This window comes from Mustela nivalis (assembly GCF_964662115.1).
Source record: "Mustela nivalis genome assembly, chromosome: 7".
Lineage (NCBI taxonomy): Eukaryota > Metazoa > Chordata > Mammalia > Carnivora > Mustelidae > Mustela > Mustela nivalis.
In genome coordinates, this window is record NC_139026.1 from 132,085,341 (window position 1) to 132,157,429 (window position 72,089).

The following is a 72,089-nucleotide window of genomic DNA, read 5'->3' on the forward strand; positions in this document are numbered from 1 at the left end:
GAGAAATCTCATGGATAATTTGCACAGTGTACCTCATTTATTGTGTTAAATGTCTTTTAATAATGATGGCTTAGTTTTTAATTTTATTCATTTGTTCAGTGTTATAAGTAAAAGAAAAGATGCCTCAGTTAAGAATTTTGATACAACTGGGAAAAAGAAAAGAAACCTACAACTTAAAATTAAATAATGCCATCACCAACAAACCATGACCTTGTGGTAAAAGAAATAGAGTTCCTATTCCTCCTGACTGATGTATGGTATAGAAAACATAGCATGACATTGAAGTCTTTTTGAAAAGTAGAATGATCATCAAAGGCAAATGGCTCTATATTTCTTTATTCAATTTACAGGATCTTTTGTGTCCACCTTTCAATTCATTTTTTGTTTTTTCTTGTTTTTTTTTTTTAATAAGCTTTTATTTATTTATTTATTTGCCAGAGCTCAAAAGCAGGCAGAAAGGCAGGCAGAGAGAGAGAGAGAGAGAAAGAGGAGGAAGCAGGCTCCCCGCTGAGCAGAGAGCCCAATGTGGGACTCAATCCCAGGACTCTGGGATCATGACCTGAGCTGAAGGCAGAGTCTTTAACCCACTGAGCCACCCAGACCCCCTCATTTTTTGTTTTTGTTCATGGTGTCATCATCATCTGTACCGTGCAGTGTTCGTTAGATGCAACTTGAGATTTTATTTCAACAAGTGAAAAAATACTTCTGAATGAATTTGTCACACTTTCATCAGCACTCATACCCCACATACAGTAGTTCTTGCTTTATACCTCTGTCCTCTTCCTTCCCCTTCCCCTACCCTCATCTCCCCCCAAGCAATTCATTACCTGACTATACTGTCTTAGCTTCAGGCAGTGAGTAGTAGTCCTGCTGGTGACCTCCACAGCGCTGTTTATTCTTTGTAAGTCATACCTGATTTCATTTTGGCCTCTTGATATCTTTGGCCTATCATATAGTTGGATAATTTTGGATGATGAGGACTTGGGAATAATAGTTTTATTATTTATTATTGTTATTTTTAATATTTTATCCATTTATTTGACAGAGCAATCACAAGTAGGCAGAGAGGTAGGCAGGGGGAGGGGGGAAGCAGGCTCCCTGCTGAGCAGAGAGCCCAAAGCGGGGCTTGATCCCAGGACTCTTGAGATCATGACCCGAGCCGAAGGCAGAGGCTCAACCCACTGAGCTACCCAGGTACCCCGGAAAGAATAGTTTTAAAATAAACTCCTGTTTTACTGCTGCCGTGGATTACTTGGGGAGTAGCATCCTAAAGATTGGGGGAAGTCTTGAGCCGCTGAACCTGGACAACACTTGGATTCCCTGCGAAAACATCTTTAGACCCAAGATGTTTTCCATTATCAGTTAGTATTTTCAAATTTTTGAGGTTGCCTGAGACCTGGGTTTTTGTTTTGTTTTGTTTTTGTGAAGTTGAATCATATGAGAAGAGACTTTGTACATTGAAGCCCTAACTAAGGGTGGGTGGTGATTTATAAGGTATAGAGATTAGAAACTCAATTCAAAGTGGACACCTAAGAATTTTGCTGCTTTAATTTATTGACTGGCCTCTCTCCATTTTGTTTTGTTTTGTTTTGTTTTCAAGATATTTTATTTATTCACTTAGAGAGAGAGCACAAGCAGGGGGAGAGGCAGATGGAGAGGGAGAAGCAGACTGTCTGCTGAGCAGGGAGCCTGATGTGGGACTTGATCCCAGGACCCTGGTATCATGACCTGAGCCAAAGGAAGATGCTTAACAGTCTGAGCCACCCAGGCGTCCGCCTCTCTCCATTTTGATAGAAACAGATGTGGTCAGTATAATATTTTAAAGACATTCCTACAATTCCTTAATAATTTTTAGGAAATAAGTGCTGAATTTTTGGAAGCTAAGTATGTGAACCTTCCTAGATGTTCATGTAGTTAAAATTTTTAGGATTGATTTTAAGACCTCTTGCTAGAAATAAAGAGCTGATGTAAATAATTCCACTTTTTATTAACAGATACCATAGGTTTAAAATGACCTTGTCATCTCATCTGGTCAGGCATGTGATCCGGGGGTCTCCATCAACTTCCTTCATTCTCATTTTACCTGTAAATGAAAATAAAATCATTCTGCTTCTTTATTTGCGGCAGTGGCCCAAGTTGTCTGACATGCCGATGGCTTTCTCAGTGTTACTTCTTGATTTGATTTTCTGCTTATGTATCTGCTGCCCTATCTTTCTACTCTTGGCTGCCCTCTGAACCATCCACAGGATCTGTTAGTGCTCCCCTCTGTAGGAGGAACAGCGGACTAGGCTTCAGCGATGAGATTTTCATGGCGGCCGGGGCTGAGGTGGAAGTTGTGAATCCTTGAGGATTTGACCAGCTATAGAGCCAGGGTGCATGGGTGGATTGCACCCAACTGTTATCCAACAGTTTCTATATTGAAGGGGTTTTCATTCAGGCCCCTGGAACCAAGAGGAATGAATGCTAACTGGTAGCATAGAGCCCTGCCATTATCTTCAACCTTCACAAAACTCAGATGAATAGTAGGGCAACGATTTTTAGTTTTATTTGATGGGAGGACAAATCACTGTTCTATGTGTAACCGAAGGGTTGTTCTTTTCTAAATATATCAACTCTTCGAATTTCTGTACAGTATTACAAAAATCTAATTTCCTAAGAAAAATCTGACATGACATTATATTTTATTGAATAGTAAACAATCTTTAAATTGCTTTTTTTTTTTTAAGTTCTCCTTCAGATCCTCAATTCCCCTTCTTTTACAAATAGAATTCTATTTTGGGTTAGGCTAATAGTAATAGTTTAGAGAGAAACTGCCAGAGCATCTGTGATATGGCTGGGTTTTCTTCAGTGCCAGTGCTTAGCTGTTGCTAAGCGAGTATAAGAAAACAGTGGCTACTCATATTTTATTGAACAGGCTGCACATAAATTCTGACTCTAACCAGGAGATTGGGTGCTTTATTGCAAACAGAATGACTTTCTAACCTGGAACTTGGTTTCATATACTCCATCATACCGATCTCAGTTCTGACATTCAGACCACAGCATTTTGGCTTGAAAAAGTTTATATATTTATAAGATCTATGTATGATACATGTACAACCGTAAAACTGTATCCAACACCCAGTTCAGGGGTCGGAACACAGCAATCATCATTGAAGACCCCATGCGCTCTTTACCTTCTATTATCGTTTACCATGAATGTCTGTATCTCTAAGAATTTATATGGTAACTTTTCAGGTGTTTAAGATTCATAAAAATCAATACCCTTTTCATTCTTCTGAAACTTACAAAAAGTTTAATTGTGGTGAAATACATATAATGTAAAATTTAACGTCTTAACCATTTGCAAGTGAACAGATCAGCATTCTTAAGTAAATTCTGTGCATATTGGGGCACCTGGGTGGCTCAGTGGGTTAAGCCTCTGCCTTCGGCTCAGGTCATGATCCCAGGGTCCTGGGATCGAGGCCCACATTGGGCTCTCTGCTTAGTAGGGAGCCTGCTTCTCTTCCTCTCTCTCTGCCTGCCTCTCTGCCTACTTGTGATCTCTGTCTGTCAAATAAATAAATTAAAAATCTTTTAAAAAATCGTTCTGTTCATATTATTGTGCAACCAATCTTCAAAACTTTTTCATACACATTGAACAACTCCCCACTTCCTCCTCCTTTCAGCTCCTAGAAACCATTGATGAATTAGAAACCATTTATGAATTAGACTACTTTAGATTGCTTACATATAAGTGAAATCATATAGTATTTGTTCTTTTGTGACTGGCTTATTTCACTTAGCATGATATCATTGAGACTCATCCACATTGTAGCCTGTGTGAGAATTTTTCTTTTTAAGTTGAATGCAACTTTCTTTTGATCCACTCAACCTTATATCCTTGCTAAACCATGTTGATAAAATTAGTTCTTCTTGAGTTATTTTCACCGCTGTATGCTGTTCCATTATGGAACCATTCCATGACTTATTTTCCTATTCCCTTTTTTCTGGACTTTGAGTTGCTTCCAGAGTTCTTAAAATTTACTTTATAACCAACTCCCCTAGAGCCAGTTGCTCATGGTATCTTGTTCATGTTGTATGTGCTCGTGCAAGAGTTTCTCTAAAGTATAAACCTGGGGAAGTGCTGAGTGATGGGGTATATGCATGCTGCATTTACTAGATAATGCCAGATTCATGTCCCGAAATGTTTCTCCTGATTTACAATTTTATGTGAGAATTCTTATGGCTCTATATCATTGTCAGTCCTTGATATTGTCAAAAACTTTAATATCTGCCAATTTGAGGAGTGGCAAATAACTTCAGTGTGGCCTTATATTGCATTTCCCTGATTGCTGATGAAGTTGGGGTATCTTTTTGTATGTCTAATTTGAATCTTCAGATTTATTTTTGGACGAATGGAGAAGAGATACAAGTCAAGGGAGAAAAAGAATAAGTATAACTCCATAACTGTATAACTCTATAACTCTATAACTAACTCTGTAACTCCATAACTGACCACAGCTTTGACAGCTTTGTTCTGGAGCATTCTAAATACATAATATGAGCACTGCCCCTAGATCCCCTGTTGGATGACTTCTTTTTTCTTATTGAGATATAATTGATATCTAAAATTATATTAGCTTTGGGTATATAGCGTAATAATTCAATATTTATATATACTGTGAAATGATCAGCACAATAGATCTAGCTAATATTCATCACCACATACAGATACAAACATTTTTTTCTTGTGATGAGACCTTTTAAGATTTCCTCCCTTAGCAACTTTCAGACATGCAATACAGTATTATTAACTATAGTCACCATGTTGTACATTATATTCTTATGACTTATTTATTTTAAAACTGGAAGTCTGTACCTTTTGACCCATTTCACCCTTCCTCCACGCCCTCCCCTCTACTTCTGTTCCTCTGATGCTGTTCAAAATCTTTCAGTGAAAGGAATCGCATGGTCTGCTAGCCAAGCCATGAGAAAGCTCAGAGTACCAGAGTGCAGCTTTTTTTATTATATGTGAATGTGTAAGTGTGTTGTGTGCAAATGTATGTAAAACACATAGAAAAATAACACACAAAATAAAACAAAATTTCATAAAGTAATGCATTTACTAAGTATAAGTAATATACTTCGATATTTTTACTTTAATTTATTCTAGCCTTTTTTCTCCCTTTCTCTCTCTCTCTTTCTTCCCTGTCCCCTCCTATCCCTTCCCTTCTTTCCTTCTTCTCTTCCTGGTTGGCACCAACAATGTTGATTTCACAATCCAAACATGCAGTAGTTCTCGATGAGGACAACACTGCTTCCAGGGAAGGTGCTGGCTATTTGTGAGGGCTTTCATGCATTTACTGGTCAGGAACCAGAGATGTGCTGTGTGGCCCAGTGCCAAACAGTGAAGAATTATCACATATATCACAGAACTTTTGATATCGCTACAGGTGATCACTGGATACTCATGTCAGTTTACAAGAAACTGTTTACCTAAGAACTTTCTTTCCCAAAGTACATTTTGCATAGTTTCAGCACGTTAGTCTTCTAATATGTCAGTCTGTCTTATAAAATTAGAAGGTCTGTCGCCACCGGAAGTGGAAGCTCCTTGAAGGCAGGAGCGGCATAGTATTCATCCTAGTGCCTACAAGTACTTGACAAAGGGCCCTGTGTCTAGGAGGTAGGGAGGAGTAAGTGCACAGGCTTTGGTTAGAAAAAGATGTGGTTTATTGTGTTACGTTAGTCACCATACAGTACATCATTTGTTTTTGATGTAGTGTTCCACGATTCATTATTTGCGTATAACACTCTGTGTTCACCGCAGCACGTGCCCTTCTTAATACCCATCACCAGGCTGCCCCATCCTCCCTCCCCATCCCCTCTGAAACCCTCAGATTGTTTCCCAGAGTCCACAGTCTCCCATGGTTCCTCTCCCCTTCTGACTTCTCTTCCCCTTTTCAGTTTTCCCTTCCTTCCCCTGATGTCCTCCGTGCTATTGAGAAAGACATGGTTTAAATTCCAGCTGTGTCATGTCTGGTTGGTGTGGCTAAGTGTACATCACAAAGCTTCTTTAACCATCAACCAGTCCTCTGCAAAGTGAATCAATGATGCACATATCACGAAACTTCTTGGGGGGGGGAGCTTAAGGAAAATAATGTTTGTATTATGATAACTATTATGAGTGGTAACCATTATTTTTCTTGAAGAAATATTTGTCCCATTGATTTTGACCCATCTTGCTCTAATATGTTTTTTTAACCACAATAACAAGCATAAAATTTATTGAATGCTTGCTTTGTGTCAGACATAAAAGCTTTATAGGACTATTTTCTTTCTTTATTTTTTTTAAAAGATTTTATTTATTTGACACACAGAGAAAGATCATAAGCAGGCAGAGAGGCAGCAGAGAGAGAGGGGGAAGCAGGCTCCTCGCCGAACAGAGAGCCCAACGTGGGACTCGATCCCAGGACCCTGAGATCATGATCTGAGCCGAAGGCAGAGGCTCAACGCACTGAGCCACCCAGGTGCCCTATAGGACTATTTTCCTTCAGTTAATATTTGCTGCAACCCTATAAGATAATTATATATATATATATATATAGCTGATAAAATTTAGGTAACTTTCTCACCGTTGCACAGAAGGGTTTGCGCCTAGGGAGTCTGATGTCTTAACTATTTTGCTGTCTTGTTCACTAATATAAAGAACTTTAAAAAAGATTCCACAGGGGGCACCTGGGTGGCTCAGTGGGTTAAAACCTCTGCCTTCAGCTCAGGTAGTGATCCCAGGGTCCTGGGATCGAGCCCTGCATAGGGCTCTCTGCTCGCTGGGGAGCCTGCTTCCCTTCCTCTCTCTCTGCCTGCTTCTCCACCTACTTGTGATCTCTATCTCTCTGTCAAATAAATAAATAAATAAATAAACAAACAAAAAATAAAAAAGATTCCACAAGACAGTCTTCAACTGGTTTCCAGTTTGACAAAGCCTTGATATTGTCCTTGAGAAGTTAAGGGATACTGATACAAAGCAGGAAACAAAGCCTGTGTCCAGAACACAAACATGAGAAACTCTATGTAAGCGTTGCAGAACTAACTTATGTTGGAGGTCAAACCTCTAGCTCCAAAATTTAATGTATGACTTAGGGTTGAATCTGTTACAGAACCTTGTTTCTCTATTTGTGCTATAATCAGCTAAGAAGGGAAATGTTAAAGAGCTAGCGTATTTAGGTGTGAATCAAGCTAATGGAGTCAACCATAAGGGTAATATGGTTATAACAACAACATATATATATATATATATATATATATATATATATATATATATATTAGGATATCCTAATATATTTATCTCATATTACTATTAATATGATTTAATAGGGTTACAGATACAGATTAATATATAAGGCTAAATTTCAGGTGACTGTGCTGAGTCTAGCATGAAGTACAGAACTTGTGGGACTCGCCTATCTTTCCTCAGTTCTCTATGTCCTGGTCCACAGCCCTCTGACCCATGGTCATGAGGGAGTTGTATTTTTACCTGCAGCTAAGTATCAGATGTAAGCCTCTAATCTCATGGAGTGAGAAGTCAGGGTGGGGTGATGTGAACACGTCGCCGCTACTGGAAACACAACTCCGAGCACCTTGCCATCCCGGGCTGGGGTCAGCTGATGCTTCCTCTTTGTGATGTACCCTCTGTCTGTGATGAATGTCTGCATGAGCATGAGGAAGAGGACATGGAGGCCCCACTGAACTCCTGAACCAGTGTGTAGCATTCTTTAAGGGGTCACAGGAAACGCCCAACAGGGCTGCACCTTACATGCACTCCAACAATACTGCAAAAGAACTCATGCACAATTTAATTTAGCTGATAACGTATGACCAGCTGTTGAGGTGCTGTAGAGTTAGGACAGGAGGAAAGAGTCCCTCAGCAGAGCTGGGGCCTGGGGATAGCTGCGGAACTGCCCCACGGATCTGAGAATGAGTCTCTGAGCTCAGCTTCACCCCGAGGCCCAAGTAGCTGTAGAGAGGAGAATGTTGTGGAAGGAGGATGTTAGAACAGCTGAGGAAAAGACTGAAGTCGTGCCAGAGAGAAAGCCTTGAGGGTCAGGGGCGGGGGTGTTAGTGACAGAAGGGATCTTAAAGTAATGTGAGCCAGTTTCTATGTGGCTTTGAAAGAATATATGGGCGTAGGAAAATGACGACCCTCGGTTTCTTACCATAAAGTGATTTTTGTCGTCAGCCTACATGAATGACAGAGGTAAGGAATAGAGACGAGGAAGGTCGTTCTCCCAACACTTTAGTTTGTTGCTGTTTTTGTTAATTTATAAAACGGAGTCATTTTAAGTTTTGGTGTTCTTTAAAACTTTCACACATGGTGAACTTAGTTTCTGTCAGGCATGGGTGATTTGGTGGATATTGGGAAAAAACTTTCAGAAATTCTTCTAGTCCTGGGGTCTGGGGACATGTTGAAAGGTGCCTCCTTTAGAGTAAATGAAGGAGAAATAACTCCATACAAAATCAGTCAAGTATCTTCAGATTATTCAAAGTTGGCAGACCACTTTGCTCAAATAAAGTTCAGAGTCCTGTGCTAGAATATACAAGTTCATTTCCGTGTAGCTCTTGAAGGGCAATGTTTCTGTATGTTCTGAAATACTTTTTTTCAGCTCTTCTCCACCCAGAAGTAACCTGGAATGTTCTACAAAGTGAAAGTCTTCAGTATGAGTCTTTGGTTTGATGATAAACTGTCATTATATTTATAAAAGGTATGATGCAGCTGGTATATAAGGTATTTAACAACAAAAATAAAATATTGCGTATGTATTACCTGGAATAGTATCAGAAACATGCTGGGTGCTTTATGTGATGGCAATGAGATGATGAGAATGACTTACCTTAGCAGTAGTCCAGATACGTTATCAGGCTACCATGCTCTGGTGCTACCCTGTTATGATGCTGTGATGCTATCATGCGTGTCTTCTGTTAGTGTTCATCACATCATCCTAATAGCTGCCTGCAATAACTGAATTTGCTTCTTTTGAGTGTGTTGTATTTATCAAAATTTTTCTTAAGGGTATTTGTCAGGATAGGGAAAGTTTTGTTGTACATATATCAGTCTCCAAAATATTCTTGGTTTAACACAACAAAGGCTTAGGCCTCATGCTTGCAAAGTCAGCTGTAGGGCGAGATGGCCCTCTGGGCAGTTGGTCAGGATTGCTTTACCTGGAGCACTCCCATATCCCTGCGCACTGCCAGAGTCCTACCGGAGTCGTCCCAGCAAGCAAAGAGAGAACATGAAAACTCATGCATTGGCTCTTGAATCCTTCCACCTAGAAGTGCAACATGGCTTTTCTATTCGGATTTCATTGGCCAAAGCAAGTCATGTGGCTATGTCTGACCTCATGGAAGCGGGCAAGTGCCATCCTATGACCCAGAGGGAAATGAGAAAATGAAACACAAGTGAGCATCAGTAATATCCCCACACCTGCATTATCTTATGTACCATTTCATCTTTCAAAGAGTTCTATGAGACTCCGCAATTTAGTTATCTTGTTTTGCAGATGAAAGAAGAAAGAACCAGAAAGGTGAAGTAACTTATCCATGGCCAGCCACCTAATAGAAATGGGCCGGCATTTGACCCCAGCCTTCAAACTCCATTGCTCTTATTTTTCCCATCCAAGGCAGTGACGAGTCTAGAGCTCAGAGTGTGTGTTTGGGAACAGACTTCCCATCACCTTGGGTTTTCTGCAGAGTTGCCACCATATTGCCAAGTGTGTAGTTGTACCTGAAGTATCAGTATGAAACGGAGGTCAGGAAGGGGCTACCTACTATGTTATTGCCAGGAAGGTTCCTAGTTGGAGTGGGAGAGAATGTGCCCGGGTTCCTGGAACCGGTACGCTGCCTGCTAAGTGGGTCCAGAGGGTCTGGACGGAATGAGTAGTTGGAGATTGTCTCTCATTGTCCCCACGTAAGAGACTGGCTTTCTAAGTGTCTTGTGGCATGACCTGCTCTACTTTCACAGCCAAGGATCCTGGACATGAAGGAGTGCAGTCATTAGTTGACCTTTCTTGACCTCTCTTTCAGGGGCCCAAAGGGTGCTTTCCACTTTACAGATAATGGTAGCAGGTTCTTGAAAGGTTCAGTCATTTGCCCAAGGTCAGAGAGCTAAGGGGGTTGGGGAGATCCCAGGACTCCACAAACTCGGAGACTTTCCATTTGCACCGCGTGGGCTCCTGAAAGGGGCCCCACAAGATGCTCTGCCACAGACTTCTGAGAGCAGATAAGAGGTGGATAGGTGGGGGTCGACATCAGCTGGAAAGAGCCTATTCTCTGGTGAAAAGGGGAGGAGTTAGTGACTATCTCATTAATCAGGCAGCAGTGTCATTATCATCCCCCCCAACAACTTTGAAATATTTGAAATATTTGAAATATTTTTCAAATATATGAAATATTTGAAAAGCAAATAACGAGCCATTCTTCCAAAATCCCAGGACAGATTGCCACAGCAGGGAAGTGCCAACAAGTGTGCACAAGCACACACACACAAACACAAAACGTGTAATCAAGCCTCTTCTCAAGATTTCTCATGTTCCTAATCTCTTCACTACCCACTATTTTCATAGAATAGCCACATGTAAAATGAAGTGTGCTTAAGCAATTAATAGAAAGTGGAGAGAGAAATCACTTTTGTTGACGTTTGGGATTTTTTTTATGGTTATGTATGATCTTAGTTTTTGGGTTTGGAGTAAAACTGTAATTAAGGTGAACTTTTAGATTTGTGCACACTAGTCCTACTACCAAAAATATTTCATAAGCTCCCCACTTTCCAATTTCTTATTGAATTGTGTCTAGGAAAATAGTTCTGGGTAGACTCCTTAAGAAAATTCATCTTCTCCGGGACTAAATCCCAGCATGCCTTTCGTTTCATGATTGCTAAGAGGTAATGAGCCTGGAATGTATGAGAGAGTTGAGAGAGAATGTAGGAGAAAACAAGAAAAACCTCATGTAGTTCTTGGTACTGGAGCCCAACACGTCAAGATAGGAGAGAAGTCTTGGTGTAGGGCTCATGTCAAGTGCCCCCACCCTGTTTCCGTTTTGTTTTATTATTAATGATTGTATACACCAGGGCCACCATGACAATGTTCCCTTACATTTTATGAATACCTTTTTTGAGAACATGTGCAATGTAATGGGATAAATTCTATTACAGAGAGAATGTTTATGAGGAAAGAAAACTGCCTTTCTCAATGACTCAAATATTTATACACCGAGGTACTGAGAACATCAGCGTATATGAAGCCATCTGAGGCAGCATAAAGCCCTTTATGGATTTCTATATATAAATAATTGACATGAAAACTGCACACCATTCTCCCTTGTGTATTTAAGCAAATGGCCTAAGGGCCTTTTATTGGGCTGCTGCTTTGCTTGAATTCTTCAGCAAATAGGCTGCGTCTCTATTCTTTTCTTCTTTTCTCCTTACAGCTTTCCTCCTTCCTTCCTTTTCTTCAACCAGTAATTAGCAAGGGCTGCTAGAGGCCCCCCCCCCTTCTAGACCCTGAGGAAACAACCATGAACAAGGTGGAACTCTCTTCTCGTGGAGTTAACATTTGAGGGTGAAGGGGGAACATAGCATCACGTGTCCAAAGATCATTTTATGGGGTGGGGAGTGTTGTGTGGTTAATGACATGAGGTTAGCAGTGATGCCAGGTTGGGTAGTCAGGGAGCGAGCCTCTGAGGAGTTTGCATGTGAAACGTGAGCCAAAGACCTCCAGGAGACCTGGACAAAGAGGGTCCCAGGAGGAGGGAAGGGCGGAAGCAAAGGCAGAAGGCAGGGACGAGGTTAGCTGAGAGCTGGAGCAGAGAAAGCAGCAGTGGCAGGGCCAGGGTGAGGGGTGGCCAGGATCCATACTGCATGGCAGTGTCCGCTGCCAAGGAATTCAGGTTTAAGAAGTTCTTGGTATACTGTTTTGTTTCATCATTTTTCCACAATTTAGGTTTCATCTTCTCAGGCTCTACTTCCTCCAATTACAAAAGCTGATACTCTTCCCTTCAGAACTGGTGTCCCTACCCATCCCCCCCCCCACCCCCCGCAATGGTGGTGGCCTCATTCTCTCCTTTTCCTTCCCACTCCTCTGACTGTTTACCCCAGCTCCTTCACTGACTCTCTTCTTTCTCTAGACACCTTCTTGGGGTGACCTCTTTTGAACCATGGTTTCTGCACCATTAGGTCTTCAACCCAGTCTTGACTTCTCAGCTGAGCTTATAGGCCAGCTCCTCCGAGAGAGGTCCACTCTGTTCACTGTCAACCTTTCCAGTGTCCCCTACTCCTAAAGGAGCTAGAGCTCCTGAGTGACCTTATACTCTGTCCTTGCTTCATCTCAACCCTATACCTGCCTCTTCCTGTGAGACACAGGCTGTGAGACACAAGGAGGGCATCCGGGGGGTTACTGTCACCCGTCCAGCTCTTCCCCAGATGTGGCTTCACCAAAGAGCTTGTTCTAGGAAGTTGGCCACCCACGGTTTGTCAGATGGTGCCCTGTGCTCAGCCCATGAAGGTGAATGGGACTTCGTGGATTCATCCTTGAGGTGGAGGAAGTCCAAGGTGACAGTGCGGTGACAGAGTGTGGGGCAACCAGTGAGTAGTGCTCCGAGGAAATAAGTGGAAGTGAAAAATGTGCTTAAGATTTTTTTAAAGGTCAGATTTTTTTTTAAGACCAGGAAGTGAGCAAAGGCATACTTAAAGGGAGGAGAAGGGTTAGAAAAGGGTTAGAAGGTGGAGGTTATATAAGGAAGGAAAGCTGAGGAGAACTTAGGCAAACCCTTTCAGAACCTCAGAGAAAACTGCCTTCTGAAGAAGCAGGGGAAAGTGGGAACTTCTAGATGCGAAGAAAAGAATAGGGGGACTCCCAGGGAAGCTTCCAGATTGCCTTGACCAGACTGTCAGCATTGGGTCCAGCTGCACTCTTGGCTACAGTGGACATTACAAGCTTCACCAGGGAAAGCAAAATGATCTCCCCTAAGAACAAAGCTAGGTTAAATGAAAGAAAATGAAATTCTGTAAGGAAGAAAATCAAATCCTGGGTAAAGAAATCTGAGGCGTGACAAATGGCAAAGCATCTAAGAACAGCCAGAGGCTCTTCGTTTCCATCAGACACGATGTGGAAGCTGGTCTGTCCACATGACTGCTGTGAACAGCCACAGGGCTGAGGGCTGGCCCATGGCGGTGATATCTGGCTCCCAGCAGCAGAAAGGGGCTGGCCAGGAGACAAATCAGGCCCTGGGCCTCCCGGATTCATCCTCGAGGTGGAGGAAGTCCAAGGGGAGGATGACAGAGTGTGGGGCAACCAGTGAGCGCTCAGAGGGAATAAGTGAAAGTAAAAAAATTTGCTTCAGATTTTTTAAAGGTCCAATTGTTTTTTTTTTTTAAAAGACAGGAAAGTGAGGGGCACCTGGGTGGCTCAGTGGGTTAAAGCCTCTGCCTTCAGCTCAGGTCATGATCTCAGGGTCCTGGGTTCGAGCTCTGCATGGAGCTCTCTGCTCAGCGGGGAGCCTGCTTCCCCCTCTCTCTGCCTGCCTCTCTGCCTACTTGTGATCTCTCTCTCTGTCAAATAAATAAAATCTTAAAAAAAAAAAAAGAAGACAGGAAAGTGAGCGAAGGCATGACTCGAAGGGAGGGGAAAGGATAGAAAGCCCCTACGAGCAAGATGCTTGAACTTGATGGGTCCAGTAGCCTGGAGTCCCAGATGGTCTTTTGACCTGTACTACTCAGGATCAGAGTCAGAAATGTACATGTTAGAGATGGTCACGTAGACTATTCAAGAGAATTACCTCAGTGGGGTTCTGGAGTAGGGGAGAGAAAGGGGAGCTCAACTGCAGATCCAATAAGGACAAGTGGAGATTCATGCCTAAGGAACAGGGTGGGGGTTTGGTGGATGGAACAGTTCTTGTCATATGCAGCCTAGAAATGCGAGGATCTGGATGGCCATTTCTGAGTGCCCTGACACAATGTAGATAGATCCACACTTAGAGAGTATCATCAACGTGCAGGGTACTGTGTCGAGAACGTCCATAGATATTTGATTTCATCCACACAAGTATTAGAAGTTGAAGAAGCAACCAGCCGGCAGTCTTATCTCCAGTAAGTGAAAAACCACGAGTCAGGTCATCTAACTTCAGGTTCAGAGGTATTACCATGGCTATGTAACTGTCAGGGCTGACCTTATTATTTGCCTGCCTCTGGGCCCTTTATCACTTTTAAATGGTAAGAAGACACCCCAGACTACTTCAGTTCCCCACTCCTGCCCAGTGGGTATTTCAAATGAGAACCATTTTAATCACTGTCAGCTTTACAGCTTCTACCATTGAAAGGCACACGACTCACCCTTTTCTTTTTATCTTCACATAAGAACAGAAGCTGCAAGAAACACAGGTGTGTGTGTGTGTGTGTGTGTGTGTGTGTTTAGGAGTTTCATTTCTCTGTCACACCATTCTCTTTTCCATCTGCCCCCTAGTTTACCAAGAAATCCATAGTAGGCTTGAGAATGGAATGTTAGTTATTACAGGGGTGTGTAAAACTGGGCTGCCATCAGCCGGTGGTCTGGCAAGTCTGGTCCTGCCTTCCACGGTGAAGGTGAATGTCTAGGCACAATGTTAATGATTACCCAGAAAGGTCAGCTGGCGCCTCCAGCTCAGATGTTCGTGCCCAACAGCAGTTTGAAGTTGGTGGGTGGTTGGGACAGGGCTTCTTGGTCAGTAACCACGTGGCCCCTTGCATTTGGAAGCTGAGTTCCCGTCCTGCTGGTTGCTTCCGGTGATGATGGACGGGAACCAAACCTGCCACCTCACAGCTCCCCATCCTCATGGGAGGCAGCCCTTTGCTCCTTTGCCAGGCTTCTGCCCATCGACACGCTCATCATCCCTGCTGTGGGTTCCCTTAACAAAAGACTAAAGTTCTAGGAGAGCTTTAAGTGCAGTACCTTACCGTGAGGAAGTTCACCCAGTGACCTAAAGCGACAGCAGGGGTGATGGTTCCCATAGGATTAGGCCTCAAGTGCTGAGCGGTTGGAAGCTGTTGGCCCCCTTTCTGCATCTGGATGGAAATGAGCCCATTAAAGAAGGTCTGGCAGCACCAGGATGAACTGTGCATCTTTAAGGTCAACTTTAAGGCAGTGCATAGTAAAATAGAGAAGACTTCGATGTGATTGGAGGAACATAATACACATTTCGCTGGAAAGAATTTGAGAGGCAGAAACAGAGAGCAGACATTTCAGCACTGACAGCAAGAAGAGAGTGGGGATGCCAGCCCTCTTAGAGCCACTTGGTTGTCCTTTGTAAATACGGTGACACCGTCTTGGCCCACTTTGGCCAGTCTGTCACTGGGGTTTTCCTTGGAGCGTCAGTGTCTCTCCTGAGTCTGTAACGCACCCAACACAGCATGGTTGGCAGGAGAAAAACGGAAGCAGCGTGATTTTGATTCATTTATCCTTAGGAACAAAGGTCACCCTTGGTAACCGTTCTTTCCTAAGACAACTTGTGTATTCCCAATGACTTGTGACAGCCAGCCAGAGTCTTAATGGAGACCTTCCTTTTACTGAGATGAACCCCCCCGCCCCGAGGGCTCCGCGTCAGCTCCTTCACTACAGGGCAGATAAAGGAGTTGTCATACTAAATCGTGTCCCGAGAACAGGCAGCCTAGCAAGTGGAGAATGTACACTGGCGAGGAAGATAGCAGAGCTCCCTCGCGCTGGCCTTTTTGTACCCAGTGCCTTTGTGTTCCTGCATAAAGAAAAGGAGGCTTTCCCCTGTTCCTTTGTTACCCTGGCCCCACAACCTGCCTTGTGAACCTGCGTGGACGCCTGCAGGTTCTTAGATGAAGATGGGATGCAGGGAGAGTGGGGAGATGTATTTAATTAGAAGACTAGGGCTGGAGTGGAGAGAGAAGTGCGGCCAGACATCCAGAGGCTGCTGAAGAGTCCGGGGCTCTCAGAGGCTCACGCAGGCTGCCCGGGGGATCCCGGCTTCCAGAATAGTGCTGGTGCTTTCAGCTGGCACGTATAGGCATACCTCAGAGATCCTGGGGGCTTTGGTTCTAGATCACTGCAGTAAAATGACTTGAATTTTTTTCTGTCTCCCAGTGCATGTAAGAGTTATGTTTACACTATACTGTAGTCTATTAAGTGTGTAATAGCATTATGTCTGAAGAAACAGTGTACATTACTTAATTAAAAAAGACTGTAGGGGCACCTGGCTGGCTCAGTCTGTTGAGCATTTTTACTCTTGCTTTCGGCTCAGGTGGTGGTGTCATGGGAGCGGGATCGAGCCCCAGATCTGCCTCCCGGCTCAGCCGCGAGTCGGCTTGACAGATTCTGTCCCTCTATACCCCTCCCCTCCCCAGCTCTTCCTCTCTCTTTCTCTCAAATAAATAAATCTTTAAAAAGATTTTTAAAAAATACCTTATTGCTAAAAAATGCTAACCATCCTCTGAGCTTTCAGTGAGTCATAAACATTGAGGCCAGATCACCATAACGATGTAATAATAATGAAAAAGTTTGAAATATGGTGCGAATTACCAAAATGTGACACAGAGACACAAAGTGAGCAAAGACTATTGGAAAAAGGTCTCTGATTGACCTGCTTGTGGAGGGTTGTCACAGACCTTCAATTTATAAAAAACACAGTATCTGTGCGGTGAAGTAAAGCAAGGTATGCCTGTACCCCAAGAGAGGTAAAAAATCAGGCAGATTCTCCAGATAGACTAAAACATACATTATTTCTGTCCCTCTTCTAATTCCTCCTTTACGCACTGGGGAGGCGGTGAGGCCAAAAGACAAACATCTTCAGGGTTCGGGGGCGGAGAGAACTGCTTCCGGTTCCTTGGACCTGTTGTCCTCACACATGGAAGCCAGAGCTGGGTGGTCTGTCCCCACCCCTATGGCCCTTCATTCGCTTAATCCAAATTCGTTAGAACCTCCCTGGAACCTCAGACATTCCGTCAGTGCTGGTGACAGAACAGTTAACACGGACGCACTCCCTTGTGCCAATGGAAGGCTGGGACCCAACGCTGACCCAGAAGGAGAGCGAAGTTACAGGACAGGGGGACCCACAGACTGAATAAGGGGACTCAGACTAAATAAGTGCTCTTATTCAGCCTGAGGTCTTAAATAAGACTGCCTTGGGGAGGAGAAGCTCGGGTCAGGTTCTGGAGGATGGCTGGGTCTTGGCCAGCGTTCTCGATAGGGAAGATCTTTCCAGATGCAAGAAAACTTTCTAAAGGCAAGATGTAGCTTGCATGAGGGTGTGACGGGCCAGTCACCAGCATAAACACGTCCACCTTTTTCTTCCATCATAGTACAGAACCCTGATGTCCCCTCTTAGGCAGCCCACGGCTTTGAGGGCATAATCAAATGCCACGGCAAGGTACCTGAGTGTGCCCCTTGGCGACCCCAGCCCGAGCTTGGGGACAGTGTGAATACCTGTGCAGCCCTGTGTGCATAGGTCCAGGATGAGTCTTCTTTTTGGTTAAATTCATTCAAACAAGGAGGAAATAATTGGTGAGCTGTCTGCTTTGTTCTGTGTGGCAGCTGCTATATCTTAGATACAATCCAAACCCCCAGCCCAGTGCAGGACGGGGCGTGGCAGAATGTCTCAGGCTAGGGGGGAAGGGGTCTTGGGCCCTGGAAGGGAGCAGGCAGATGAGGCGGCAGAGCTGGGCTTTCTTGGGAAGCAGGTGGGGCATATGAAGCTCTGCTCTGTTGCCCTGATGGTCAAGGGAGATTGGGGGTGTGGACATAAGTTAAAGTCATTTGATCTTTTTTTTTTTTTTTCAGGTTTTATTTATTTGACGTAGAGAGAGACAGAGAGACAGAGAGAGAAGGAACACAAACGGGGAGTGGGAGAGGGAGAAGCAGACTTCCCGCTGAGCGGGGAGCCCAGCATGGGACTCGATCCAGGATCCTGGGATCATGACCTGAGCTGAAGGCAGAGGCTTAACAACTGAGCCACCCAGGCGCCCCTGATCTATTTATTAATTGGAGAATTAAGGAAGTTCTCAAAGCTAAAATGAGTTGAGTGAGAAAGGCAGGAGAAGGGGAACCTCATAAGAAAAAAGAGAAGGGGAGGGAGGGGCCGTGGTAGTGGGGACAGGAAACAAGAGGAGAGGAGGGAAGGAGGGAGGAAGAAAAAGAAATGCAGGTCTCCCCCACTTTTTCTAAGTTCATATTGGGCCACTTTGGTTTCACACAAAAAGTTGCATTAGAACCATTTTCCCTATCTAAAAGAAATCCAGAGAGGCCCTGTGCACCCTGGGCACTGCTATGCTCCTTCCCCAGGAACTCCACTCAGCACGAACCCGCCACAGCTTTGACCAGTGTCTGTGAGCATCTGTGCTTTATCTCGGTGTATGTTGTGCATCCCTTAACAAAATGTGTCCTAAGGCATCAGAGACGCCTCAGAGATGTTATTTTGGGGGTCTGGGAATATGCAATTTTTTTTTTTTTCATATAAACGAGTAGTAATTGCTTCTTTGCTTTACCGCATTGCGGTTTACCAAAGGTTTCATAGGACACTTTGCTTTCCGGATAGCAGGGGAAACCTGTAACAGGAAGGGAGGTTGCAAACTGCAAAGGGAAATCGTGTGGAACCCAGGGGAAGTGGTCCAGGCTGCAGAGAAGTCATGTAGCTAAGTAAAGGGGAGCGTTCTTTGGATTTAGAAACACGCGGGTCATCCACAGCCTGGGAAAGGCCACGGGCAGTGGGCTGACGTGTGGACAGCAGTTAATCTGCGAGGGAGAAGGGAGACAGGGCCATAACTGAAGGGAGTCATGGATTTGGGACAGAGGCTTTTGTTACTTGTTTTTAATATTATATGGACTTGGATAAGTTAAAATGCTACTGGGGACAGAATAAGGAGATGAAGGGAGACTAGTGAAATCCAAGTCAAGTCTGGAGTTTAATTCATAGTAACAGTCCAAGGTCTTCAGCACCTTAATCTTGATAGGCATGCCCCTGCGATGTAAGATGTTAGCATCAGGGAAGGAGGGGGTGAAGCTGTATTCAGGAACTCTCCATGCTGTTTCTGCAACTTTCCTGGAAATCTAAACCCGTTTCAAAACAAAAGGTTATTTTGAAAATGAGCTATTGGGTAATTGCCTCCAATGAGACCAAGAAGAGAGAAAGGAGCAAGACCAGTAGGAAGTCAGGGCCACGAGCAGATGGAGGAGGGGGGTGTGGGCAGAGGGACAAGTGCATTTATAGAAGTGAGAAGTTCAAGGCCATCTCTGGATGGCATCTTTCTCTGACAAAGAAAAGGTCCTCTCATGGGCTAAATTGAGGGAGGACAGAAATGGAAGATTTAGACAGTGGGGAGATTCTTTCAAAAGCCACAGCATGTAATGGGACAGAAAGAATGCCTGGGGGAATGTGGAGAATATCTGAGTGTCCTGGGTGGCTTTTAGGAACTTTCTTCTTTTCTGATTATGGATATTCTATTCTGGCATTTAAGAACATTCGGGCATTGGTTGTCTAGACCACAGTCCAAGTTGCTCTTGTCATATGGTCACGTGGCTCCGTTTTAATGAAAAATAAAAAAAGTTCATCGGAAAGTAGCTTTTAGAGAAAAGCAGCATTATTTACATGAGCCAAATGATGGGAGCAGCCCAAGAGCCCATTGGTCAATGAATGGATGAGGAAGATGTGGTCTGTATACACAATGGAATGTTACTCAGCCATAAAAAAAAAATGAGGTCTTGCCATTCGCAAGAACATGGATGAACCTAGAGGGTATTAACGCTGAGCGACACAAGTCAGAGAAAGACAAATACCATATGGTTTCCCTTATATGTGGGATTTAAGAAACAAAGCAAATGAGCAAAGGAAAAGAAAGAGAGACACCAACCAAGAAACAGACTCTTAACTATAGAGAACAAACTGATGGCTCCTGGGGTGGGGGGGGAGGCGAGATGGAGGGAGAGATAGAAGAAATGGGAGATGGGGATTAAAAAGTACATTTATTGGGGCACCTGGGTGGCTCAGTGGGTTAAAGCCTCTGCCTTCAGCTCAGGTCATGATCCCAGGGTCCTGGGATCGAGCCCCGCATCGGGCTCGCTGCCCAGTGGGGCACCTGTTTTCTCCTCTCTCTGCCTGCCTCTCTGCCTACTTGTGATCTCTGTCTGTCAAATAAATAAAATCTTTTTTTTTAAAGGATGTTTATCATGGTGAAAAAAGTAAAATAAAAAGATAGAAAAATAAAAGTGGCTTTTATAGATTGACCTATGTCTAATGAGGATGACCTAAGCCTTGCATTGTCTAGATTCATAGCAAGTGGTACAGAGTGCATCTATTAAACTTCACTAAAGCTGTGGGTTGAGGAAAGTTGAATTAATGCTTACTATCCCTTGCTTTCCTCTTTGGCTGTGTGACCTAACCACACTTAGATGCCCCCCCCCCACCCCCGACCTCCCCAGCATCCTGCTCGGGCGGTGTCAGTCACTTCCTGCACTGAGCACCAACTCTTCACACCCTTGAACGAGAAGTCACATGATCTATTGCACTGCAATCACGTGTTTATTTAATACCTTGGAGGTAGATTAAAATAAATACATCAAACCTTTCCAAAGCTCAGTATAAAAGCACGTCCTTATAAAAGTTACTAGAAGTGGTGACTGGAGAGTTTCTTACCCATGTAGCTTAAAAACAAATCCTTACACCTAGTTAAGTTGAATTGGAAATGTGTGGCTTAATTTTTTTTCCTCTCTCTCTCTCTTCTTAAAAAAATAGAATATTTGTATACCAGTGAGACCCCAAATTTTGCTATTTTAAGAATTTAAATCACAGACCTGTACCCCTGAAACAAATAATACATTTGATGTTAATTAAAAAAAAAAATTGGGTCATACTCCAGACCATTGTAGCATGTTAATGATTGTGTGGTGGCTATTGTGCCCAAATTAAACAGTGAATACTGGAGAAAAACGCAGATAAAGATGGTATTGCACAAAAATCCTAAAATTAATTCAATATGCAGAATGAAAGTCTTGCTGAATTGCACTTTCTGAAACCAAAGTTTCTTACCAACAAGGAGCCACTATGATTCCAGTCCAGCCAGTGGCCAGATCAGTTGGGCTCCAGGACAGGGGGAATACACAGATCCTTGCTTCTCACTCGAGAAAAATTCTCTAGAGTGCTTTTCTTGTGAGAGTCCTTGGAACAAGCATACAGTCTGGTCGAAAGAGGACAGTAGATACAGGAAGTGGAGATTCTCACTTGCCGTGAGGCGAGAGCAAGGAACAGGTGTGTTTGAGAGCCTGGAGCCACAGGGGGGCGGGGGTGGGGGTGGGGTGGCCCGCAGGACCGAGTCGCTGATTGGAGAGTGTGTGGGAGTGGTAAGTGACTTGAGTTTTAGCTGCAAGATGTCCTTTCCTAGAGTTTGTCTGTCACAGCTAATATGAAAGGTCAACAACAAAAAAAAAAGCCAGTTAGAGAGTCCCCAGGATATAACCCAGGACTCTCCCCAGCTGTCCACACAGCTGTCACTGACAAGTGATATCTGGTGCCTGCTTCCAGATTTCATCCCAGTTTCCATCAGCAGGAGAGGATGAGGAGAACTATTCCATTGCCTCAAGCTAGGGGGGCCTGGGAGTCTGTCTTGCCTTTGGTGAGGTTTGATGGCTGGACTGCTCTATTTCTAGGTTGAGGTGTGTGTTGTGTTTATCTGTATAGATATATGTGTGCGTATAATCAGCTGGGCCAGTTTTAGTTTCAGTGTTTTTAAATAGGATTTATTTTTTTCCAGTTGAGAGACAATATGTTATTTATTTATTTATTTATTTGAGAGAGAGTAGACTTACGTGAGTGGGGGCAAGAGTGGTATAGAGGGAGAGGGAGAGAGAGAATCTCAAGCAGACTCCCGGCTGAGCATGGAGCCTCACCCGGGGCTCCATCTTACCACCCTGAGATCATGACTTGAGCCAAAATCCAGAGTTGGGCAGTCAACCAACTGAGCAACCCATGTGCCCCCGGGTATGTTTTTTTATCTTGCAATTAGAGAAAAATTCCAAGAGCTAATGAGAAATTGGCTCATCTCACCCATGGGAAAAATAAATGGAAGAACAACCAGCTCTAAATGGATCTTGTCATCATAATGTAGCGTAACTGACCCTTGGCTGGTCCCTTCAGGAAGCTGTTTTAAGCCATGGTGACCGTTGCATGTGGTCTGCTCCAGCTCTGGGTCTTGGCCAAGATCCCTTTGGGAAAGTCACCATTCCCACCGTAGCTTCAGCAGGAAGGCCGCCTGGGTCCTTGCTCCCTCACAGACCTGCTGTCATTGTGAGGTGGCCACTAGCCCCTGCATGTGACAATGAAAGCAAGGTCCAGGGTGTTCCTGGCATTGGATGCAACAGGAATAACTTTACGTTCCATATATATGGTGGTAGTTTTGTGATCTTTAGGAAGCTAAAGAGAAATATACAGTCAGTGTCCACAATGGCACATCCAAAAAAATGGCTTCAGAGGGCAAGGCTTCTGTTTTATTATTATTGTTTGTTCAGTTAGCCAGTATATGATACATCATCAGTTTTTGAGGGCAAGTTTTCTGAGAACAGATGGTGGGACACCTGTCCTTACACCAGTGGGACTGCTACAGAGTCAGAGCTGGGTGTCCCTGAGCCTGATTAGAAGCGACTCCATACACATCTGGGACAAGCCCATGGGAGCATGGACTTGTGGCCTTAGTAACCGATGGAAGTGACTCATTTCCAGTCTATCATGTTGAAAGAAACAGAAATGACTTGGCCTCCCCCGATTACTTAGTGTTTATTGTCCTTGTTTGGGACCATCTGGGGGAAGGTTTAATGTCATTGCATAGTAATATGGGAATCCCTAACCAGTAAGGCACCACAAGTCAAATGTCAGCCATGTATGTTTGAAGCTAGAGTCACAACCTTTGTAAAACGTATTCACTTACCTTGGCTACAGCCCCTTCACTAAATCTCTAACAGATTGTGGCTCCATATAGGTTTCTTCACTCATTTATCAAACGTTCATTCACACTTACTGAGTGCTCAGGCACTGTCCTGGGCTCCAAGAGCAAAGGACAGATCGATTAACCCAAGACTTCATTCAGTCCCAAACCTAATTTTTCCGGCACTGGCAAACAGAGTTGGACATGAATCTGGAGGAGTCTTTGTGACAAAACCAGAAAAACCAAAACTTCTGCCCCCCTGCCTCCTTGCTTCTTGACCACCTAGTTCCTATGTGGCTTCTCCAGGGTAGAACATGTTACTAGAGTTTCCTGAGCTCTCAGAAGCAGGGAGTTTCCTGGGACATGTCCAGAATGAGGCTCCAAGAAAGAACAATTCAGGGCTCTGTCCTCCAAGAGAAGACTCCAAATGGGGGGACCTTAAAGAGGCCTTGCCACATGGGCCAGAAGTCATTAACCCTGTACTCCATATTCAACAGCCTAGCACAGAAAGGTCCTTGGTTTTGACCCTGCCTCATGCCAGTGCTCCCACTAACATAGCTCAGCCCATTTATGCTTGATCCATTTTAGGGAGGATTCACGTGAGGAGGAGAGGGCCTACATGTTCTCTTCCAGGAGCTCACTTGGGCCAACGTTAGGGGTGCAGATTCAGGTGTGGCAACTGAACCTTTTCTCTGTTAGCCTCTGTCTTCTTTGTCCTACCCAATCCTCTCCTTTGGGAAAGTTCTTGACTGTCTGGATTGTTAAAGTGCACTCTCTTTCTGGACCTATAACATTTTGCTTTAAAGGCATCTGGAGCTTTTTGGCTGACCACAGAATTCACTGGTCTCTCTCCAGTCTTTCAGATTGATACTAAAGATGAGTTATCAGACCCCTTTAGAGTCAGCCTTAGAATAATTAAACATCAAGCTTGCAAGAACTTTAAAGGTGATCGTTTCCTCCATCCCATTTGTCACTTAAATCACTCTCCAAGAGGTAGTGATGTGGCTTCTCTTAATTTTTTTGTTTTTTAAAGATTTTATTTATTTATTTGAGTGAGAGAGGGAGAGAGAGTAACTGGGAGGGGGAGGGAGAGAGAATCTGAGGCAAACTCCTTGCTGAGCATAGAGCCCCATGAAGGGCTCAATCCCATGATCCTGAGCTAAAATCAAGAGTCAGACACTTAACAGATTGAGTGACCCAGACAACCCTGATCTGGCTTCTTTTTGAACTCAGTCAGTGGTGGGGACTCTTCTACCTTAAGAAGGCTCAATCCACTGATAGCTCTGATGGAAGTACTGTTGTTATGGGAACCCAGTTTTGGTGTCTACTAAACTTGTTTCCATTTTGATGACAGTGCACTTTCATCTTTATGGGGGACCATTTCAGCAACTGGAACATTTGTCTCTGCTGAAGTATATATACGTGTTAGGATTCCTACACCCAACAGGAGATGACTGGTTTCTCCCAAGGGATTGGGTCAGAAAGACAGAACATTCCTTCTCTGCAGCTGGAGTCCAAAACCGACAACAGTTGGGCTCCTTTGGGCCCAATTTTCTGATCTAGGGAGCAGATACCATCAGAGAGAGCATTTTGGTTTTTCCTGGTGCCATTTGCTTAAAATATTTAGTTCGAGATGCACGCACCTTGTTGTCACTTCCTTCTCTTGTGGTCGGAATAGTGTTCCCTGTCTACTCTTTTATAAATATGTCATGCTTCATGCAAGGAGATCTCTTAAACTTTGCCAGGGAAATCAGAATCCAGACTCCAGGACATTCAAATAGCCTCTGTTTAAAATATGTGATATTTTGAGATGGGTGCCCAGAGTAGTTTTTGTGGAAGTCCATAATTTTCTTCTGGGAGGGTGCCTACAGAAGAGCAGATTTTCCCAGCGGGCTGTTTGGTTAAGAGACACACATTTTCCTTTTCAGAACAGGCACCACTTGGGCGCCTGGGTGGCTCAGATGGTTAAGCATCTGCCTTCAGCTCAGGTCACAATCTCCAGGTCCTACGATCGAGCCCCCACGTTGGGCTGCCTGCTCAGCAGGGAGCCTGCTTCTCCTCTGCCTGCCGCTCCCCCTGCTTGTGCTCTCTCTGTCTCTTTCTCAAATGAATAAATAAAATCTTAAAAAAAAAAAAATAAGAACAGGTGCCAGTGCATTCGGTTTATAGCTCTACTCCTAACTTGTTATTAGCTCAATGTTGTTATTTGCCAGGTTGTGACTGTGTGTATCCTTGACTCCAGAGATGAGAACATTAGAATTCAATAGGTACTAAAGACTATATGGGGGTTATTTTAATGACAGAATGTGGCTAAAGAATATGTCTGGAGGGGAGAAAGTAAAGATAAACAACCAAAACCAACGGTGCTACCTACAGTAACAAAAATATCATAAACTAGCTTGGCTTATGAAGAGCAGAAATTTGTTGCTCACAGTTCTGGAGGCTAGAAGTCCAAGATTAGGGTTGCAACATGTTGACTTCCCTTTGTGTCCTCACATGGTAGAAGGGGCAAGGAACTTTCTTGGGCTTCTTTTATAAAGGCACTAATCCTATTAATGAGGGCTCTGTCCTCTTGACCTTGTCACCTCCCAAATACCCAGTCTCCTAATACCTTCACCTTGGGGGTTAGGATTTTGGTGAATGAATAACAGAATGAGTAACAATACTTGAGAAAACAGTTTAAAGCAGTTATTTTTGATGCTGATGATCAGATAAACTGAGTAAGTCTTTTTAAAATAAAAACCCTGTCCAGCATGATGAGAACAGCATTCTCTGTAGGCTGAGTCATGATCTGTACAGATGTCCACATCCTAATCCTAGAATCTGTGATTGATACTTGATATGGCAAAAGGGACTCGACAGTTATGTTTAAATTAGGGATTTTGATAGGGGGGAGATTATTCTGGATTATCTGGGCGGGCTCTAGCTGTCGTCTCGAGGGTCCTGTAAGAGGGAGCTGTGACTACACAGAGGATGTGCAGACACGGGGGATATGCTTTGAAGATGGGCGCAGGGGTTCCAAGCCAAGCCATACAGGTGGACCCCTAAGAGCTCATAAGCAAGGAAATGGCTTTTCCTCCAAAGCTTCTAGAAGATACCAACCCTGCTGACACCTTGACTTAAGCCCAGTGAATCTGATCCCCGCTTCTGACCTCTATAGCTGGGAGATCATAAATTTGCGTGGGTTTAAGCCACTAAATTTGTGGTATAATTTGTTACAGCAGCATAGGAAACCAATACAAATACCGTTAGGTACTTTTCTCAGTGGTTAGCAGAAAGCTGAAAATCTTGGGAGACTAATCAGAGGAAATGATAATTACCAGAAAGACCAAACAGAAAAGTCTAATCGTGAACATAAGGTGTGCTAAGTAAATTGGGAAGTGTCTGCAGGAGAAAAAACTGTAAAATCGTTTAGCACGTTACATTGTAAGAGGAAGGTGTAAAGATGATTCACGTTTTGTGACAAAAAAGAGACCAGAGAACAGTGGCAGAATCAGAGTATTTCAGAAGGGAAGTGACCATGAAGGTCCAAATTCTTCAAAGTGACCTTGAAGGTCACTTTGGTTCATCCTTCCATAGTGAAGATGAAAGAATTTGGACATGAAGAGCTTCAGGTAAGAGCCCAAAGTTACATAGCCGGGCCGCTGTGAGCTGGGACCACACTTCTGCCTCCTGACTCCACATCCCTCCGGGGACTTTTATCCTGATCCACGACATCTGAAAAGTGCGCAGATAATCTATAAGGAAAGGAGAAACGATATAGATGACTCAGTGCACAGTGCTCAGCAATAGACGCCAGGTCTTCTTGTCTTCATTATGACTGTTACTGGGTACAAAAGAGGGAGCGGCAGGACATTACTTTTTTTTTTTTTTTTAAAGATTTTATTAACTTACTTGACAGAGATCATGAGCAGGCAGAGAGGCAGGCAGAGAGGGAGGAAGGGAAACAGGCTCCCCGCTGAGCAGAGAGCCCAACTCAGGGCTCCATCCCAGGACCCTGAGATCATGACCTGTGCTGAAGGCAGAGGCTTAACCACTGAACCACCCAGGCTCCCATAGCAGAACATTATTAATGCCCTTTGCAAAGCCTACCAAATCAGGGTATGAAGTTGGGCTCTTAGGGAAAAAGTGAATAACAAAGTGTTTAGAAGTGGTCTTTAAATTTAGAGATTCGAAAAAGCAGATTTACTGAGAGAAGACATTTAAAAAAAAAAAAAATCTGGTAGGCACAATAGCATTATCGTGACATGGAAACTAGACTTGTTTTTCCCACTCTCTTGATCTGAAATGTCTTTGAGGTAAAATATCCCCAAGCTTTTGACCCCCAAAATATTAAAATAATACAGAAATGTGGAAGAAAGAGAAGAAGGGGGAGGGAGGGTGGGTAGAACCAGAAGACAAGGAGGAGAAGCAGAATCCGTAGCAGCAAAAGCAGAAGGAAAAGAAATGGAAGCAAACAGCTCACAGAGAATGATATGGCCCACTCTCCTCTCCTCCAGCTAAAACGGGCATGTGCCCATTGAACAAATGTTGATGAAGCTGGTGCCAGGTCCTGGGTCAGGCACTGGGGAGGCACCCCTGAGCAAAACTGGCAGCTTCTCTCCATTTATGTGCAGTAAATCATAGACGTGGTAAGAAAAGCTTGATACCAAGCCCTGACTTCCTCTCCCACCCCACCTCCAACCTGCCTCTTGCCAGGATCAGTATCTTCTGACTGTCTCTGCCTTTTTCCAGTTTGCTAATCATTTTCTAAGTTTTTGGAAGAACTTCTTGAGTGAACTGCAGCTTAACATGAGCCTGGATGCTGTTTCATGTTTCATAGGCAGAAGCATTTTCTTCTCAGTCTTTCAGAATTTGTCGTCTCTGATGGTGTTGCTGCCCTTGCCTAGCCCTGGAGTGAAAGAGTGGAAGGAGCCCTGGGCGAGTGTAGACGGGCTTGATTAATTTCTGATCCCTTTCTGTTCTTCTAGCTGTGTGAGCTTGGGCAAGTTATTAAACATCCCTAAGCTGGGGACTTGGGATTGGAGGAGGGCCTCTAAGATAACACTCCTCTTTTCTGCTTGAGTTTGTTTTTTTTTTTTTTTTAAGATTTTATTTATTTATTTTAGAGAGAAAGTGAGAGAAAAAGTGAGGGAAGGGGCAGAAGGAGAGGGAGAGAGAGAATCTCAAGCAGACTCTGCACTGAGCCGAGAGCCCAGCCCAGGGCTTGATTCCGGGCCAAGACCAAGAGTTGGACACTCCATGGACTGAGCCACCCAGGTGCCCCTCTGCCTGAATTTTGATCAGCTGAGAATCAAAACAAAGTGGTAAAGCAGATGGGTATTAAAGCAACACCTGAGTTCTGGATAAAGACGATATGGGATGATTTGGCTTCTATCTCTAGGCTGGGAGACTGTCATATATTGAATTTCAGAAATTCTCTACTTAGCCACATCCCATCACAGATGCACTAGACCCAGCCAGCCTCCTCCCCCCCGGGACAGAGCGTGCTCCTGGGGAAGCAGAGTGAAACCTGTGCTCAGGCACATCAGTCCTCAGGAAAGGGAAGGAAGACGGGGCAGATCCAGACAGGCCTAGTGTCTCCTCCCTGCTTCTCAGCCTGAAGCACTTCTCCCCATGGGCAGGTGGGGGATGGGGTGTAGGGGGAGGGAGTTTTCACAGACCAGGAGGGTAACCATTGGAGTTCCCTGCGTATAGAAGGAAATAGAAGTCGACAGAAGTCTAATACCTGAGTTTCTCATCTTTAAATTGAGGTTAATATTTATTTCCGATGGATATGATGAACATGAAACACCCAGAAAATACCCCTGTTGAAATGCCTGAAAAACTGTTACCTGCCTGCCTCCCTTTCCCACTCCTTCTGCTCTCCCTCCCTGCTTTCCTTCAATCCCTCTCTCTCTTCCTCTCTGTTTAGAGGAAGTTATTTGAGAAAGTTATTGCTCTAGCAATAGTACCATTTTCTCTCAAGTGGCTTTCCCTAGCAAGTCACAGGAAAGGTGCGTGTGTGTGTGTTTAGCCAATGTTATCTGTAAGTTAAGGTTCTTCTCTTGTAATACTACTGATAATTTTTTCAAAAGATTTTATTTATTTATTTGATGGACAGAAATCACAAATAGGCAAAGAGGCGGGCAGAGAGACAGAGGGAAGCAGGCTCCCTGCTGAGCAGAGAGCCCGATGCGGGGCTCGATCCCAGGACCCCGAGATCATGACCTGAGCCAAAGGCAGAGGCTTAACCCACTGAGCCACCCAGGGGCCCCCCTCCTTTTAAAAAGATTTTCTGAATATTTTTATAAAAGATTTTATTTATTTCTTTGAAAGAGAGAGAGCATGTGCAGGGAGTGGGGAGGGGCCCAGGGAGCTGGGGTGGGGGAGCAGACTTCCAGCTGAGCGGGGAGGGACCTGGGCTATATCGCTGGGCTCTGGGATCACGACCTGAGCCAAAGGCAGATATTTAACCAACTGAGCCACCCAGGCGCCCTGATAATTATTTTATTTAAAGTATAACATGGAAATCATAGGATAATTAGTGTTGTATAAAACTTATAATAAATTAGAGATAGAATTTTGAGGCATGAAAACCAAATTTTACCAAGAAAGAAGGATGGTACCATGCTGAGAAGCTGATATCTGGTCCACAGTGAGTATATGAGTTCATGAAAGTAAAATCTTAAGGAAGATAAAATGGTGATGCATTGAGCTTTGGGGCAAAGCTTTTCAAGATGGGATTTACAAACCTTCTCTCTTTTGCCAGAATAAACACTTCTGAATGTTTTCTTGCTTTGTGTCCCCCGAATGTCACCTGTTTTTGGTGTCGCGGGTTTTGCAGCACAGATGCAGGTATAAACAGATGTGTTGTTCTGGCCTCTGGAGACTGTGAGTCTCTTTTCCAGGCTTAGTTCTGAAACGAGTGTGCGATAAACCAAATGTCACATTTGAAGACTGGGAACTCACATATGAAAATAAATATCATGATAACCGCTAATTAAATGGTAAAATAAAAATTTTGTTTTTAACCGTAAACCCACATAATCCAATCACCGAGGACTGGTGCTGCTGAACCTTAGGGCAGATGCTGTAACTAGTTCCCAGGAAGCCAGCCAACACGAGTTTCCGACACGGTGTCTTACTTCCTGTTTAAAAGCATCACTTAGAAGGAAAAAAATGGTTCAGTTGCCTACCTCTGTAGGCTTAGCCGGCGTCAAGCAGTCCAGTCCCTCTTTGAGGCACTCTGCTTTTGTGTTTCGCAAACAAGCCACATCTGGAAGCTCTCACCGAGCTGCACAGGGTCCCCTGGGAGGAGGTTAAGCTTGGGAGGGCCCCGATCCAGATCTACGTGGTTTCCACCGTTTTCGAAACCAGTAACATATTCTAGTTGAAATCTTTGCCTTAAAAACCAGATACCTGAGGAAATAGCTTTCCCGAAATGGCAGTGGAGCAGTTCTAGTTTTCAGTACCCTGATGATCTTTCTCTTCCCAAGTGGCCATGTATGTAGTGGTCAGTTTGTTTATCAACTTATTTATAAAAATGTATATGCTTGGGACGCCTGGGTGGCTCAGTTGGTTAAGCGGCTGCCTTCGGCTCAGGTCATGATCCCAGCGTCCTGGGATCGAGTCCCACATCGGGCTCCTTGCTTGGCAGGGAGCCTGCTTCTCCCTCTGCCTCTGCCTGCCACTCTGTCTGCCTGTGCTTGCTCTCGCTTCTCTCTCTATGACAAATAAATAAAATAAAATCTTTAAAAAAATAAAAATAAAAATGTATATGCTTTAATTTTATAAGTACTGTGCCTGCTAGGCCCTGGGGATAGAGTATTGAACTGGGCATGAGATGTCCTTGTTCTCGTGGAACTTAGAGCCTTTCGGTATAGAAAACAGTTAATGAACCAAGAATCAATCTCTCTCTCTCTCTCTCTCTCTCTCTCACACACACACACACACACACACACACACACACCAGTGCTTGCCCTGTGCTAAGCGCCCAGTGAACTTACGAGGTAGCTACCATCATCCTCTTCACTTCACACAGGAGGAAATGGAGGTTCTTTTTTTTTTTTTTTTTTTTTTTTAAAGATTTTATTTATTTATTTGACAGAGAGATTACAAGTAGGCAGAGAGGCAGGCAGAGAGAGAGAGGAGGAAGCAGGCTCCCTGCTGAGCAGAGAGCCCGATGCGGGACTCGATCCCAGGACCCCGAGATCACGACCTGAGCCGAAGGCAGCGGCTTAACCCACTGAGCCACCCAGGCGCCCCCCGGAAATGGAGGTTCTTGCCACTCTAGGGCCCACACAGGTGGTGGAGCTCTTCAGACACCCGTTTTCTTCACCTGACATGGAAAATGAAAATACGGTGAGGCAACAGTCGCTGAGTGGCCCCTTTGGGTTGCGAGTTCTCAGTCGGCCTCTCCACCCGAGGAGCTGACCTGTCAGCTGAGGTCTGAATAACAAGAAGTCAGCTGTGCAAAGCCTGGAGCAAAGAACACTGTGTGCAAAAGCCCTAAGGCACCAATAAGCTCAGCACGATGGAGCCTCAAGAAGGTGGCCCAGTGTGGCTGGCAAGATGGAGGGAAAAAACACGAAATGAGGCGGTCATGCAGAGGCCACCATCAGGTGAGGTTTTGTAAGCCAAGAAAAGGAGTGTGAACATTTTTTTTTAAAATTGATATGGACCCCAAAATAAAATAAACTTTAAAATACAAAAACCTCGGGGCGCCTGGGTGGCTCAGTGGGTTAAAGCCCCTGCCTTGGGCTCAGGTCATGATCCCAGGGTCCTGGGATCGAGCCCCGCCGCATCGGGCTCTCTGCTCAGCAGGGAGCCTGCTTCCCCCTCTCTCTTTGCCTGCCTCTCTGCCTACTTGTGATCTCTGTCAGTCAAATAAATAAAATAAAAAAATAAAATAAAATAAAATACAAAAACCTTTCATTTGCTGTTGGTTATTCATGAAGTTTTCCTTCATGGCTAAGCACCATAAAGTCTGCACCAGTAAGAAAGGGGAAAAAAAAAAAAGGACATACTGAAATAAAGGCATTTTATTTACTATATTTTGTTTATTATTTATTTGAGAAAGAGAGCACAAGCACAGGGTGGGGCAGAGGGGGAGTGAGAGAATCTCAAACAGACTCTTCTCTGAGTGTGGGGCATGATGTGGGGCTTGACCCATGACCCCGAGGTCATAACCTGAGCCAAAATCAAGAGTTGGAACCTTAACTGACTGAGATACCCAGGCATCTCTGAAATAAAACATTTTATCTTGTTATTTTTCATTTTTTTTATTAACATATATTGTTATTAACATATATTGTTTCGGGGGTACAGGTCTGTGATTTATCCATCTTACACAATTCATAGCACTCATCATAGCACATACCCTCCCGTGTCCATTACCCAGTGCCCCATCCCTCCTACCCGCCCCCCAGCAACCCTCAGTTTGTTTCCCGAGATTGAGTCTCTTTCATTTGTCTCCCTTTCTGGTTTCATCCTGTTTCATTTCTCCCTCCCTTCCCCTATGATTCTGTTTTGTTTCTCAGATTCCTCATATCACTGAGATCATATGACAATTGTCTTTCTCTGATTGACTTATTTTGCTCAGCATAACACCCTGTAGTTCCATCCATGTCATTGCAAAGGACAGTGTTTCATTTTTATGGCTGCATAGTATTCCACATGTATGTATATGTGTGTGTGTGTGTGTATATAGAAGAAGATGTGATGTGTTCACCAGTTTATGGCCAACTAGGTTCTTTCCACAGTTATGGCCAACTAGGTTCTTTCCACAGTTTGGCTACTGTGGACATTGCTGCTATGAACATTTGGGTGCAGGTGCCCCTTCAGATCACTACGTTTGTATCTTTAGGGTAAATACCCAGTAGTGTGATTGCTGGGTTGTAGGGTAGCTCTATTTTAAACTTTCTGAGGAACCTCCGTACTGTTTTCCAGAGTGGCTGCACCAGCTTGCATTCCCACCAACAGTGTAGGAGGGTTCCCCTTTCTTCACATCCTCACCAACATCTGTTATTTCCTGACTTGTTAATTTTAGCCATTCTGACTGGTGTGAGGTGATATCTCATTGTGGTTTTGATCTGTCTTTCCCCAATGCCGAGTGCTATGGAGCACTTTTTCATGTGTCTGTTGGCCATCTGGATGTCATCTTTGCAGAAATGTCTGTTCATGTCTTCTGCCCATTTCTTGATTGGATTATTTGTTCTCTAGGTGTTGAGTGTGTTAAGTTCTGTATAGATTTTGGATATAAGCCCTTTATCTGATATGTCATTTGCAATTATCTTCTTCCATTCTTTCAGTTGTCTTTTGGTTTTGTTGACTGTTTCCTTCACTGTATAAAAGCTTTTGATCTTGATGAAGTCCCAGCAGTGCACTTTTGCCCTTGCTTCCCTTTCCTCTGGCAATGTTTCTAGGAAGAAGTTGCTGTGGCTGAAGTCGAAGAGGTTGCTGCCTGTTTTCTGCTCAAGGATTTTGATGGATTCCTGTCTCACATTGAGGTCTTTCACCACTCTGAGTCTATTTTAGTGTGTCGAGAAAGGGAATGGCCCAGTTTCATTCTTCAGCATGTGGCTGTCCAATTTTCCCAACACCATTTGTTGAAAAAAATGTCTTTTTTTCATTGGACATTCTTTCCTGCTTTGTCAAAGGTTAACTGACCATAGAGTTGAGGGTCCATTTCTGGGCTGAAATAAGGCATTTTACTTTAAAAAAATTTTTATTTTTTAAAAAAATTTACTTATTTACTTGACATTGAGAGAGATTACAAGTAGGCAGAGTGGCAGGCAGAGAAGGAGGGGGAAGCAGACTTCCTGCTGAGCAGAGAGCATGATGCAGGGCTTGATCCCAGGACCCTGAGACCATGACCTGAGCTGAAGGCAGAGGCTTTAACCCACTGAGCCACCAAGGCTCCCCATGAAATAAGGCATTTTAAAACCATCCTCTGGATCTTTCAAAAGAAATACAGAAAGATGCCAGGCTTCTGTGACATCTGCTTCTATGTCATCTCACATTGTCATCATCTGAACATTGCCACTGGAAAGTGGTTGGCATTCCTATCGCATGGCGCTAGGGCTTCACGAGAGCAGGTCTATATTGTATACTCTCTGCGATCAGTTCCGCGGCAGACATTTTCTCACATTTGAATGTTTTTGAAATTGGTTTGCATCTGCAATCTAGACGTACATGTGGATACCACCAAAATAACTGTCAGAGTCTTTTAGAAGTTGCAATTTCTGCAGTCTTATTGGGCAGTATGAAAATTGAGCTCTTTGCAGTTTCAGCAGGAGCCAGGGTCTGTGAAATAGATCTTTCCAGTGTATCCGTGACTCCTTGGGAACGAGTTAGATGCCTAAGGATGTTCCGGCCTTTTTCTTCATTATACTCTAGCTCTGTCTGATTCCTGCAAGTTAGCTCAGAATGAAGATGGTATTTCTAAAATTGAGCCCTGGATTCCATGCCTTCAACAGTCTCTTGCCCTGTGTGCCTCACGACCATCCAAGGCTCCTCGGGGGTGACCTGTCCTTCCGTGTTGTCTGAAGGATTCAGCCAATTATATGGAACTTTAGCTTCAAATACCTCACTGTCTTTTTAAGAATTAAAAGACAAATAATTGTCTTTGAGCATCATTGCTATAGAGAATATAGCAGCAGATTATTATATTAAATGCTTTTCGATACTTTCCCACAGTCTCTGTTTCTAGGCTGTGAGGTAACCCACTCTGCCTACTCTATTAGGTATCACCTGGAACGACAAGTAGCATTTGTAGTGTGCTCCTTAAGGGTCAAACACCATGTTAAGTTCTGTACTTCGCTGCCTTGACTAATTAATTCTACAACACACTTGAATGGCATTAGCATCTCCATTTTATAGATGAAACACTGAGTCCCAGATGGAATGAATCACTTACCTTTGGTCACATCTCCAGTCACTAGCCAAGCTGGGATTTGAATCCATACAATCCTATTAACCTAATGCTCTTCTGTCTCATCCCTGTTCCTAGCAATACCAAGAGAAAGAAGACTCACTGCCTCAAGACCACTCTAACACTTACCTAGAGCACCAACTAGACTGTAAACTCCTTGAGACAGTAATTATGGGTTGTAGTTTTCCTGTGCCCGCCAAATGCCCAACACAAAATCTCTACAGGATTTTTATTGATGGATGGATTATCCTACCGAAGTATCAGAAAAATTATCAGACTGACCTGAAAGCATTAGTTCACCTACAACAAATGAGCACCATTTTCTTTTCTTACCAGTGATGTGAGATTTAGCTTCTAATATTTTATTTGATTATATGGGAGATTTGCAACACCTTGCTTACTCAAGCAGAATAACTGAGGACTGTTAACTCAAGGGCTCTTTACAGAAGGGTGGGTAGGGTTTCAAGGAATCATGCAGTCCTCCAGGGCTAGAGGTTTGAGGGGGCTGTCATCACCCCTTTGCCTGAAAAGGCAACAGGAGAGGGGGCAGGCACTAGACTCCAAAGAGAGAGCTGAATGGAGAAGACCACCATGGCAAGAGCCATCGTGGCCATTGAGGGAAGAAAACCACAGGGAAATGGCAGGTGGATGATCACCTTGGTCTCTTCTTTCTCCCATCTCTGTCTCCCTTACTACAGTCCTAAACTCAGTTTTCTGGATGCAGATAAAGTGCAGAAAGGGCATGTACCTGTATAGTTCAAAACTGTGATAGCTCTCGCTTACTCCATTCAGCATTCATTCATTCATTCAACAACCAGTTGTCGATGGTCTCCTATGTGCTAGGTAAAGTATATAAATTGAATCAGATTCTTCTAGCCTTTAAAGTGCAACTTGAGAGAATTTTGGAAACATTAACTCTTCAAAGACACTTGAGTCATATAATGCATCATCAACTCCAGGAACCTAACATGCAACTTTGCAGAAATTTATACGTGGGGAGTGTGGAATAACTATAAAATTTTACACACACAGAACTCCGTCAGAGACCATTGAATCCTACCTTGTGGAAATTTTTCTTTATGATTTTTAAATAGTAATATTTTAGCATCATTTTTACCTTTTACTCTTGATATTTTTTTCTGCTAAAGAACATAAGTTCTGAAGTCTTTAGGTGTTATTTTTCTTCAGAATAGACAAATAGATGGTATTAATCATTACCGTCTGGTTTGCAGATTGTGGCACATTGAAATGATTTCCTTTAAAGTGCATTGGCCTAAATTAATACTTGGGATAATGATGAAGCAAAAATAAATAAGTGAATAAAGTTGCTTAGAAGAATTGATAAACAGTAGGGTAAAATTCAGGCCATTTATAAGTAATGCCTTTTTTTTTATTGTTACTTTGATAAGCAAATTGTATATCATAAGAAACCGTTACAAACAATTAGTTAGTCAATTAACTAGAACTATAGGCGGTTTATAATCTAAGTGCTGTAGAGACACTGTATTAGCATTTCAGCATTGCTTATGATTGCTATTATTTTGCCCATTCCACTTCCTGTATAATAAAATCAGCATATTCTTTGCTGAATATTGTGGAGCTAGGGTCTGTTAGTACAAACTCTGTGTTTACATCTTCCCTGCAAGCTGTTTAATGACACTCCGAAGGGAGAGCTGACAATTGAAGTTGATAGAATTTCCAACTAAAGGATATTTGAAAAGCCTCAAAGGGCAACAGTCTTTTCAACAGGATGGCTGAGTTAGTTTCTGAAATGGACGTTCCACTTTGAACTAGGGCTCTAGGAAAACAGGACATGCTCTTTGTTAGGTGACCAACCCTTGTGCCTACAGCAAATCTTTCATTGCTCTACATTTCTTCAATTGTAAAATCATTACTCTAACTTTTTTATATATACATATATATATGTGTGTGTATATATATATATATATATATATATTTTTTTTTTTAATGAACATATAATGTATTTGTATCCCCAGGGGTACAAGTCTGTGAATCGCCAGGTTTACACACTTCATAGCACTCAGCATAGCACATACCCTCCCCAATGTCTATAACCCCACCCCCCTCTCCCGCTCCCCACCCCCCAGCAACCCTCAGTTTGTTTTCTGAGATTAAGAGTCACTTATGGTTTGTTTCCCTTCTGATCCCATCTTGTTTCATTTATTCTTCTCCTACCCCCCCCTAAACCCCATGTGGCATCTCCACTTCCTCATATCAGGGAGATGATATGATGTCTTTCTCCGATTGACTTATTTCACTAAGCATGATACCCTCTAGTTCCATCCATGTCATCGCAAATGGCAAGATTTCATTTCTTTTGATGGCTGCATAGTATTCCATAGTGTATATATACCACATCTTCTTTATCCATTCATCTGTTGATGGACATCTAAGTTCTTTCCATAGTTTGGCTATTGTAGACATTGCTGCTATAAACATTCAGGTGCACATGCCCCTTTGGATCACTACATTTGTATCTTTACGGTAAATACCCAGTAGTGCAATTGCTGGGTCTTGGGTAGTTCTGTTTTCAGCTTTCTGAGGAACCTCCATGCTGTTTTCCAGCTTGCATTCTTATCAACTGTGTAGGAGGGTTCCCCTTTCTCCGCATCCTCGCCAGCATCTGTCATTTCCTGACTTGTTAATTTTAGCCATTCTGACTGGTGTGAGGTGATATCTCATTGTGGTTTTGATCTGTATTTCCCTGATGCCGAGTGATATGGAGCACTTTTTCATGTGTCTGTTGGCCATCTGGATGTCGTCTTTGCAGAAATGTCTGTTCATGTCTTCTGCCCATTTCTTGATTGGATTATTTGTTCTTTGGGTGTTAAGTTTGCTAAGTTCTTTATAGATTTTGGACACTAGCCCTTTATCTGATATGTCATTTGCAAATATCTTCTCCCATTCTGTCAGTTGTCTTTTGGTTTTGTTAACTGTTGCCTTTGCTGTGCAAAAGCTTTTGATCTTGATGAAGTCCCAATAGTTCATTTTTGACCTCACTTCCCTTGCCTTTGGCAATGTTCCTAGGAAGATGTTGCTGTGGCTGAGGTTGAAAAGGTTGCTTCCTGTGTTCTACTCAAGGACTTTGATGGATTCCTTTCTCACATTGAGGTCCTTTATCCATTTTGAGCCTACTTTTGCGTGTGGTGTAAGGAAATGGTCCGATTTTATTTTTCTGCATGTGGCCGTCCAATTTTCCCAACACTATTTATTGAAGAGGCTGTCTTTTTTCCATTGGACATTCTTTCCTGCTTTGTCAAAGATTAGTTGACCGTAGAGTTGAGGGTCTTATTTCTGGGCTCTCCATTCTGTTGCATTGATCTATGTGTCTGTTTTTGTGCCAGTACCATGCTGTCTTGATAGCTTTGTAATAGAGCTTGAAGTCCGGAATTGTGATGCCACCAACTTTGGCTTTCTTTTTCAATATTCCTTTGGCTATTTGAGGTCTTTTCTGGTTCCATATAAATTTTAAGATTGTTTTTTCCATCTCTTTGAAAAAAATGGGTGGTATTTTGATAGGGATTGCAATAATTGTGTAGATTGTTTTAGGTAGCATAGACTTTTTCACAATATTTCTTCTTCCAATCCAGGAGCATGGAACATTTTTCCATTTTTTTGTGTCTTCCTCAATTTCTTTCATGAGTACTTTATAGTTTTCTGAGTATAGATTCTTAGACTCTTTGGTTAGGTTTATTCCTAGGTATCTTATAGTTTGGGGTCCAATTGTAGATGGGTTTGACTCCTTAATTTTGCTTTCTTCTGTCTTGTTGTTGGTGTAGAGAAATGCAACTGATTTCTGTGCATTGATTTTATATCCTGACACTTACTAAATTCCTGTACAAGTTTTAGCAGTTTGGGAGTGGAGTCTTTTGGGTTTTCCACATAGAGTATCATATCATCTGGAAAGAGTGATAGTCTGACTTCTTCTTTGCTGATTTGGATGCCTTTAATTTCTTTTTGTTGTCTGATTGCTGAGGCTAGGACTTCTAGTACTACGTTGAATAGCAGCGGTGATAATGGACATCCCTGTCGTGTTCCTGACCTTAGCAGAAAAGCTTTCAGTTTTTCTCCATTGAGAATTATATTTGCGGTAGGTTTTTCGTAGATAGCTTTGAAAATATTGAGGTATGTTCCCTCTATCCCTACACTTTGAAGAGTTTTGATCAGGAAGGGATGCTGTACTTTGTCAAATGCTTTTTCAGCATCTATTGAGAGTATCATATGGTTCTTGTTCTTTCTTTTATTAATGTGTTGTATCACATTGATTGATTTGCGGATGTTGAACCAACCTTTAGGCCTGGAATAAATCCCACTTGGTCATGGTGAATAATCCTTTTAATGTACTGTTGAATCCTATTGACTAGTATTTTGGTGAGAATTTTCGCCTCTGTGTCATCAAGGATATTGGTCTGTAATACTCTTTTTGGATGGGATCCTTGTCTGGTTTGGGGATCAAGGCGATGCTGGCCTCATAAAATGAGTTTAGATGTTTTCCTTCCATTTCTATTTTTTGGAACAATTTCAGGAGAATAGGAATTAGTTCTTATTTAAATGTTTGCTAGAAATCTCCTGGGAAGCCATCTGGCCCTGGGCTTTTGTTTGTTTGGAGATTTTAATGACTGTTTCAATCTCCTTACTGGTTATGGGTCTGTTCAGGTTTTCTGTTTCTTCCTGGTTCAGTTGTGTTAGTTTATATGTCTCTAGGAATGCATCCATTTCTTCCATATTGTCAAATTTGTTGGCCTTGAGTTGTTTATAGTATGTTCTTATCATTGTTTGTATTTCTTTAGTGTTAGTTGTGATCTCTCCTCTTTCATTCATGATTTTATTTGAGTCCTTTCTCTTTTCTTTTTGGTAATCTAGCCAGGGGTTTATCAATCTTATTAATACTTTCAAAGAACCAGCTCCTAGTTTCATTGATTTGTTCTATTGTTTTTTTGGTTTCTATTTCATTGATTTCTGCTCTGATCTTTATTATTTCTCTTCTCCTGCTGAGTTTAGACTTTCTTTTTTGTTCTTTCTCCAGCTCCTTTAGGTGTAGGGTTAGGTTGTACTTGAGACCTTTCTTGTTTTTTAAGAAAGGCTTGTACCACTATAAATTTACCTATCAGGACTGCCTTTGCTGTGTCCCACAGAATTTGAACTGTCATATTTTCATTATCATTTGTTTCCATGAATTTTTTCAATTCTTCTTTAATGTCCTGGTTGACCCATTCATTCTTTAGAAGGATGCTGTTTAGTCTCCATGTATTTGTGTTCTTTCCAAATTTCCTCTTGTGATTGAGTTCTAGCTTCAGAGCATTGTGGTCTGAAAATATGCAGGGAATGATCCCAATCTTCCTTTCTTTCTTTCTTTCTTTCTTTCTTTCTTTCTTTCTTTCTTTCTTTTTTAATTAAATTTATTTATTTTCAGCATAACAGTATTCTTTATTTTTTTCACCACACCCAGTGCTCCATGCAATCCATGCCCTCTATAATACCCACCACCTGGTACCCCAACCTCTTTTGATACCGGTTATGACCCAGGATGTGATCTATTCTGGAGAATGTTCCATGTGCACTAGAGAAGAATGTGTATTATGTTGCTTTGGGATGAAATGTTGTGAATATATCTGTGATGTCCATCTGGTCCAGTGTGTCATTTAAGGCCTTTATTTCCTTGTTGATCTTTTGCTTGGATGATCTGTCCATTTCAGTGTGGGGAGTGTTAAAGTCCCCTACTCTTATTGTATTATTGTTTTTTTAATTGTATTATTGTTGATGTGTTTATTTGATTTTGTTATTAATTGGTTTATATAGTTGGCTGCTCCCATGTTAAGGGCATAGATATTTAAAATTGTTAGATCTTCTTTTTGGACAGACCCTTTGAATATGATATAGTGTCCTTCCTCATCTCTTATTATAGTGTTTGGCTTAAAATGTAATTTATCTGATATAAGGATTGCCACCCCAGCTTTCTTCTGATGTCCATTAGCATGGTAAATTGTTTTCCACTCCCTCTTTTTAAATCTGGAGGTGTCTTCGGGCCTAAAGTGAGTTTCTTGTAGGCAACATATTGATGGGTTTTGTTTTTTCATCCATTCTGATACCCTGTGTCTTTTGATTGGGGCATTTAGCCCATTAACATTCAGGGTAACTATTGAGAGATATGATTTTAGTGCCATTGTATTGCCTATAAAGTGACTGTTACTGTATATTGTCTCTGTTCCTTTCTGATCTACTACTTTTAGGCTCTCTCTTTGCTTAGAGGACCCCTTTCAATATTTCCTGTAGGTTTGGTGTTTGAAAATTCTTTCAGTTTTTGTTTGTTCTGGAAGCTTTTAATCTCTCCTTCTATTTTCAATGATAACCTAGCTGGATATAGTATTCTTGGCTGCATGTTTTTCTCGTTTCGTGCTCTGAATATATCATGCCAGCTCTTTCTGGCCTGCCAGGTCTCTGTGGATAAGTCTGCTGCCAATCTAATATTTTTACCATTGTATGTTACAGACTTCTTTTCCCGGGCTGCTTTCAGAATTTTGTCTTTTTCCCTAAGACTTGTAAATTTTACTATTAGGTGACGGGATGTGGGCCTATTCTTGTTGATATTGAGGGGGGTTCTCTGCACCTCCTGGATTTTGATGCTTGCTCCCTTTGCCATATTAGGGAAATTCTCTCCAATAATTCTCTCCAATATACCTTCTGCTCCCTTCTCTCTTTCTTCTTCTTCTGGAATCCCAATTATTCTAATGTTGTTCGTCTTATGATGTCACTTATCTCTCGAATTCTCTCCTCGTGGTCCAGTAGCTGTTTGTCCCTCTTTTGCTCAGCTTCTTTATTCTCTGTCATTTGATCTTCTATATCGATAATTCTTTCTTCTGCCTCATTTATCCTAGCAGTAAGAGCCTCCATTTTTTATTGCACCTCATTAATAGATTTTTTTATTTCAACTTGGTTAGATTTTAGTTCTTTTATTTCTCCAGAATGGGCTTTTATCTCTCCAGAGGGGGTTTCTCTAATATCTTCCATGCCTTTTTTGAGCCCGGCTAGACCCTTAAGAATCATCATTCTGAACTCTAGATCTGAAATATTACCAATGTCTGTATTGATTAGGTCCCTAGCTTTCCATAATGCCTCTTGTTCTATTTTTTGTGGTGAGTTTTTCTGCCTTTTCATTTTGTCCAGATAAGAGTATTGAAGGAGCAAATAAGATACTAAAAGGGTGGCAAAAACTCCAGGAAAATGCACTTTAATTAAATCAGAAGAGACCCCAAATCGTGGGGGTGGGGTGGGAGAAAGGGGATAAAAAGAAGTTCAGAAAAAAATAAAAATAAAAAAAGAAAACAAATAAATAAAAAACATAAAAAAGAAAAAATATATATATTTGATGAACTAGTTAAAAAAACATTAAAAAATAAAAGTGTAAAAGTTAAAAAAAATTAGCAGAAGAAAAATAAAATAATTAAGTTAACTGCAAGACTAAGAATCATGGGGAGAATGCCATGAGTTCCGTGCTTTGCTTTCTCCTCCCCTGGAATTCCGCTGCTCTCCTTGGTAGGTGAATTTGGTCTTGGCTGGATTTCTTGTTGATCTTCTGGGGGAGGGGTCTTTGTAGTGATTCTCAAGTGTCTTTGCCCCAGGCGGAATTGCACTGCCCTTACCAGCGGCCAGGCTAAGTAATCCGCTTGGGTTCGCTTTGGGGAGCTTTTGTTCCCTGAACACTTTCTGTAGAGTTCTGGAGGATGGGAATGAAAATGGCGGCCTCCCAGTCTCCAGTCCGGAGGAGCCGAGAGCTTGGGGCCCCACTCCTCAGTGCGCCCTCAGAGAAAAGAGCCTCATCACTCCCGTCTCCCTGGCCTCTGGCCATGCTCCGAGCTCACCCAGCCTGTGCCCGGTTCAAGGTAACCCTGAGCTGAGAGCTCACTCCTCAGCTCTGTCTCTGTACCCGGCTTCCCCGGTCCAATACCTGCGAGCTCTGCGACACTCGGACACCTCGATCCTTCTGTGACCCTGCAGGACCCGGGGGCCACGCTGATCCCACATGGGCTTCACCTCAGTTTAGCCTCTGGAGCGATGTCCCTCAGTGGAGCAGACTTTTAAAAGTCCTGATTCTGTGCTTCGTTGTTCCACTGCTTGCTGGGAGCCGGCCCCTCCTCCTGTGGTCTATCTCCCCATCGCTTTGGAATCACTTCTCCACCGGTCCTACCTTTCAGAAAGTGGTCAATTTTCTGTTTCTAGAATTGCTGTTCTTCTTCTATTCACTCTCCTGTTGGGTTTGTAGGTGTTTGCAATGGTTTGATAAGCTATCTAGCTGAGCTTCTGCTACCTGATGTAGTCTCAGCCTGCTACTTCTCTGTCATCTTCTCTCCTCCTCTTAGTCTAACTTTTAATGATTGTCAGGTTTCTAAAGACCTAAACATTCCATAAATTTCAGCTCACCAAAGTATTAAGTCATCTTTGAATGTGTTTTTTGAGTTCTCGAGGATAAAACATATTCATAATGAATGCACAGTAATCCATCCAGCCTCTAAAGATAATGTGTACTGTGACTATTGATGAGAGTATGGAATTAATTAAAAGTCCATGGGCTGTTCATATTTTCTTCTGTTATATTGGTAGCCTATCTCATTGAGATAAGTAAGTCTGAGTTCTATAAGGAAATGAGTGACAGTGCAGAGAGAGTGATGATACCTCTTGTGTGTTGAATTCTTGGCCTGTCTCAAAGCTGAGAAAACCAACAGATGGGTAGTGAGGCATGTAATGATGACCATGGTCTTATTGCTAATTAATAATCTGACTTCCAGTCAATATAAGTGGACATGTTTATCCAAATATCAGACTTCTGTTAACCCCAGACCACTGCGGGGAAAACGTCTGAGCATTCATAACAGTTGCCAGCAAACATCTGCATTAAGCTTTGCACTTTACTTTTCTGCCTTTACTCATCATTTATCGGGTCATATTTAACTTGGAGTTCTCAGTGTAACATGCAACATAACCTGAAATTCTGTAAACTAGGTTATTTAATCTTTCAAACCAAAGTATATTAGCAACAGACTAGGAGTTGGTAAAGGGAGACACAGAAAAATACATAATAAACACACGGGAAGTGAGTCTTCAGAGCCTGGATCCCAGGAAGAGATAAAATAAATGAAAGATAGAAAATTATATAATTACAACTATGACAAACATTCCTAATAAAGTTCCTGGGTCATTAACTTTATTAATTGTACATTAATTATATATAATGTTATTAGATATTATAACAATATTATATACCATTAGTTATATGTTAAGTTATTTGCACCGATATTCACTTAAGAAACAATATATGACATTATCTCTACAGGTTTTCATCAAAATAGTTAATTTTTCCTTTGTGTTTTGTTGCTATAAGAGATGAGTTACAAACAAGTTTTTAAAAAGTAATCACTTATTTAGAAGAACTGAAGCCCGACTTATGTCATTGTCTCAACAGGAAACAGATGGCACACACAAATTAGGATAATTCTGGATGGCTTGTTAATAAAGGGACTGATAATAAAGGAGACTGTAAGATAGACTACAGGAGCTATCAGAAGCCAAGCCCTTTGTACCAAGAGTGAGATGAAGAGTTTACTGGATGTGGGAATGAGCCAGAGTCAAGTAGAGCAGGTGACCTAGTAACCTTCTGTTAAGATACACAGCAAGGCTGGGATCACCTCAGAGAAGGGAATCAGGTAAATAAATTCTCTAGCCTTACTGTTCTCCAATCTCTCCAACTCAATCCTGGGGCTTCCCATGTCACTGAACCCAACTAGAAGCCAGAGGTTATGGGAATCATTGATGTAGCCTGTATAAGTCATCCTCCAGGGTCTGAGAGAACAGTAAAGAAGGACAGAGTGTAGAACTGAAGGTCAAAAGAAGATATGTGACACACTACATGTAGTGGATTGAATTGTGTCCCCCAAAATGTGTGTTAAAGTCCAAATCCTGGTACCTGTAAAGATGATCTCATTTGGAAACAGAGTCTTTGTAGATGTAATGCTCCCTTACCCAGCAACCCTATGGCACATTGACCAGCCAACTTCTACTGGTTTCCCTGAGCCTCATCCCTAGAACCTGTCCTCCCATTTCCTTGGTGGCTGACTTGGCTTATACTGTCCTTTCAGCTTCCACCCTGTCCACTATAAACATCAGGCAATGATGCTTTGGTTCTGTTCATCAGAATCTGCATCTCACCCAACCTCACCATCAAAGGTTTCATATGTTGCTTTGAAAAACTAAAAAAAGCAAAAACCCACCAATAACAACAACAAAAAACGAGGCTAGAAAAGGTTGCTGAAAGGGAGATCCATGGCATAACCAATTAATCCCTTCTTTGCTTTCTTACAGCACATTCCTAAATTTGGCATCATCATAAAAATAGAAACTTCTGCTATAAGTCAAATTGGAGTAATAGGGCCCAAGTTTTTTTTTTTTTTTTAATAGGGCCCAAGTTTTACTTCTCCTCTGAAACAACAAAAAAACTGAGAAAATATGAGAAACAATGGTTTTCAGATACTAGCAGCAGACAATATAGGGCAGTAATTCCTGAGAGAGAGGAAATAAATGAAATGAGCCCTCCTTTGCCCCAGTTTGTTTATCTCCTGGAGTGAGTTTCCAGACTGCAACACAAAGAAAGAAACCCATGGAAATCCCAGAGGAATCCCAGAAGTAAGAAAATAGAGTTGGGAGGGGCACCTGCATGGCTCAGTGGGTTGGAGCCTCTGCCTTCGGCTCGGGTCGTGATCTCAGGGTCCTGGGATCAAGCCCCGAATTGGGCTCTCGGCTTGGCAGTGAACCTGCTTCCCTTTCTCTCTCTCTGCCTACTTGTGATCTCTGTCTGTCAAAAAAAAAAAAAAAAAAAAGATAGAGTTGGGAGCTCAGGGGAGCCAAGGTGGTCAGTGTTTCCAGTGCAGGAAGTAAGACCTGCTCAGAGACAGAGCACTGGAGATCTAGAGAAGGTCCTTTCCAAGTCTTTAGGACATATGTGTGAAGAAACTTCCTAAGATTGAAGAATGAAGCACTCAAAATAGCAAACAGAATTTTCTTCAGAGTTCACATAAGACTTGAAATAGATGGTGTTTTACCAGTCAAGAGTAGGAATATTTCATAATACATGAGGAATTAGACAGACTACTTAGAGGAGTATATGACTCAGTATTGGGGAAGATAATCAGCCCTAAATTAAAGTCTGCCTTGATCCTATTAATTAATCTTAAATGTAAGTCTCAAAAAAAAAAATCAAACTGTTTCCAAATAACTAAAATATAACCTTAAACAAAAGTCATATGTGTGTATAAATACATATAGTACTCAACCCAGTAAAAATCACAGTATGTGATATTCAATAAAAAATTAATAGGCATACAAGAAAGTAGGAAAATAAGACCTATAATGAGGGGAAAAAAGCCATTTAAGCTAACCCATAAATGACATAGGTGATAGAATTAAGGTAAGGATATTAAAACAACTGTAACTGTATCCTGTCAGCTCAATAAAGTAGAGGAAAATATAAGAATGTTAGAGAGATATGGAAGATACACTGTCAGTTAATGGTATATGTTACAAACACTAACACAGCCACTTAAAAAATAAGTATAGTCATAAACCAACAAAATAGATATAATGAAACAGTTTAAAAATAAATAAATAAATAAATAAATAAATAACCCAAAGTCCAGAAAAGAAGGGATAAAAGCACAAAGATCAAGTGAAACAAGGCAGGGGGGGCAGTAAGATGGTAGATTTAAACCCAGCTATATCAAAAGTCACATTAAATGTAAATGGTTTAACCATTCTAATTAAAAAGCAGAGATTGTCAAATTGAGTATTTCCTGTGGATGCATATGTGTGTGTATTGTTTGCTTTAAAGACACAAGTAGATGCAAAGCAAAAAGGTAGAAAAAGATGTACTGCTAATGAAAAGAAAGCTGAGTGACTGTATTAAATATCAGATGCAGTAAGTTTCAGGGGAAATAATATTATCCTGGGATAAAGAGATTCATTTCTCAGTGAGAGTTGGGTCAATCCTCATGAGAACTGAATTATTTTATTTAATACACACACATACACACACACACACACACACACACATATTATATATATGTATTTGCACCTAATGCCAGAGCTTTAAAATACAAGGAACAGGAGCACCTGGGTGGCTCAGTTGTTAATCATCTGCCTTTGGCTCAGATCATGATCCTGGGGTGCTGGGATCAACCCCCGTGTTGGGCTTTTTGCTCAGTGGGAAACCTGCTTCTGCCCCTCCCACTCCCCCTGCTTGTGTTCCCTCTCTCATGGTCTCTCTCTGTCAAATAAATACATTAAATATTTAAAAAAAAAAAAAAGCAAAACAACAAATTGTCAACTCACAGAAACAAGTGGACATATCTATAATTATAGTTACAGATTTCAACAGTTACTGGTAACTCGAAAAAACTAATAGAAAGTCAGCAAGATTATAGAAGACTTGAATAAGACTTCAACCAAAATGACTTAATGGATGTATATAAAATGCTCCACCAAACAGCAGAATACACATTTTTTCAATATATAAGTGAACATCTTTTTATGAAGACAGTTTTGGCCATTAAAACCAAGTGTCAGTAAATTTTAAAAGATTCTATAACACAGTGTATATTCTGTGACAATAATGGAATTAAATTAGAAATCAATAACATATGTTTGAAAATTCACCCAAATAACTGGATATAATAATACTTTTAAATAACTCAGGTCAAAGAAGAAATAAAAGTGTAGGTATTCTGTAAAGTCTTTCTGATCACTGTCATGGTATTTCAATTTCTTAATTCCATTTCTATTTATGACTGTGCCAAAGTAAATAAAACAATGAAAACATAATAATCCTCTGAAGAATAAGTAAGCAACTTCTCCTAATTTTTTTGACAAAGCAGATCTATATTTCTGCAGGTTTCTGCATACAAAAATGGTTCAGGTGGCTACAGTCTTGCTGGAGGTATAGGCAGTTACATACCTTTTACTTAGGCATAGACAAAAATCTGGAGGGGGAAATTTAAAATTTTTAACAATTGTTGTCTGGATAGTGAAATTACAGGTAATTTTTCCTTACTATAGTTTTTGAATTTCAGTATTATTCTATAATAGATTGAAAATATAGTTATAAAAACCTGAAAAGGGAAAAGTCAATCCTTATTAAACATATGTATGGAAGACTTCTGGAGCTACTAATGGTGGAGTGAATTAGATTGGACTAATTGTACAACATAGTAATAAGTTTAACTACTAACAGAATATGAACAGTAGCTATTCAGAGTCCTTACAGAGTGCCCAAAAGCAGGCAGAAATAAGAAGAGAGTTGATCTTGGATAAAGAGAACCGTACGGAATCAGATTGACATTTATACAACTTTTGGCCTAAGGCTACCCACCTCCCCCTGCCTATACAGCACTGGAAAGCTGGAACTCAAATTTAGCTGTATTCATTCTGGATTGATTTGTCACAGAGTTTGGAAATAGAATATTCCAGGAGGAGGCAGTCAGGTTGTGGAGCTTGCATATTTGTGTATAAAATCTTAAATTCTTGGTTGACTCCCAACCTGAATATAGATAAAGGAAATTCCAAGCATCCCAGCAAAAAGTAACAGTGAATGGCTGAGTAATTCAAATACTGCCTGGCACAGAGGTGACAGTTTGGGACTTAAATTCAGTTATATTAGAGGGGTTTGGTAACATAAAAAAAATCCTGTTGAGGAATGCCTGGGTGACTCAGTTGGTTGGGCGACCAACTCTTGATTTTGGCTCAGGTCATGATCTCAGGGTCATAAGATCAAGCCCTATAAATGGCTCTACGCTCAGCATGGAGTCTGCTTCGGATTCTTTCCCTCTTCCTCTCTCTTCCCCTCCCCTTCTCCCCATTTGTATTTTCTCTCTCTCTTGCAGATAAATAAATAAAATCTTCAAAAAAAAAAAAAAAAAGATTCTGTTACATCTCTAGAAGATCCAAGCCTTAGGAGTCAAGTCTAAATCTAACACTAAGGATTCATCCTAAAAGTAAGGGTAAAAACCAAAATAAATCTTTCCTCAAAAAATGCAAAAACAGGGGTGCCTGGGTGCCTCATTGGGTTAAAGCCTCTGCCTTTGGCTCAGGTCATGGTCTCAGGGTCCTGGGATCGAGCCCCGCATTAGGCTCTCTGCTCAGCAGGGAGCCTGCTTCCTCCTCTATCTCTGCCTGCCTCTCTGCCTACTTGTGATCTCTGTCTGTCAAATAAATAAATAAAATCTAAAAAAATAAATAAATAAAAGAAACTAGTAAATTAAAAAAAAAAAAAGCAAAAGCAATGCTTCATAATGTTGTCAGCCAATAGAACAAAGATTTACAGTCTTCAGAGGAAGAAAACAGAATTCAGATCTTCTGTAATATGTCATTGGCAATGCCTAGTATATAATGCAAATTTTCACTAGACACGTGAAGAAACAAGAAAATGTGGTGAGGAATCAAGAGAAAAAGTCATGAATAGAAACAGTCACTGAGGTGACATGGATATGAATTGGCAGGAAGGGACATTTAAACGGCTTTTATAAATACATTAGAGAATGTAAAGGAAAAGATAGTAATAATGAATGGATAAATGAGGAATGTCAAAAGAGAAAATGAAAACTTAAAGAAAACAACCAAATGGAATTTCTAGAACTGGAAAATTCTACAACTAGAAATGAAAAAAATTCACTGGATAGGCTTAACAGCAGAGTGGAGACTGAAGATGGGGGTCTATTAACTGGATTTCAGATCAGCAGAAATTCTACATTATGAAGAGCAGAGGAAAAAAATAACTTTGGTGAGAGCAAAATGGAGCAGAAACAGTATTTGAAGAAATGATGGCCCCAAATTTCCTAAATTTGTGAAAAACATTACCTTACAGATCAACAAACTCAACTCTGAGAAATCAAACACACACCTAAGCTCATCATAGTATTATTGCTAAGTATCGAGTATAAACCAAAGGAAAATGTTACATTATATACAAAGGTACAAGAATAAACAGCAATGTTCATTCTGCCCACTTATATTCATTGTGCTGGAGACCCTAGCCAAAGAAAATTTATTTATATGTATGTATGTATGTATAAGGAAAGTAAGGGGAAAATAAAGGAAGTAAAACCTGTCTATATTTATAGATGACCTGATTGATTTTTAGAAGTTCTTGAACAATATACAAATCAACTGCTAGAACAAATAAATTTATCACATTTTCAGAATTCTAGGTCAGTATATAAAAATCAATAAGAAGGATGCCTGGGTGGCTCAATCAGTTAAGTGTCTGCTTTTGGCTCAGATCATGATTCTAGGGTCCTGGGATCGAGCTTCTCCCTCTCACTGTGCCCTGCTCCCTCTCTCTCTCTCTCTATCTCAAATAAATAAATAAAAAATATTCATAAAAAAATCAATTATATATCTATGCAGTAGATGTAATGTGTAATGTGAACATTTTTAAATGTGAATTTTTGTATGTGTGTATTCATATCTTCTTTATTTTTTTATTGATTAATTAATTTTTTTCAGCGTAACAGTATTCATTGTGAAATTTTTTAAATAAACACGCTTTGTCAAGAGATGCACATTGAGCCAAGGAGTTTGGCAGCTTCTTGAAAAGTTGAAGGTCCGTCTGGTCTATGATCCAATAAGTATTCAACCAAGAAAAACAACATGTGTCCACAGAAGACATTCCTATTCATAGAATAGGAATATTCATATTGGCTTCATACATTATATCCACAATTATTACTATTTTCCTTAATAGAAGAATAAACATAAATTGTGATATGTTCATACAGTGGAACACACTTCAGCAATAAAAAGGAATGAAATATTCACACGGAAACCACATGGATGATTTTCAAAACCATTAAGTAAAGAAGCCAGGTACAAAAGACTGAATCCTATATAAATCCATTTATGTGGTTTCCAAAAAAGACACAGCTAATTTGTGGTGTAGCAATTAGAACACTGACTGCAGGGTGCCTGGGAGACTCAGCCGTTAAGAGTCCGACTCTTGGTTTCAGCTCAGGTCATGGTCTCGGCTGTGACATGGAGCCCTACATCGGGCTCTGGGTTCAGCTCAGGATTGGCTTGAAATTCTCTATCCCTCTCCCTCTGCCCTTCCACCTGCCCATGATTGCTCTAAACAAATAAATAAATAAATAACATTTTATAAGAAATTAGAACAGTGGCTGCTTATGGGGGGAGTTGGGGATTGACCTGCCAAAAGGGTATAAGGGAATTTCTGGGGTGATGGAAATGTTTTATATTTTAGTTGAGAAGATCGTTATAGGACTGTGTACATTTTCCAAGACGCAAAGAATTTTACATTTAACATCTGTGCGATGTAAATTTTACCTCAAGAAAAAGACCTCACGAAGCCTCATCTCAAGGAACTCTAAGAAGCTATCACAAATCTTTCATTATGCAGGATATATTTTTAAAATGAAGTCTTTCTTAATTTAAAATATGTGGTGCATTTGCTGGAATTTGGAAGCGATTCTCCTATATATTTGGTTTCTAATAGTAGTAGTGAGAGTCATTATTTTAAGAGTCCACCTCTGTAAGATTGCACACATATGAAATGATAGGACTGTAAGTGAGAAAGTAGTAGAATGTCTTTCTCTGATGGATGAAGGCTCTTTCGCAGCTGCAGAAGGGCCCTGCAAATCCGAATACCTATTTTTAGCTCTTGGGTAAATGTAAAGCCTGGTTTTTACACCCTGAGAATATTTGGCTACTCTTGTGCTTGGTAAAGCTCAATGTAGATAATAGTTATAAACCACACGGAATTCATTTCGGCCATACCCATTTTATGAAACCTACCTCACCCCTTCCGGGCAGCTTCCCATCCTTCTCCACTGGTTTCTGCCTGCAGCTTGTGTGCCTCCAATGTCTGTTCTGTTAAAAAGGAAAAAAAAGTAAGGAAGCTATTTGGCATGTAGACGGAAAAGATCATGTAGGAAAACAACCTGACTAAAATCTCATTAAGGCTTCCTGATTTATTTCAGGGGCTCAGATTGTGTAAGTGTTTCCTTAATTACGTATGTATTTCCTCTAAATTCATATTTTACCCTTACACATAGCCACTGTCGAGTTTAAATTCATTTGCCCATAACCAACAACAGACCTTCAAGCAAGTACAATTGATGTCTTCACCTTCCAGAGAAATTAAAAAGTGGTAATGTAGAATAGCGCTGGGGAGAAAGGATCACTGCTGTGTGTGTGTGTGTGTGTGTGTGTTAGGATTTTTATTTATTTATTTTGAGAGAAAGAGAGAGCGAGCACCTATGCAAGGGGCAGAGGGAGAAGCGAAGCCGACTCCCCATGGATCCCAGAGCCCATTGTGGTGTTGGATCCCAGACCTGAACCCAAATCAAGAAGTCAGTTGCCCCACTGACTGAGCCACCAGGCACCCCTAAGTGTTGCTTTTCTCTTTCTTTTTCTTTTACTCCTCTAATGCCTACCAGCAGGACAAAAGTATTATCACATAATCACAGTCAATATATAGACTCTTCAAGACTCCCTAAGAACCCACCTTTCCCATGGATAAAGCGTTTGGATAATATTCCAGTTTGCAGAGACGGGTGTAGGAGGAACTTTAGAAAGACCACTTTCTTTATTCCTAAGAGAGTTAAAATAGAAGGATCAGAGTGCATATATGTATCATGAAACATTTATGACTGGAAAAAGAATGTAGTTAAATAAAAGTATTTCAAAGGAGGTCTTGTTTAGCAGGCCAAAATCAGGATTAGGACTTTTACCCAAGGAATAAGTCCAAATGCGTAGATGAACATCCTGAACTTTTCCTTTAGTCAATCCTATAGACTTCATTCCCTTCCAAAGCTTTTCACCTAATTACTCAAAACGGTAAAGGCAGACTTTTGCATTTTATAATCTTTTCTCTTCCTCTCTTTTTTCAGTTGATGAGTGTAGTAAAGTTACAATTGGAAGATTACCACTAAATTTCTCCATTTATTCAGTGAATTTTTATCGAGTGCCTTACTATGTGGCAGGTGCTGTTCTTGTCAAGGAGATACAGTGGGAGACCACATGGAGAGAAATTCTGCCTTCATGGAGCTTGTGCTCTGGCTTAGGGTACAGACGACAAACAAGATAAGCATGTAGATGACATCATAGATGGTGATGATTAGTAAGAGGGAAGGTTAGGAGGAAACACCCAGATATGGGAAAATGGCACCTCATCCAGTTGTGAATACAAGAAATTCCTGTGTTCCCACCAAATCCCCGCCCTGACAGTAAAGAGGATCATTTTTCTTAACTCATAGACTTAGATCCTTCCAACCCTGGTCATTTCCCGAGTTAACCTTTCACCCATTGCAGCGTGAGTGCAGAAACTTTCCAATGTTTCTGTGATGGTATATCTTATATAGAAAAATGATACATTGTCTGATTGGAGTTTGATCAGAGTGTTTGCTGGTGGAGTCATGGGGAATTAGTTTGTTAGTGGATAAGGGCATAGACTCTAGAGAAAACTGCCTTGGCTCAAATCCCAGCGCTCACCAGCTGTGTGACCCCGGGAAATAGACTGAACTTCTCTGTGCTTCATTATCTCTCTTTTGTTTTTAAAGATTTCATTTATTTGATAGACAGTGATCACAAGGAGGCAGAGAGGCAGGCAGAGAAAGAGGAGGAAGCAGGCTCCCTGCAGAGCAAGAGCCTGATGGGGGCCTCAATCCCAGGACCCTGAGATCCTGACCCGAGCTGAAGGCAGAGGCTTTAACCCACTGAGCCACCCAGGCGCCCTGTGCTTCATTCTCTGCAGCTGTCGACTGAAGATGATAATGGCACTTAACTCACAGTGTTAATGTATATATAAAGCACTCAGAACAGTGCCTAGCAAATTCCCAGTTAAGAAAAACTATACAAAGAAGACCGCTTGGGGCATCTGTTTGCCAGGATTTCAGATTTAGTTTGGGTGGAATGTTGTGTTGGACGCCACACCCATTCCTCAGACATAGCAGACAAATGCCATTTTGTTTCTACCTCACAGTGATACTGGGTTTGATAAAGTTTGCTTTGAGACTTGAAGAGAGGGGAGAGGCTGTTTCTCCTAGGTATGCTGTGGTTTTGAGAAGAAAATGGAGTCCCTGTTATATCAAGAAAAGCTGCATTTGTTGTTTACTCTTTATTGTTATTTTTCCTTCTATGGAAAAGTAAGCTCCGTGTAGCCATGGATTTTTGTTTTGATTTGATCCGTGTTGCCACGGATTTTTGTTTTGATTTGTTTTGGCTTTTGCTTTTTGTTGCTGTTGTTGTTGTTCATGGATGTATTCCAAGTGCCTAGAATAGTATTCCGCATCTGGTAGGCATCCAGTATGTTGCACATATAAATGAACAAAAGAATGAATGGCGAATGGTGAATGAATGAATGGTGAATGAATGAATGAATTATGAGTGAGTGAATAAATGAATGAGTGAGTGAGCGAGTGAGTAAAATACAATGTAAACAGAAGTCTCGGGAGCCTGGTTTAATTCTGGCTTAGTCACTAATCCCAGTAAGGCTTTGTCACTTACCTATCTGTAAAACTTACTCAGTGTGGTGCCTGGGTGGCTCAGTGGGTTAAACAGCTGCCTTCGGCTCAGGTCATAATCTCAGGGTTTTGGGATCTGCTCCCTGCTCAGCGGGGAGCCTGCTTCTCCCTCTCGATCTGCCTGTTTGTGTTCTCTATCTTTCTCTGTCAAATAAATAAATTAAATCTTCAAAATAAAACAAAAACTTTCTCATTTTTGGAACTTTAATAGAAAGCCAGTCTGTATAAGGTCATCTGCTCAACTGTGAGCCCTCAGCAAGTTCACAATTTGGTAGCAGAGGTAGGAAGGGGACATAAATAAATAACACAAGGTAAAAAGAGCTAGGATTCTGAAAGAACAAACAGAAAGTCGGAATTGTAAAGTGAGAGAGAGACCTGGAAGAATCCGAGATTTCTTACTGGTCTTTTATCTTTTAGGGTTACTTGGCTGATTCAGGCAGTCCCGCCGCGAAGTCTTCTTACACAAATCTTTTGAAAATTAAGATATCTGCCAGGTTCACAAACCCTGTGAAACCCTGACAGAGACGCATGGGGAGTTCAAGCGTATTAAGATGCCTTCGAGTAAAAAAGCAAATAAGCAGTGAGAGAGGACAGCGGTTCTTCGGGGCTGTCTGATGAGATTTTGTAAGTCTGATTCTTTTTTAGTTGATTCATATATATATTTACATTTCCAGTTGCTTTGTTACTTCTCAGAGTTATGTATGTTATTTAATTTGTAGAAATACACAAGATTGTTTGATATATGCATAGTGAGAATTTGTTTCTCTGACAATGATTACTTATATTTGTACGGAATAACATTACACATGCATGAAATCCAGATACCCCAAAGAAATTGCAGCTATAAATTTCATTTACCAGAAAAGTAGACATCAACAGTTCTTTATTTTCTTACCTTTTTTAGATTTAATCTTTATAATATTGAAGACAAGATTGTCTAGGTTTTTTTAAAGAGATTCTACTGAAAGTCATTTATGATCATAATAATGCAAGTACTGTGAAGGAATTTTTTATTTTAAAAAGCTTTTTGGAAAGTGTTCAATTTCATATGTATAAAGTCATCAAGAAATATCAAAATGAGAAAATAATAACATCTTTATAATTAAAATTCTCTAGTTTGTTTACTAAAGCATCTCCAGTCTCATTATGAAGGAAATAAAGTGGGACAGCATGACAATTTAAATCAGAACAATAACAGCCAACATTTACCGAACACCTTCTATATGTCAGACACTCTTCTAAGACATGTTTTAATTCTTTGGATCCTTGTAATAACCATAGGACGTTGATGATTTGATTATCTCAGTCATATAGATTAATACATCCAATGAGAGGCATGAAGGGAATTGCACTCTTCAGGGGCAGAAAATGGCAGAGCAGAAATTTGAACCAAGACCCCTCTCCCTCTAAAACCCCACCACCCTGAAGGACCCCGGACCCCGTGTGTTGACCCACCAGGCAGATAGTGGTTACACAGTAGTTGTAACCATGGCAGTGATCCAGCCTCTGTCCACATGGCTTGGGACTTATCCCCCATAAGATTACCAGGATTTTTTTGGGTAATCATTACACTGAAGAGCTATGAGAATTCTATGAATGCTCTATGAGAAGACAGCAGCTAAGATATATTCAAATGCTGAATATTGGAGTCTTTCAACATTTTTTTTCTTAGATGTTTTTATAATGTTAGCTTTAGACCTCATTATTTCTGACTCCCTAAAGGCTTTAAAGAAGTAAATGGCAAGATTCCATCACAGACAGGAGGATTAGAGGGGGCGGTGGGAGGGTGTGAAGGGACATTCATGGAGCACATAATAGGGCCAGGCCCGTGCTAGAGACTTCCCTGGTATTAACTCAAACAACACATGAAATAATTCTGTTTTTCGTTCATTCATTCATTGGGAATTGTGATGGAAATGAATTTCAAATTAGAAAACTATAGATAAAAATGCGATAGGATTAGAGACTGGGATAGGGCCCAAAGTTGGGTCCAAAGATGTGGAAAGGGGTGGGATGAAGATGGCTTTGAGTTGGGGTGGAGATGGAATGAGGTTGGAGACAGTGTATTATCATCTGACATAACTGTGTATTTTCCTTACTTGTTGATTGTCTCATTCTCCCTGCTAGAAAGTAAGCTTCCAGAAGGTTCAGATTGTTTTCTTATTTTTTTCTTTTTTGAGAGAGAGAGAGAGAGAGAAAGAGCAAGCAAGTTGGGGGAAGGGCAGAGGGAGTGGGAAAGAGAGAGGATCTCAGGCCGCCTCTGCGGTCAGCACAGAGATTGATGCGGGGCTCAGTCTCAGGACCCTGAGATTATGACCTGAGCCAGAGTCAAGTTTTAGGATTCTTGACTGACTGTGCCACCCACGTACCACTTTTTCTTGTTTCCTCTACTGTTAACATTTCCAGGGTCTAAAAAAGACCTAACATATAGGAGGTATAAATACTTAACTACTGAAGGAAGGAAGGAAGGAAGGAAGGAAGGAAGGAAGGAAGGAGAGAAGAAGGAAGGAAATAAAGGTTTCTTAAGTATTCATTTTGCGGTGCCAGTCATTTCACTGGCATTGGGGTGTCCGTGATAAAAGAAACTGCCCTTGCTCTTAATAAATTTGCAGTGGAAGGATGAACATAGAGGCAGGGCACTACCATTGCTGTGGAAGGTACTTCTGAGAAGCAGGAATTCAAGAAACACCTGTGTGAACCTAATCCAGTCCTAGGGAGGCAGAACGGCCTTCTAGAATAGTCAAGAGCATTTAAGCCAAGACCTAAAGCAACACAGGAGCAGCCAAAATGTTGGGGGAGGATATTCCAGGCCAAGGACACAGTAAGGAAAGGTTGTCAAGGAAGCAGGGCAGGTTCCGGGGACTCGAAGGTTGCTCTTAATGTCCCTTTTCTCATTTTAAGAAAATTGAAGGTCAGAAATGGAAAATAATTTTCCCCAAGTCACACTGAATCAAAAGTCCAGCTCAGTTCTGTCTGCATTCGAATGCCACAGCCATATATATGTGACCTCATGGACCAGAGTCTCCTCGTGTCGCCAATGCTCTCCTCCTCCTTTTGTGGCAGTAGCTTTCCAAATGGGAAATATTAGTCTCATTTCTTACTATTTCACGTAGTCCCCAGAGAGCCACACAGCTAATAACTTTTCTGTCTTTTCTCATGTGCTGTAGACTGGGACCAAACAAAACGTACAGGAAGTTGTGTTCACATTATTAGGACACCAGAGATTTACTGTGTGGACCAGTATGTCCATTTAATGAATGTTGCTTAAGAGAATAGAAGAGTTCATGCACCATCCAAAAAGCTCATTTTCTCCTGGGAAATAGTTTGTTCACAGGGATTATCATCCCTGTTCCAAGAGAATAATTGCTCAACAATTGTTGGAGCAAATGTTGTACAGGCAGACCTCAGATACATCACAGGTTCACATCCAGGCTCCTGCAATAAAACAAATATTACAATAAGATGAGTCAAATGAATGTTTTGGTTTCCCAGTGCATATAAAAGTTATGTTTACATTATACTGCAGTCTGTTAATTGTGCAATAGCATTATGTCTTTAAAAAACAACGTATATATCCTAATTAAAAATACTTTATTGCTAAAAAATGCTAACCATCATCTGAGCTTTCAACAAGTTGTAATCATTGATCAAGATCTCCATAATAAATCTGATAATAATGACAAAGTTTGGAATATTGTGAGAATTACCAAAATGTGACACAGAGACACAAAGCAAGCAGATGCTGTTAGAAAAATGGTGCCAATAGACTTGCTTGCCACAGACCTTCAGTTTGTAAAAAATGCACTGTCTGCAAAATGTAATAAAACAAGGTATGCCTGTAATAAGTAGAGACTAATTGGTGCAAGTTTGGGCTTCTGTCCAGCCAGTATCATCTGAATATATAGCCCTCATCATACATTACCTAGTAGTGAGCTTTGCCTTCTTCTGAAGACTTTGCTCTTGCCCACGGAACCACATTTTTTTTTGAAGTTGGAAATATTTCTATCCTCTTATTACACATTTCTGCCTTAACTGTCACCTCTCATATGCTCTAGACCTTTCTGTCTCCCGTTCATCTTTGTGCACTCAGCGGGTGTCTCATAAAGGTAGAACATAATGAACTTGAGGTTTATAGAAGGCAAACGTATTGCAATCTGTTCTGAAACCATGGGGTACTCTAGTAACGTCCACTGCTGGGAGATATTGCATCTCTGACCAAATGCTCCAAAGGGGGCTATTCTAAATAGGTGGGGTGACCTGGTTGGTGAAAATGGCCAAGAGGAGTGCTGAAGTCTTGTTAACACTGCCATTGGAGGAGTTCTTGAATCACCACCAGGGTTCCTCAGTCTTTTTATTATTACATCAGCCATAGCTCGAGATACAAATTAAGTGGGTGCTTTCATTTCAAGTCACTATGACCAGCCATCCTTTTGAGCAGGAGGACTTGGTTCAGTGATGTAGAAATCTTTTGAAGAGTATCAGTAGTTCCTTCAGGTCGCTTGGACTGCCTTCATTCACAAAAGTGTCGAAGGGCAACCACACGGATTCCAGTGATTTCACACGAGGGTTTTAGTAACATCAATTCTTATCTAATTTGAGAGGCAATGCATTCTATATTCCTATTCAAGCCTACCTTAAATATTATTTAAAAAATCTAACACTGGGATTGGGCTCTTGGCGGACATGAAGTAAGTGGCCCAGAAGGTATCACATAATACTTGAGAGTTTGTGCTGGGAAGTCTTCCCAGTGTTCTGACATGATGTTTTAGTTTGGTTTGCACTAACTTATACCTACAGGAACAAGTTAATCTTGAAATATCAGTGGCTTAACAGACTGTAAGTTTATCTTTTATGTAAAATATTTCATGTACAACCAATAACAGTTTTCCATTCAGTGTCCCAGGAATTCAGGTGCCTTCCAGCGTAAGACATGGCCATCTCAACATGTGGCTTCCAAATGTGCCAAGGCAGGGGAAAAAATTTGACACCCCAGCATTTGAATGCCTTGGCCTTCATGTGTCACTCAACCATTTTCGTTCATGTTTCATTGGCTAGAAAAGTCTCATGGCTTTGCCTAACTTCCAGAGTTTGGGTCGTGTAGTCTTTCCATGTTGCCAGGAAGAAGGGGAGAGCCAACAAGGAGAAGCATTAGGGGTCTCTACCGTACCCAGTTCCAATCCTTTTGAAGCCAAGTGAGTTTTGGCAAGTTAGGTTTCCTTATGTATAAAATAGAAGTAAAATAGTTTCTACCTCATGTGGCCGTTGTGCAGATCAAATGAAATAATGTACATAAAATGCTTACCATAATGCCTGGTACAGAATAAGTAATTAGTAAATGTTAGGTGTTGCTATTGTTGCTACTGATTAACCGGCTGACATACTAGGCAACTGTATTAGGACTTGATGAAGACATTCCATAGCTGATCTCTGAATTACTCTATGGAAAGCCTTCAGCACAAGAATCAGTTTATTTCCAGGAGTTTTGAGGTTTTTTTCCCCAACAACTATTAAAATGTGATGAGTTTCAAAATGTCTAAAGAAAATTCTTCTCTTGCTTTGAAACCAGTGCTCCCTAGGTCAATTTTATCCAAAGGCCAGATGAAAATGCATTTCTGTGATACGGTGTCAGCTTTGAAGGGCTTGTCATTTTTCTGCATCCATCGAACAAGATCATGATGCGATTTTTTTTTTCAAGATGGCTGTTTTGTTTGTATTTAAAACCATCTGGCGCTTTCTTCTTCTAGTGAATCAACTGCTATGAAGATTAAGCAGATATACCCAATGGGCAGGAAAATTCTTAGGAGACCTGGCTTCCGGCTCAAGAGCATCAGTGAGCACATACTGATCACCTGCTCGCTCTGAGCACCTGACATGCCCTTTTATTTACTCAACATAGCACATTTGTGCGATCAGTACTATCCCTCGGTGCAGACATGAGAAAAATGAGTCTCAGGAGGGTCCAGTAACTGGACCAAAGTCTCAAAGATAGTAATTGGCATAGCTTAGATTTGGATCGGGCTTTGAGGTACAGGAGGAAAATAACAGAAAGAATATATACTTTGCAGTGAGAATGAGCTGAGTTTGAATCTTGGCTTTGCCACTCACCAACACAGTATCTCACACAACTTACACAGCCCAGTTTACCCACTTGTGATTTATCCATAATAAAGATAATAACGCTAACAGTGACAATGAACACTTAGTAGGACTTTTGGGCAAGTTTTTTTTTTTTTTTAAGATTTTTTTATTTGAGAGAACGAGAGTAGGACGGAGGAGCAGAGGGAGCGCGAGAGAGAGCCTTAAGCAGACTCTGTGCTCCCACAGGGCTCGATCTTCCCACCTTCAGATCACGACCTGAGCCAAAACCAAGAGTCAGATGCTTAACTGTGCCACTCAGGCACCCCTCTTTTACATAGAGCTTACTGTGTTAAGTTCTCTGGATGTACCCTATACATATTAAGCCACGTAATCTATACATTATTATCCTTATTTTATAAAAGACGAAACCAAAACACTCAATGATTAAGCAGCTTGCTCAAGGTCCCACAGCTCGTAAGGAGTAGAGCATGAATTCAAACCCAAGCACTCTGGCAACCGAGTCAAGTCCTTAGCTACTAGCTGTCCTCTGCTCAAAGTAATAATGCTTCGAGAAACAAAAGAGAAAAATCTTCAAGTGCAGTGCTTGCTCGTGGCAGGGCACCGTTCGCAGTCTGCAGTACTGAGATGGGACTTCCAAGGGGTGTCATCCTTGCAGGAAGGGGTGATCTAGCCCAAGGATGTCTGACCACTGGCTCAACTCTGAAGGACTCTCCACACTCCCTTTATCCATTCAGAGGCTCCTCTCCCACTCTTGCTGTTGTCCAATTAGAGTCTAAGCATGTGGTTTGAGAAGACCATCCATCAAAGCATAAGTTAGCTGGGTAGTATCATTGCTTAAAGATTTTATCATGTATTTGGTTTTTGCTAATGGAGAGCTTAACTATAATTCCCTTCAAGTGATTAGCTACTTATTCCTGTTGTTCGGCCGAGTTGTTAAGAATGGTTCTCATTTCCTTTCTGTTTATCTTATCGCAGAAATCTAAGCGATGAAGAGAAGGCTTCTTTTCAGATGAGCAGTTAAATGGTCAGGAACTATGAGAGAGAATGTGAAAGGCCTGAAATCTTTAGCTTAGATAGGACATCTAATGAATTCGGAGGAAACTCTACAAGAGGGAACTTAGTTGCTCGCTGAACAGAAAGATGATGAACTATATTGACTACAGAGAGGAGTCATGGTAAGTTACTACGAAAATATTTTCCAAACCTCCAGGCAAAAGCACAGACTCAGTGAAGACAGATAACTCTCAGAGTCATTTTGTTAGGTGAATCCATAAGGGAGCCACAACTTACCAACGTTCTCTAATGGCTCCAATTTTAATCTTCTTCCTCTCGAACGCTGAATAAAACAAAGTAGAAGTCAGGGTTCAGTGAAAAAGTGGTCTTCCAGGATACCTTTGTGTTCCTGTATCTTTTGACATGTTCTTACCCCAAATTTAAGACCCCAAAAAATAGACAGTACACGCATGCTCACGTGCGCGCGCACACACACACACACACACACACACACACACACATGTTTTTAGCATAATTGCATAGCACATGAATTGCTGGGTGCCCTTGATAACTTATGGCAACATTACAGGAGTTTAATTCAATATACATCACTGAAGATGTATTATGTTCAAGGCAGTAGGTTAATTACCTCGCTGCATTAAAAAAGATGTCTGCGGTAGTCACCTTGATGCTCATTCTAAACCCCATCTAATTAGTTACCAAATCCCGTGGACTCCACTGAGGACCCCCACCCCCAACCTCTGCCCTCTCCACTGTCTGCCACCATCATGCCAGGTCTGCAGCACCCCCGCCAGCTTCTCACCTGCCTCCCCATGCCTCACCCCTTCCTTTAAATAGCAGTCTGTCCTTCAAGATGTAAATCACATCTTGCTGGTTCCCCATGGAGAACTCAGCTGCTCTCAGCCTAATAACTCACCTCCTACCCCACAGGGCTCAGCATGCACCACCCCCGGCCATCATGCCCACGTTCCCTTTTCCAGCGGCACGGTTCTCCAGATCCATTGCTTTTCATCATTTCCTTCCAGGAGCCCCTGCGTCCTACCCCGTATCTGCTGCTTCTTTGGGCCCAGCTTCCCTCCCTGGCCAGGGCACCTGGCTAGCTCATGTATTCTTGGAGCACTCCGTACTTTTTCAGCTCTGACTCTATCCTTACATACTTAGCTGTAGAAGGAAATTGCAAGGAAAGCAAAGTCAGAAGTCTTCACGAGGAGGTGGGGATTGCTATATCCTCGAGTCAGGCACAGGGTCCCTACACAGAGATGCTAACTATCTGTTGAAAGAGTGAATGAAAGAACTTACTATTGTTATCAAGAAGAAGAATTCGCAACTAACATAAATCAGAAAAAAAGGAACAATATGGAGGAGAGACTAGACAATCATTCATTCCTGTAGTGGGGCTGGAGAACTTTCCAGAGATTGAAATGGATTTTTAAAGATAAGTAAAATTAAGATAGGCAGAATTAGGGGAAAGACCCTCCCATGCAAAGAAAAGTGTGAGGCATAAGACAGACCAGCTCCTGGCACCTTAAGGAAAGGTGAGAAGACGAGTAGAGCTCAGAGCTAAGGGGCTGTGGTAGAGACAGAGCAGGAAGGAAGGGTAGAATGGAATATGGCCTTGAATGCCACACCAAAATGTGGGAGCAAGCCTATAGATAAAAGCCTTCATTGTCTTTGTGAAGGAGAACCGCATGACCCCAGATGATATCAGGAACACTTTATGGGTGGGTAGGAAAAATCTAGGCAAAAACATTTACGCCTAAACCTGGCAAACAGAATAACAAAAGCAAGGAACCGATTCAAGAGATAGTGCAAAAATCAAGTGTTCTTTTCACATTGAAATCAAATATAAGTTTAATAGTTTAATATTAAGCTTTTTTTTTTAGAACAACTGTAACTTTTCCCCTGTGAATGATTCATTCATTTGAAATGACTCTTCCTAACTTCTACAGGAAATGAGAGAAAGAGAGAGAAAAATATTGTTTGGGGGATTGATTTGGTTGCAAGAGAGATGAACTTAACCCAGCGACTTTAGGCAAAATTGGGGATTTATTGGCTGTCTCACCATACAAAGGCCAATTCACTGCTGGAGGCTCTCTTTCCTGCTTGTCTTCTTTCATGTTTACTTTATTTGGGTATCAGTTTTCCTTTCTCACACAGGTACTTTCTGAGCTTTTTCTTGCAAAGGTTGTCACCGTGCTAGCTGTAGATGCTGTTAGGAAACTCCTAGAGACGGGCGCTCAGCGACATGGTTGCACAGCGCGTTCACTTCTGGAGTCTGGAAGGTGTTCTGTGCCAGCCCTTCCCTAGGACCATAGACCTGACATTGTCTGCTGGGGTGGACGCTGATAAAAAGGAGTTCCATTATAGAAGGAAGGAAGAAGTCTGGTGAGACATCTGCTGTTTTCTCTCACCAGACTTCTTCCTTCTTTCTATAATACCAGGCTGTTTTTTATATACACCATGGTTTATAGTATCTGAAATGATGAATTTTGACATGTATCTGGGGACCACACAGAACTTCCCCCATACCTCTTCTTGGTATTCATTCACTTGTCTTCTGATAACCCAAAATGTCATCTCCAGCATGCCCTGCTTGCACTTGGAAGATAAAAGAAATCAACTCTTTTTCCCCTCTTAAGGCTCTTGGGTTTGGTTAACCAGAAGATTATGTTCTTTTAATGAAGCTGGAGAGCACTCTTTTCATTCCAGAAATAAAAGAATCTTTGCGTAGAAAAGGAAATAGCTGAACACAGTGTTTCTGCTTCTTCTGACTCTACCTTGCCTCATGGTTGAATAATGTCCTAGCTAGCCAAGGGGAAATAAATAAATGGAACCAATATTTCTCTTAAGAAATTTAAACGGAGCAAAACAAATACCCATTACAGTTCTGGGAATCTAACTCAGGGACACACCCTAATGGCTTCATTAAGTCCTTGTTCCAAAGAAAATCAAAATAATCCGTTAAAAAAAAGACAACAACAGATGAATACAGACTAACTGCTTAATAGTTCATCTTATGTTTCCTGTAACCACTCTTACATTATTTATTTTATAATAGTAAAACAGGGCTCGACAGCTGTGGATCTGAGCAACTATAACCTATTTAAAAGAGAGATCTTGATATTCTTAGGAAATCAAAGCCACTAAAATATGAAATTACCGTGCATTAAGAACGTTCAAATTATATTTTTATGGATTATAAATTGTAAGATTTTTACAAAGCCTCCAGGGAATTTGAGAATTTGCGTTGGAAGCCTCTCTGTGGAATTCCGTAAAACATTTTAAAGGTAGGAATTTTCACGGGTCACTAAGGACTTCTATAGAGTCCCATAAAAGCACAATTTCTACAAAATATTATATTAATACATTTTAGCTTATTTATCTTTGTGCCTTTCCTCCAGCCATAACCTAACAGTCATCTCATCTTGTATTTGTTTACGTTACTTTCTTAGGGTTATATTCAGAAATAAATCCGTACATTCATTATATTTCATGTGGCCTCTGGGAGGACCATGTTATCCAGAAATAATATTTGAAATGGCAGTAACAAACATTTTTGTGAAGCTATCAGCCAACAGTGCCATGGGTTGAGAGCAGGTTGCAATGGAGACTTTCAAACATTTCTAAATAAGAAGATGACATAGCAACAAATTTCATGACAGCTTCTATAATTAAAAAAAAAAAAAAGGCCAGTGTTGCAGTCCTCGTTCTCCCCGTGTATGCCGCAGGTTGGCTGGTAAAAGCACACTTTCTCACGTGTGATTACACCCATAACCTACCTTAAAAATAACCCTTACCCTTCCTTTTTTAACATAAGGAATCACATTAAATGGACCTATTTATGCCCAGAAAAACTATGCGATCTGGCAGCAGCTGAGATAAGATGGTGTATTAGTTTGCCAAAGTCGATATAACAAAATAGCAGAGTGGTTGGCATAAAGAGCAAGAAATTTACTGGCTCAGCTCTGCAAAATCATAGTGCCAGCAGGGTGGGATCCCTCTGGGGGCTGTGCCTGAAGGGAGTTTCAGGTCACCCTTGTTGGCTGGCAGTTAGGTGGTCATTGTCATCTTGTCTCTTTGCATAGCCTTCCGGTTGTCTGTCTCTGCATCCAAGTCTCCCCTTATTATAAGGACACCAGCGATACTGGGTTAAAGGGCCCCCGCTGACCTCACTTCAATGTAATTACCTCTGTAAAGACTTTATCTCCAAGCACAGTCATATTCTGGGGCACCAGGGGTTGGGATTTATTTATTTTTAATTGTATTTATTTATTTGACAGACAGAAATCACAAGTAGGCAGAGAGGCAGGTGGAGAGAGAGGGGAAGGCGGGCTCCCTGCTGAGCAGAGAGCCTGATGCGGGGCTCAATCCCAGGACCCTGAGATCATGACCTGAGCCGAAGACAGAGGCTTAACCCAATGAGCCATCCAGTTGCCCCAGGGGTTGGGATTTAAATAGGAATTTAGGGACTGCTCAGTTTGATTCAGAATAGACAGGTTGACCTGCCTGTTGGACCCTGCAGGTCTCCACCAGTCAAGAATGTTGTTGCCAAAAGTATAGGTCCCAGGGCTTAGATTGAGGTACTGCTTCTGATACTTGTTATCTGTCTGATGGGAACTAATACTTAACCTCACATGATCGCAGGTTCCGTGTCTGTACAATAAGGGTGAAAAAGAACCTGCCTCATGGGGTGTGCTGAGGCTTCCATAACAGAATCCGTAGGAGTGCTTAGTAACTAGAATTAATAGCCACCCCTAGAAATAGACTACCTCCTCTTATCATTTCTATTGTCATATTTTCTGTCTATTGTTCATGTTGCCCTCCTATTGGAAATTTTCAGTGATAACACCTTTTATAATTATGTTAACAAAAGAAGGAGTTCCCTTGGTTTGTTTCAGTATTTGTAGCTTGGTTATGCCTCAAGGAACTTTGAGTGAAAGATACTAAGTATACTGCCTAAAATCTGACAATCTTTAGAAAACTAGTGGCTTCCCAGGAAGTACATATAAACAATTCTGATCCCATCTAGCACTTAAAAAATTATTCTGTACACACAAAACTGGACCAGAAGTTAATTGGACTAGATATCCTAGTCTAGATTGTACGACTTTTCTGTGTCTCTTATCCCTTCTCTCTGTCTGTTATAAAAGAAGATGCCTGGCTTGAGGTTAAGACTTTGTTGTTTAGATCTGAAAAACAACGGTTCCCCTTCAAACATGGCTGCTAGTTGCCGGTCACCAGACAGAACGTACGAATAGGTGTGTTAAGGCTCCGAGTTTGCCTTGTTTATACTGAGTATTTTACAGACCAAATTTTATTAAAATATAAAATTTCTAAAGAGCAAACAGAAAAGATGTTCAGGTCCCAGGTCATGAACTTCTTCATTTAAGTAGTAACTTGAACTATAGTGAAACATAGAATAGTTGACCTTTTTGGGGGGCTTACAACAATTGCAATTTCTTGGCGAAGTGGGATCACTTCTTTCAGTGGCACAGGGACAAAAATGGTTTCCACCCCCAACTCCGTGTTAAAGGGGAAGAAATCCAGGAACATGAATGTTCACTGTTGTGTTTTAAACTTTCTTAAACCGAGATGTTTAAATACTGTAAAAATTTATTTCTGTGATTAGGATTAACCTGAATTAGTAAAGATAAAAGGACATACATTCACGTTGATAATTTTAGAAGGTCTTTTCAGGAAGAACTTGAACTTGAACTGTGCATAGAAGCTTGAGCAAGCATCATGCCTCATGCAGGGAAGAGCCTCTGTGCACGGCCTTGGGGAACACGTGACCTGCAGATTCCGGGGGCTGTGCTGATCGGTGTCTCCACTTACCTGTGCGTGTGCTCATTGGCACAAACTCTACAAGGTCTCCTGCTCCTAGGTCAGTCAGTGGCAGCAGAATAGAGGTTGGTTGAGTCATTGTGAATAGAGGACCTTGTGTTTTGGGTGCTTTTCCTTGTTCCCAGCTAATTTCCAGCTTCGTGCCTGGGCCTGGATGTCTGCCTATAGCTGTGTGTGAAAGAGGCTGGTGTGGCACTGAGGTTTGGGCAGCCAACCCTCTTCAGCATATGGATGTGATCACAGCAGAAATGCACAGGGTGCTCATGAGGTCTCTGTGGACACGGGGAGAAAAGGAAGACAGCAAAGGCAATAGTAGCAAGTGGGCTTTTACAATAACCCACAATCGGCTGGTTAAGTGTCCAGCTCTCTGTTTGGGCTCAGGTCATGATCTCAGGGTTGTGGAATCAAGCCCCACATTGGGCTCCTCGCTCAGGGAGGAGTCTGCTTGAGAGTCTCTCTCTCCCTCTGTCCCTTCCCCATAAATACATACATAGATACATACATACGTAAAATCTTATAGTCCACACCTAGATATCTTCAGCACAGTGTAGGTGGGAGTGCTGCCTTCCAGAGTGATGAAGTTACACAAAACTAAAAATATGTGGGAAGGAAACACCATGCTTTGTGCCCGTTGGACCTCTGTAGTGTTTGTCATCCTGTTACCCTGATGTCTTTAAAAGATGCCCATTCATTTATAGCAAGGGAGGGTAGCAGTGTCCTAGTAGTTAACGTTGTTCTACTGGCTTATCCTTGACACAGCACCATCCTTTCTGAATCTTGGCATTATGGCATGTTTTAGCCAACACTGTTCCCAGGACATTGTTAGCAGAGCAGCTGGGGAGGCCAGTGACAGCAGAGCTGGCTTCCTGGGTGTGTGACCTGAGCAGTCCTACAGAGCTCTGTGCCTGATTTAATGCTCTGCTGTCTCCATCGGGAGATTCTTAATTTTTTAACAAGGGCCTCAAGTTCGTTCTCCTATTCCACGGGGGCCTGCAGATTACGTTTCTGCTGCTGACTGACAGACACCAAGGCTTTGCGGGGACCATCTCTAAGGAGGTCTGAAAAAATGCTCTCAGCATTGTTTATGGAACTGAAATGAACCTCAGAGATGAGGATGTGTGGATAACGTGACTCTGAAGTCTGTCAGGTGGAGTCTTTTGTGAAAGCTTCCCAGAAGAGCTCATGGGAGAACAGAAGTATGGTCAGGGTACCCACCAAACTCAGCAGAGTGGACTGCCACCAGCAGGACGCCCTCCATCCTGTTCTGCCTTCTCAAGAAGAAGCCATCAGACTGCCCTGAGAGTCTTCAGCTTATGGTACACTCTCTTCTGCCTCCCTGCCCCGCTGTCTGTAGCTGCCATTCTTGATAAGGATGAGGGAAGAGTTTGAAGCAAGAGAATCAAAAAGGCGCTCTCGTCCCTTCTCATATGCAGTAATGACCATGGACCCAAGCTCCTTTCTTCCCTAGCTGGACCTTCTTGAGGCTTCCAGAGAAATGTGAAGAGGGCTGAACATTACAGATTTATGATAGAGACTGGTGAAATCCTCTCTAACTGTCCATCCCAGTGAAAGTGGTGATGGTTTAGTAAAAACTTACAAAATGACTACATAATTACATAATGAATCCTCTCCGGGTTAGCAGTGAATTGAATGCTATTAAACCATCACAGGCAGTTTCATTTTTATTCTTTTCAATAGACAGGCCATGTACCTCTTAAAAAAATGTATAGTACTTGATTTGGTAGATGACCCCTCTCCTCTAAAACTAAATAAATATGAAAAAGTTGTCAGGCTGGTGTTTTCACAAAATTTGATTTCATGGAAAAAAGAGAGGCATACATTTTTAAAAGAACAACTACTTGAAAATGTAGAAAACCCTCTTGCAAACAACTGTTCAAAGAAAACAAATTATAAAAGACGTAGAAAATAAAAATCATAAAAACAATTTATAATCCTAATGCTTACACATGTATGTCAAATAAAGGAAAATAAGTGAATTAAGAGTCCAAATCAAGAAATAGAAAAGTAACTATAAATGAACTTAAGAAAGTGGTGGGAGGGGTGACTGGGTGGCTCAGTGGGTTAAAGCCTCTGCCTTTGGCTCAGGTCATGATCCCAGGGTCCTGGGATCGAGCCCCACATCGGGCTCTCTGCTCAGCAGAGAGCCTGTTTCCTCCTCTCTCTCTGCTTGCCTCTCTGCCTACTTATGATCTCTGTCAAATAAATTTTTAAAATCTTTAAAAAAAAAAAGAAAGTGGTAGGAAAGCAGAAATGGATGAATAAGAAAACAGAAAATAATAGAATTAATAAATAAGCCAGCCCAAGAGTAGATTTTTTAAAAAGATAAAAGGAAAAAAGCAATGGCTGGTCTAATCAAGGAAAGAAAAAAGAATGTGTAATTGAAAATATTAGAAATGAAAAAAGAGAAATAATTCACACTTTGAAAAATAACCAGCTAATCAAAAAGTAACTTACATGACTTCAAACGGTGCCTGGCTGACTCATTTGGTAGATGATGTCAGGATCATGAGTTCAAGCTCCAGATCGGATATGGAGACTACTTAAAAAATAAAAAATAAAATAAAATAAAAAATACATGGCTTCACAAATAAATCTGAAAGGTAGGATGAAGTTTTCTAGGAAAATAAATGCTACCAGAATTGACCTCAGGAAAAACAGACCAACACATTCAGAAGAAATTAGTATTATCAAAGCCTCTCCCTCTCCTCCGAACACACACATACCATCACACTAAATCTGGATTAATTCACACGTATGTTCTTCAAACCTTACAAAAAATACATAACATGGATGTTCTGTAAGATATTTTAGAGCATAGAAAAAGGACTACCAATTCTTCTCATAGGGGTAAAAACTAAAACCTGTATGTAATGTCAAACCCCCAAAAGAAACCTATAGACCATTTATTTTATTTAAGTTTTTTTTAGATTTTTATTTATTTATTTGAGAGAGACAGAGAGAGGGAGAGCAGAGGGAGAGTGAGAAAAGGAGAAGCAGACTCCCTCCTGAGCAAAGAGCCCAATGTGGGGTTCGATCCCAGGACCCTGGGATCATGACCTAAGCTGAAGGTAGATGCTTAACCGACTGAGCCACCCAGGCACCCCTAGATCATTTATTTTTAAACATATGAACGTACTGAATGAACTACAGTATTACCAAATATAAGTCAGTGGTGCGTTAAAGAAATAACTGGCCGGCTCTGTGGGTAGAGCATGTGACTCTTGATCTGAGGGTTGTGAGTTCAAGACCCGTGTAGGGTGTAGAGATTACTTAAAAATAAAATCTTAAAAAAAAGAAGAAGCAGAAGAAGAGGAGGAGGAGGAAAAAGGAATTCACCACAATCAAATGAAATTCATCTCAGGATGGCAAGGATGGTTCAATATTATAAATCCTATGCAAACAAATTTTAGTTTTGCCTTTTGTCATAGACATGAAAGGATTGTACAGATTCTTAAATTTTTTATTATTAATTATTTTTATTAACATATAGTGTATTATTAACCCCAGTGGTACAGGTCTATGAATTGTCAGGCTTACACACTTCACAGCACTCACCATAGCACATACCCTCCCCAATGTCCATAACGCAACCACCCTCTCCACGCCCCCACCCCCAGAAACCCTATTTGTTTTGTGAGATTAAGAGACTATGGTTGGTCTCCCTCCTGATCCATCTTGTTTTGTTTTTTCCTTCCCTACCCCACAAGCCCCACACTCTGCCTTTCAAATTCCTCATATCAGGGAGATCATATGATAATTGTCTTTCTCTGATTGACTTATTTCACTCAGCATAATACCCTCTAGTTTTTACTAAATTTAAAGGGTATGTTTGGGATTCATATAAACTATAAGCTACATAGTTGCAGGGAGCTACCCCAAGGAGAAGGCAGTCATCTTCCAGAACAGTTGTAAAAATAGACAATGTTTCAAAAATACGCCTCACAGCCATGCAAAGGCATGAGAGTGAAAGTTGTATCTTACAGGGCAACTTTCTCGTGTTCTGTAGCATGAGAAGCTGAAGTTTGTGTAACAACAGTTGGAAGATTTTCCAGAACAACACTGATACTATGCTGATTTTATGGTTAATATTAAAGGTAGTGGTATTTTTATCAAAGACAGAAACAATTCAAGAAATTCCACTACTACTACTATGACTTTTATTTAACATCACTTTAGAAAAATTAAGCAAAGTAACTAGACAGAAGAACTTAAACATTACATATATAGGTATATGTAGGTATAAATGTCATATATATATATGTCATGTATTTTATACAAATAATATATATGTTAGGAAAGAGAATAAGTTTTAATTACTTAATGGATGTGTAGTATATGACTATAAACCTTGATTAAACAGAAAATCAACAGAAAAACATTAACATCAATAAGGTAATTCAGAAAGAGGACTAGTTCTACATTTAAATATAAAATATTAGCATGCATGTGATTTACCCATATTCAAACCAATCATCAGAGGATAAGTATAAGGGATAAATGGGAAGTATTTCATTTATGATAACAAAAAATACTGAAGAGCAAACTTCAAAAGAAATAAGCTGAATTTACAGGAAGGAAACCCTACCAGTTCTATTGAGGGTTATTTACGAAAATTTGAATACATGAAAGACACAACTTGTCTTTAGGACAAATCATGATTTAAAAATAC